The 72,089-nt window shown below is 35.9% G+C and overlaps 1 protein-coding gene across 1 annotated transcript; it reads right to left on the reverse strand.

Annotated features, from left to right (window-relative positions):
* Nucleotides 1–15,463: 15,463 nt before the first annotated feature.
* LOC131052872 (protein STRICTOSIDINE SYNTHASE-LIKE 3) lies at nucleotides 15,464–18,670 on the reverse strand. Its single transcript, XM_057987516.2, has 4 exons — nucleotides 18,065–18,670; nucleotides 16,806–17,084; nucleotides 16,467–16,631; nucleotides 15,464–16,062 (listed from the first exon to the last, which is right to left on the reverse strand). Exons 1-4 carry the CDS (start codon nucleotides 18,421–18,423, stop codon nucleotides 15,660–15,662), a joined length of 1,206 nt encoding a protein of 401 aa, XP_057843499.1. The 5' UTR covers nucleotides 18,424–18,670; the 3' UTR covers nucleotides 15,464–15,659.
* Nucleotides 18,671–72,089: the final 53,419 nt, after the last annotated feature.

The raw sequence follows: 72,089 nt of genomic DNA on the forward strand, positions 1-72,089 counted from the left end.
ATAAAGATTACAATAGAAAAAGGTTAAAAAAAAGATTTGGTATGGGAATATTGCGTCTTTTCTTGATATTAATTTAAAAATTATATTTAAGTTTTCATTTATATAAAATAGTACTTTTTTTGGAGGATTTTGTGTTACAAGATCATTTTGTTATCTAATATGAGGGTACAAGTTTATACTAATATCTTTTCTGTTGATAGCAAAGACAAGGGGTATCTATTTCATTAAAGTCTCCTAGGTCATGATCTTCACATCGTCCCTTTTATATTGTATCTCTAAGGGTTTGAACCTTAGTAAATGACATAATCAAGGAGCATATCATTACCCTCACCAATTGTGTTCAACCAATTTTAGCTATATGTTTTCAATTTGATGAAATTATGTTGAGAATACAAATAAGAGCCCACATACCTAATGGCATCACATCCTTAGTTTCTCAAATGAATCTCAACCATCCAAATAATCCTTCCAGAATCTATAAATCCAACATCAATTTTCCTTTTTCAACAACCACTGTCTTCAAATTCTTGTGTAATCATATTGTAGGTTTTTCATAGCATTACTCTAAGAGCCAATTTCCCACAAGAGGCAAATGAACAATAGGCGTGATATGCTTGGATTCAATAGGGAGTCTTATTTGATTTGATTTGTTTTGTTGTTGAATTTATTAGCAAAATTGTATTGATGTTATGTTTAAAATTAATTAATTGGATTGGATTTTAGTGGTTAACCTATTAAGCTGATTAAAGATGATGAATTTTCCCATACACAATTGCTATCCAAGTATGATTGGAATAGAATATGCATCACCACACATGAAAAAGAGCCCCCAATAAAGTTAAACTACTAATGTCATAGGGTAAGGAGCAACATAATAAAGTGAATGGAGTGTAAAGGCAATACCTATTCACCAATGAAAATTGCAAGATCAATTGTAAGAGTTATGTGTGCTCGATATTCATATTGGTCTTGAACAAAATCTTTAAAAGCTTTACAATTTCCAAGAGAATGACAATAACAACGATGAAAAAGACAATACTCATCACCCTCTTTGTTCTTATTATGATATTTTATGAAAGGAAATATAACATGCTTATCATACTTTAATCTCCAAAAGATTATTGTAGCTATTTTTTCTTAATTGTCAATATGGCTAGGTCTTGTCTCTTGAGATGTAGGATAGGGTGTACTAGTGGAAGTAGAAGGATTTTTTTCTTTAGGCAAAAGAATTGGTAAAGGAAGAAGATTATTTGATTTAGAAGAATGTTTGGATGGATGATAGTTTCTCTATCTTGTAAAATACTCTTTAAGCATTTGAACCTTACAAGCATCCTTCATGTATGCTTGACATTTAGGATATCCTAGGCTTGTTGAACCCAAGGTAGGACTGAGAGGGGGGTTGAATCAGTCCAAAACAAAACATAAATGCAACACATAAATAATCAATAAACAATACTCATTTGACACATGAACACCAAGATTTATACGTGGAAAACCCAAATAGGGAAAAACTACTGTGAGCACCTAGCCACAAAATATATCCACTATGTATATCAAATTACAAAGAAAAGAGATAACTACTCTAGAATTGCACACCAAGGCCAACTACTCATGGGGCAAGATACAAAGAAGACTTACAAAACCTGAATGCTAACTGCACTCAAGGAAAGATACAAAAAATATATGAAAAGAAGGATGTCCTGATCATGAAGTTTTCCTTGATATCTACATCAAGCAACCAAAATCAACACACACAACTCTGATCTCAACTGCTAACACTCTATCTCAAAACTTTATCATAGTCTCAACTTACAACTTTCATATCATTTGAACACAACTCTTTTTCTTCTCTTTACCAAACCTCACTGATTATCCTCATGTCTATATTCATCACACTTTTCTTCCTTGCCTCTCTTTCACAACTCAATCATACACATCCTTGTATACAAGATAGATAACCAAATCTTAAACCAAGTCAACCTAAATCAAAATACACTTTCCAAACCAAAAATACACACATTGGTCCACTCTAGGAGAAAGACGGGACCAAAACACAACTTCCAAAGATCATTTCACCAATCCACAATCACTGAAACATAACCAACAACATATCCACACACAACGCATCTATATAAAAAATTAACGGTCAACAACATGCTCTCCAATGCAAATAACTCAAATCCGGATCTCCACACACTACAATGAGACCCATAACATATCAAACACACTTTCACAAATAATATTCAAACCTAACGATAGGTCAAACATAGAATCTCACAACCAACAACGATCAATGCCTCAACACCCAAAGAACACAAAGATGTTTTCATACCACATAACCATCCTATCCATAATATCACAACTATATCCAATGAAGATAACAACAACACTCAACATTGGCAATAGATTCCAGACCCAACCACTTCTGAAACAACCTATAGAATGTAACTTCAACATCAACAACACAAAAGATAACTCTGCACCACATACATTGGGTAGACCGATTTGAAACAACAAGTTTGATATCAATTACAACCATAGTAACACATCAACGCATACTTCTAACAATCTCCCCCTTTTTCATTGATGGCAACACTTGACGACACCTACACCTCAAGGAAGAAGAATATTGCTTAATATCTCTCCAAAAATATAAATCACATTTCTGCACTATCTTTCTCAATCTTAATCTTCAAACTACTAACACAATCTCAATCTATCCCCAATATATCAAACCTGCTCAATCTCTCCTCCTTTTCCATCAAGGACAAAGGTCTCATCAACACTGCACACACCACTGCTCCCCTTGAGAGCAGCCACAACATCAATCCACGAAAAAAATAGGCATGAAAGCTCCCCCTAGAAAGATGCATCCCCATAATGCCCCTAGCTAGAAGGAGGGGCAATGACCCCAAACTTCTCCTGAAGAAACTCAAATGTATCCTTCACCAATGTCTTAGTGAAAATATGCTCATTCGTAAAAAAAATTTCCAATCAAACTTCCTTCTCAACAACTTTCTCCCTTAAATAATGATATCTAATTGAAATATGCTTTGTTCTCGAATGCATAACTAGTTTCTTTGAAATGTTTATTGCACTTGTATTGTCACACATAATAGGAATTGTTTCATCATATGTTACCTTGATATCCTTAAGAGTCTGTTTCATCCACATTCCCTGAGTATAAGAAGATGTCGCTGAAATATACTTTGCTTCAACAATAGATAGGGAAATTGAATCTTGTTTCTTACTGAACCAAGAGACTAGTCTATCCCCTAAAAAGAATGCACTACCACTAGTACTCTTTTGATCATCAACACGTCCAGCCCAATCTGCATTAGTATAGACTTTCAACATAAAATCTCCACCTTTTTTTTACCAAAGTCCATAACTCATAGTATCTGAAAAATTCTCTTTATAGCTTGCTCATATGCCACCTTTAGATTTTCCTGCTAGCTACCAAACAAACAACTTGCATGATATCTGATCTAGACGCGGTCATTTACAACAATCCAAAAATCATCAATTTGTACTTCTTTTGTTCAAATTCTAGAGACTCATCATATGTGTTTAACTTGCATCCAGCAGTTAAAGAAGTTGTAACTGGTTTGCAGTCATCAAAACCAAACTTCTTCAACATTTCCTTCACATATTTTCTCTGAGAAATAAAAATTCCATCTTCTGACTGAACAACTTGCAACCCAAAAAAGAAAGACAAATCACCAATCATTGACATTTCAAATTTTTTGCATCTTATTAGCAAATTCTTTACATAAATTGTCATCTCCTCCAAATATGATGTCATCAACATAAACTATAACAATTAACAACTTATCTCCAATCTTAATATAAATATTATTGTTTTTTGTACCTTTCCTAAAATTCTGTTGAAGCAAATACATGTCCAATCTTGCATACTAGGCTCTAGGTGCCTGTTTAAGTCCATACAATGCCTTCTTCGGTTTGCATACCATATCTAGATCTTTTGTCAATTTAAATCCATCTGGTTTCTCAATATAAACTTTTTCTTCTATATCTCCATTCAAAAATGTTGATTTAACATTCATCTGATAAACTTTAAAGTTCTTGTAAGTAGAAAATGCAAGAAAGGTATGAATAGCTTCCATCCTTACTATCGGATCAAAAGTTTCTGCAAAGTCTATACCTTCCACTTGAGAATATCCTTTATATGCCAGTCGTGCTTTGTTCTTTGTCACATATCCGTACTCATTCAACTTATTCCTGAATACCCACTTGGTTCCTATTACATTATTGTCCACCAGTCTAGGTACCAGCTCCCAAGTCTTGTTCTTATGAATCTAATTTAGTTCTTCTTACATTGCTTTTACCCAACTATCATCTTTGCTTGCTTCCTCATAAGTCTCTGGCTTTCTCATATAGTAGTTATCTTGATCTTGAGCTTCTTTTCCACATTTGACACTTCCTCTTCAAGTTTTGAGCATTCCTTAAACTTCTCATCAAGCTTTGCTTCACATTCATCAACATCTCTCCTTCCTCTATCCACTAATCCCCTTAAGAAAGTAATCTTCTTGACTTCCATCTTATGCTTGTCTCTTTATTAATCTAGATTAGCCAACACAGACTTCAATTCTCCTTCCATATTAAAAACTCCTTCAACATCATCCCAATTGCCTTGATCTAAAGAATCTATATCATTCAACTTTTCTTCAAACACAAGACATCGGATCTACCTCAAGCGGTTAAGCTTACTCAAGAGGAACCAGACTCTAGTACCAATTGTTGAACCGAAGGCAGGACTAAGAGGGAGTGGTGAATCTGTTCAAAACAAAAATTAAATGCAGCACATCAACAATTAATCAATAATACTCATCCAACACATGAACACCAAGATTTATATGTGGAAAACCCAAAAAGGGAAAAACCATGGTGAGCACTTGCCCACAAAATCTATCCAATATGTATATCAGATTACAAATAACAAAGTTGACTACTCCGAACTTGCACACTAAGACTAATTGCTCATGGAGCAAGATACAAAGAGGACTTGCAAAACATGAAGCTAACTGCACTCAGGGCAAGACACAAAAATGATATGAAAAGAAGGATCTCTTGATCATGAAGTTGTCCTTGAACTCTGCATCAAGCGACCAACATCAACACACACAACTCTGATCTCAACTACCAGCACTCTATCACAATCTCAGCACAACTTACATATCATGCCAACACAACTCTTCTTTTGCTCTTCATTGAACCTCGTTGATTATCCTCGCATCTATATTCATCACACTTTTCTTCCTTGTCTCTCTTTTAGAACTCAATCATACACATCCTTATATACAATATAGATCATCAAAGCTTAAACCAAGTCTGTTTGAATCAAAATAAACTTTCTTAACCAAAAATGCACACACTGATCCACTCCAAGAGAAACAGGGAGCAAATATACAACTTCCAAAGATCAATCCATCGATCAACAATCACCGAAACATAACCAACAACATATCCATATGCTATGCATCTATATAAGCAATTAACAATCAACAACATGCATTCCAATGCAAATAACTCAAATATGGATCTCCACATGCTAAGTGAGACCCATAACAAATCAAACGCGCTTCCACAAATCATATCCAGACCTAAAGATAGGTCAAACATAGAGTCTCACAACCAACAACCATAAATGTCACAACACACAAAGAACACAAAGATGTTTTCAGATCACAAAACCATCATATCCATAATATTGAAACTATATCCAATGAAGATAACAACAAAACTCAACACCAACAATAGATTTGTAGTGTCATAAAATTGTGACCCTAGCAATTTTTGACTACATTAGGGTCCTCACGCACGCGAGATCAAATCCTCTAGCCTGATCATAGATTAGAGATTGCTAACCCTCATAAATAGCTTCTTTCTTGGCCTCCGCACCATCCCGTCCGCACTCTGCCATGGAGAAAGGGGTAGGAAAGGAGTGTGGCGCCACTATCCCCCCTTGGATAGGGGCATGGCACCCTTGTCCTCCCGGGACAGGGGTGCAATGCGCCTGTCTCAGCCCTATTTTGGGGCAAGACCCTTCCTAGGGTTGCATTGGGTGGGAAACCCCTCCGATGTTGGCCTGTAATGAAAATAAAATCCACTTTCATATATTTAAGGGGCATTCATGGACTCTCATTTGAAAAGATTCAAATAAGTTGAAGTTGGATAAGATTGGAGTTTGTCAAGTTGCATAAGCGATCAAGCATTCAAGAGCATTCAAGCATTCTTTTCAAGCATTGAGCATTCTCAAGTGTCCCTTCAAGGCTAAGTGTTGCATTCAAGTCAAGGATTCAACCATTGAAGAGGAGATTGATTTCAACATTCAATTCCACACAAGCATTTTTATCAACATTGCTATCACAACCTCCCTTGAGGTGATTTACAATTCAGTCTTTAATTTACATCTACTTGCAAGTACTTTCTTTCATTACTTAGTTAATTCCAAAACTGGGGTTTGACCTAAAGGCAAACCCTCAATCCCAACCCCTTTTCCTCTCTTTTCTGTCTGTAGGTTGCAGGTTCGCAACTATGCTTGCTCCATTTGCAGAGGTAGAAAAACCCTTTTCATTTCACGGATTTTTCGAAGGACTGTGTACTTTCCCACCACGGTCCGGGCAACTTTTCCTCAAATTTGCAGGGCGACTTCGTCTCGACATATTACTACCAGATTTAGGGCACAACTTCATCCCATGTTTAGATCTTAAGTTATAATCAATTCTTTATCACTTTTGCACTACATAATTCAATCAATTCCTTTCCATTTCAAATAAGGAAGAGGGGATCAACTTATCAATTCCCATTTCATTCAGAATTCATTCTTCATCCTTGAAGGTTGAATCTAGTGAATTTCCTCTCCTCTTTCGAATGTAACATGGTGAAAAGTGTTTGAAGGGTAATTAATAGTGAAACTCTCATCTCTCCTTAGAGGGAAAGGGAAGTTTTCCTCTTGATCCATCATTCACCATTTTTCAACATTACAAGATTTTGAACCCAAGCACTTCTAGAACAACCAATAGAAGAATTGCAACATTAGCAACACAACATGATAGTTCTCTACACCACACACATTTTAGATCAATCAGAAACAACAAGTTTGACATGAATGATAACCGGGTAAAAGTACAGATCTGTGTCGCACTTAGAGCTAATTCATATGATCCAGCTGGAACCATTATGGTCAGACCAATGTGGCAGTCACATGGCGACCGCATGGCAAAGGGGTTATGGCGGAACTAGCCAGAACCCCTTTCCTATATAAGCTGCAAAAAAAAGGCTTTTCCTCTCATTTTTCACTAGCCGACTTAGAGTTTAGCGGTTGAGGAGAAGAAGGGGGCAAAGAAATTAGTGTTAATATATTAATGTTTTTGTTTTTTTTCATAATTTTGTATAGTTTATTTATTTATTTTTTTTTAATGCTTAATAATATATTAATTTTTAAAAAATTTAATGCTTAATAATATATTTTTAAAATTATTTAATGGTTAAAATATTTTAATGCTTAATTATTTATAAATGTTGTACACATATACAATTAGATTAAAATGTTATCCTACGACCCCTTAGCACATACTAGGACCTCTTAAGACTCTTAGGAGAACTTAGTACATCCTAGGACCTTTTAAGACATCATACAACCCCCTTAGCACATCCTAGGAGCAATTAAGACATAAACGACCCCTTAATACATCCTAGGGCATCTTTTGACCCCATTTAGCATCCTAGCTTGTATAACATAAGACCCGATATGACACCATAAGATCCCTTATATTTGTAATGACCCCTTATGACCTTTAATGACTCCTTAAGACCCCTTATGACCCCTAATGACCCCTATTGACCCCATATGATCGCATAGGATCATCTAGTGTCATAAAGGGTCATATGGTGTTGTTAGGTGTCGTATGGGGTCCTAAGGGGGCACACATGAACACATGTGTGGCCCCTTAAGACCCCATATGACCCCTAATAACACCATATGACTCCTTAGGACACCATATGACCCCATAGGATCATATAGTGTCCTAAGGGGTCATATGGGGTCCTAAGGGGCCACACATGTGTTTTAACACGTGTGACCCCTTAGGACCACATTTGACCCCTTTTAACGCCCTAGCAGGTGAAATATAACTCTTAGTACACCATATGACCCCATAGGGTCATCTAGTGTCATATGGGGTTATATGGGGTCCTAAGGGGTCACACATGTGTGGCCCCTTAGGACCCCATATGATGCCTTTTAAAGTACTAGTAGGTACAACATGCCTCTTAGGACAGCATATGACTCCATAGGGTCATATAGTGTTGTACGGGGTCATATGGGGTCACACATGTGCTAGAACACATGTGTGACCCCTTAGGACCCCATATGACCCCCTTTTAAAGTCCTAGTAGGTACAACATACCCCTTAGAACACCATATGACTCCTAAGGGGCCACACACATGTTCTAACATATGTGTGACCCCATATGACCCCTTTTAAAGTCCTTGTAGGTACAACATACCTCTTAGGACACCATATGACCCCATAGGATCGTATAGTGTCCTAAGGGGTCATATGGAGTCCTAAGGGGCTACATGTGTTCTAACACACGTGTGACCCCTTAGGACACTCATATGGTATGCTAAAGGGTCATATGGGGTCCTAAGGGGCCATAAATATGTTCTAACACATGTGTGACCCCTTAGGACCCCATATGACCACTTTTAAAGTCCTAGTAGGTACAACATACCTCTTAGGACACCATAGGGTCATATAGTGTCCTAAGGGGTCATATGGGGTCCTAAGGGGCCACAAATGAATTATAACACATGTGTGACCCCTTAGGACCACATATGACCCCTTTTAAAGAACTAGTAGGTACAACATACCTCTTAGGATACTATATGACCGCATAGGGTCATATAGTGTTGTACAAGGTCATATGGGATCACACATGTGTTAAAACATCCTAGGAAATATTTTGACCCCTTTTAGCATCTTAACATGTATAACATAAGACCCCATACAACACCATAACACCCCTTAGGACTGTAATGATCCCTTATGACCTCTAATGACTCCTTAAGACCCCTTATGACTCCTAACGACCCCTACTAACCCCATTTGACCCCATAAGATCATATAGTGTCATAAGGGGTCATATGGTGTTGTTAGGAGTCATATGGGGTCCTTAGGGGCCACACATATGGGTTCTAACACATGTGTGGCCCCTTAGGACCTCATGTGACCCCTAACGAAACCATATGACCCTTTAGGACACCATATGACCCCATAGGATCATATAGTGTCCTAGGGGATCATATGGGGTCCTAAGGGACCACACATGTGTGACCCCTTAGGACCCCATATGATCCAATTTAAAGTCCTAGTAGGTACAACATACCCCTTAGGACACCATATGACCCCATAGGATCATATAGTGTCCTAAGGGGTCATATGGGGTCCTAAAGGGCTACACATGTGTGACCCCTTAAGACCCCATATGACCCCTTTTAAAGTACTAGTAGGTACAAGATGCCCCCTAGTACATCCTAAGAGTTATTAAGACCTGAATGACCCCTTAATTTCAATTATTAAAAAAAGTACAAAAACTACAAATAATTACAAAAATCTTAAAAATAAGGTTTGATAAAATCTAAATAATATTTAGTTTAATATAACATACTTAAAAAAAATTGAAGCCTTCTAATATTATATATTTATTTAATTGAAAAAAAAAATTAATATAACATACTAGAAAAAATTTGAAGCCTTCTACCAAAATCTTAAAAAAAAGTTGGAAATCTTCATCTCTTTATATAAAAAATGCCTCTTTTATTTGCAAAAATAATTGATTTAATTTAAAAATCAATTATATTATTTAACACACCTTTATTTTCATATTTTTAAACAAAAAAAAAATCATTATTTGTATGGGGTTGAAGAGGCATGGTCACTCAAACGACTAGTCGCATCGACCTCTAACGATCCAGCTAGAAGGGTTCCAGCCGGAGTGACATCCTAAGTAGCAGCCACATCACCAAATTTGACAAATTTCTGAAACTTCTAACTTCTGCAACAAAATTCAATAGGTAAATTCAATTTATTAAAAAAACAAAAAATACCCTTTTGTAGAGATCAAAGTAAAGAATCTACTCATATAGTTTTTATGATGTTTTGATTAGATTTAATATATATTATTTCAAAACTACTACAAGTGGGTATTCTAATGTTCGGTAAGAGGTTGGTTTGAAAAACAAAAACAAAATAATTGAATCATCTTAAAAAAAATTGAAAAAATATCATTCACTAGAGGAGAGAATCTTCACCAAAAGGGTTTTTTTTTTTTTGGTTATCATAAATTTAATAGACAAAATGTGGTGGGAGAAAAAAACTGTCAAATTCAGGTATATTCAACTTTAAAATGTCATGACGAAGAAAATATACATTAAAAATTATTAATTATTATTTTTATGCATTGTATGTATGTCATCTATTAGGGATATCAAAATCAGAAAAAAAAAAAAAAAAAAAAAAGTTGATTTATATTTTGTTTTTTGGTGGGAACTAAATCCCCTGATTTTCAGCATTTTTCAGCAATAAAAAAATTGACTTTAAAAGTAAAAAAAACATATAAATTCTTGACAATTTAAAAAAAAAGAAAAAGACTTAAACTTCATCAAATTTTACTCATTTCATCAATTTACATCATCTTCAAATTCAAAATACAAATGCCACTTTTATGGCATCAAAATTGAACAATTATTGTTGTGTTAACCTTTTGCTTTATAGAAGTGTGACACAGGTTTGTACTTTTACCCAACCACATCAACACATACTTCCAACAAGGCCTTCTTTAGTAAATTATGTGGGAGGGTCTATAGGGATCTTAATTTATTATTCATGTTTTCCAATGTCTTGTCCTTAAGAGCCTTGTTTTGAAATCATATCATATCCAACTTCATAAGATGTTCTCAATTGTGAAGGAGAAAGGCTTTCATTATGAAAATCCTCAAAATTTGTAGTGTAAGGGAACATAGAAGGATAAAAGGGATAATTAGATGAAGAAGGGATATCCTTTGTAGGAAAATTCTACTCTCTATCATCATTATGCATGTCCTCTTTGGTTGGTGGGGAAGAAGGGTCCTTCTCATCTAAGGCTTCATCTTTTCTTAATGTTACATGAGGAGATAGATCATGAATAATATGCATAACATCATCTTGCCTACAAATATGTTGATGATTAAGATAAGCCCTAGGAGAATAAGGAGGGTCTAGGGAGATTAATGATCTTTCCCCCCTTGCACTAGATCATGTATATGAGAAGAAGATGGTGTCATGTTTCTCTTCAATGCTTGCTCCATTAGAGAGATCATTGATATGAGTATTGAATCTTTCCCCATTCTCATGAGATACCCTAGGAGAGGTACAATTGTTATCTTTTTCAATGTCATCTCTAGGATTATCATTGTCTACAAGAGATTTTATGTAATTTACATATGTAATGCATTTTATTAAGAATATAATTAAAAATATATATACAACATGGATAAAAGCTTTAAGAGATGATTTGTGAGTAGGAAATTTATCTTTGAAATTCTAATGATGTCATATGCAAGAGTACTAGTATGAATGAAAAGAAGTAAAGTAAAGTGAAAGAACCATTATCCAACACATGATTTTGATAAATGTAACTAAGAAACAAATGTAATCATATGTGAAATAGAAAACCAATCAAATTTAGTGAATTACATTATGAACAATGCAAGACACCTAAATAAGACCTGAAAAGGAAAATTAGAATTAATGCAATGTAATAAATATCGGGTTCACCAAAATGTAATGGTGGTAAAATTAGGGTTTCACCAATTAAGATAATAAAGCCACTAATCTTATAGGTATTAAGCCACTACATTAAAAAGGGGGAGAAAATTTAATAAATCTAGCCACAATTCAATTAGGAAAAGGGATAAGATATCAATTAAATTTACCTATAGGTTGTCTCCTCTTTTAGAGTTGAAATTGGATTAGGATTGTGAAATGTAAGGCAAAGAAATGAAAATTGAAGTGAATCATAAATAACAAAGTTACATACATCAGACAAAGCCACAAATAAAGATCTAAGAAGAAGAAGAGGATCATAACCTATTGCTAGAAATTCAGGTAGAATTGTCAGGACTATGGTGCTAGGTCACCCTAGTCCTGTAACTCTTTGACGGGAAAGTGAGATCTTTTCTAGATTAGGGAGACACACTAGATCCACTGTCGGAAGCTCGAATAAAATTCTCAAGACTGTGGTGGTAGGTCACCTTGGTCCTCCACTTTTCACTCCTTCAAAATCTAAACCTATTTGTCATTGTCAATTCTGTCCAAATCTTCGATCATAACTCCTAAATCTATTTCCTGCACATAGAAAGAGAGGAAAAGGGTTTGTGGATAAGGGTTTTCCTTAGGTCAAACCCTGGTCTAAGAATTAACCTTGAATTGAATTGAAGCATGAAATGTAAATACTGAAGTAAATGCTATAAGCTATACCTTAGATCTGCAATGGTAAATAAAAGATTGATGATGCAATGCTTTTTAGATATGATCATGAATGTTGAATGCAATAACATTACAAACACATGAACATGAATGCCCTAATAAAACACACATGCTTGCATGAAGATTGATGTGACTCTGCTCCATGATGCTTGAAGGGTGAAATGTTGCCCTCAATTCTTGACAAATGCACAAATGATGGGGTATGTGTGTTATCAATTGCTTCTAGGCCTAAAATGAATTGATAGGATGTGTTTATATAGGGTTCCCTAGGTAAATTAGCAATTAGGCTGACCTCCAACGGTCAAGTGTAGCCATAAGGACCAAAATCGATCAGGGAGGGGGAGAGCCCGTCCATATTTAAAATGGGCCCCAGTTAAGGAGGATCAAGGCCCCATGGCACCATGGTCTAGACAGGTTCGCCACAACACCCTTGTCCTCCAAAAGAAAGACAAGAAGCCATTAATTAGAGGGGACATAACCTTGGGATGGGGTCCACTCAACCATGTACACAAGTGACATCAAGTTTGGAGTAAAAGTGGTGCAAGGGCACCCCTTCAACATGATCATTCAGGATCAGAGGAGAAAGGATGGGACCTTAAACATGTCTTAGGATATTTCCTTGTGTTTTCAATTATGCATTTTGTGTTTGTAATAAAAGACCCCATCTTGTGAGCCAAACTCCTATTTTGGCATCTTGATAAGCCAATTAGGACTTTTGGACAAAAGGGGACTAAATATGCTTAGGATAGGTTTTTCCTAGTGGTTTTAGTTGTTTTATGTGCTTCTAGGGTGTTTAGAGGTGTTATTCTTGACCCAAGTCATTCGGGTGCAAGAAATGACATTTTTGACAACTTTGTCAAAAGTTGTCATGAGCAACTTTTGTGCAACTTTTTGAATTTTTGTTGGTTTAACTCCTCCAATGGCTCTAACCTCTTATTTTCAGTTGGGAGAATTTTTAGAGGGCTATAAACACCTTGAGGACATAATTACCAAGGGGAGACTATATGGAGGAAGTATCTATGATTGCAAACAATAAGAAATTCTGAGTTTTTCCTGCAAATTGTGAGGTTTTGGCACGGAGTACAGAGTTGTACGGATTGGGGACCAATCCCCAATGTTGTGATTTTGTTAGTGCAATGATTTACCAATGATTTGGTCTTCATTTGAGGTCTTGAATGATTGTTTTGCTCTAGATATCCAAGTTTTGCTGTAGGTACCCAAAAAACCAGGGTTTTGCCTTCCCATGGCCATAACTTGCAACCTGTTCATCTAGAACTCATGGCAATGGATGGGATGCAAGTGTGGAATATGAATTCTATGATTCCAAAGGAATTTTGAAGGAGGAGCAAGAGAGATGTGCGTTTGACCAGTCCCTAGGTAGACATCTTTATGTGGCTACCTAGCCCTTAGACTACAATAATTGCTCTAGAAGACAATTGGTGATGATTCCAGGCATGTAACTCTAGAATATATAATGGTTTATGGTTCCCCACATGCCCATAGGGTTGTGGTTGTAATATGTGTCCATTCTGTTATAGTTGCTTCACAAATGGAGGCCTAATTAGCCCTTTAAGACAGTTGGTCATCACCGGGTTCAGACTTTTGCTTGTTAGACATTGACCTCTCATTTTGGAGGATTGTGCAAAACCATAAAGGGTATCTGAATCTGTGATTTATTTTCTAGTGTGTTTGGAAAAGTTTGGACTTAAGGTTCCATTACTCGTCTCCAAGGGCTACAAGCAAATAGGCCTAATTGTGCAGGTGTCATAGGGAATTGGGTTGAATCCTTGAAACCAGGGTTTGGTCTGGTCCATGTGGGTGTTGTATGATCCAAAATAGGGGTTGTTAAGGCCAGGAACCATAGGAGGCTTCATGATGCACTTTGGAGCAAATTACCCAATTTGAGTAGTATGAACCTTGGAGAGAAATGAGAAGTTGGAACTAAGATTGTAGAGCCTTTCTTTGTAGGATCCCATTGGTGTGTTGAGGGGTCAGTGTCATACATCTTGGAGTGTTTGACAAGATACAAGGATGGCTCTGCATCAAAAAGGGGGCCAAAACAGGCCTAGGGGGAATGGACATAGGACACACTAAAGTAGGATCACAAATATGAGGTGTGAATTGTACTAGTTACAATTTATGATGCTACACATATATATCTCATAAAACAAATAAAACAATTGTATCACATGGATCATTTGCCAAGGAAAGATCAAATGTGAATGGAGAAGCTTGTTAACTCAACTTTGATGGGGAATTTAATGAAGACTTGTTCTAAAAGTTTAAAGTTGCAAGTTGAGTGAGATAATGTTAGAAGGAATTTGTGAATGAATAGATAGTCAAAATGGTTAAGAACCACAAACACTCATTATAGATCCTTGAATAAAAACATAAAGAAAACCTTATTGAGATTTCAAATTTTCATAATCTTAATGTCAAAATGAGGTTTCCAATAGATATGAATCTTTAAAAATAATATGCAATAATATTATAATTCTCATAACACTCACAACATCAATGAAAAACAAACTCACCTATAAAATAAGCAACAATAAATAAAATATGTATTTCTAGAACAAATAACATCTTCTTTTAGAACAAAGTTTTGAAGATTAGTATATTGTTGTAAACTTAGAGGTCAAATTTCCTCACAATTTAGAACGCGATATTCTTCACAAATGATAACTGAAGTTACAGATAATTGAACAAGATGCAAAGCTTTCACTCATCAATTAGATTTGTCCACCAAAATTTACTTTCTTCTAAAACAGAGAATGGAAGAGGAATGCAAGATAAATTGAAAACATTTTAAGAAAAATACAGACTATTTAATGTTTTTAAATATAAAACATAAGCCTCATACTGATAATGGATGACCAAACTGTCCTTTCAACAGGAACATATTGATATGGACAAAACCTGTACTCATGAATTGTAAATGGCTTGAGAGCAACCGAAAGAGTTCACATTCAATAGTTATTATTGTTGTATACATACAAAACATCTCTTATCACTAAACCAACGTTCCTGCAATTTCGTCCCATCCAAAATCAATGGAAGACACGAAGCATACTTTGGCCATGAGTTGATCCAAGCCAAATATGACTAATAATTATCAAGAGTAGCAATATAGGGCATGAGAACAGACCCTATCCACAGCCTCCCATCTTTTTCCTCAACATGACTTACTGCCTTAACAACCTTTCCTTCTGTATCTTCCAAAACATCCAAAAGCTCTCCATCACTACTGTACTTGGCTATGATGCCATGAACCTTTCCCCCAACCATTCCCATGTACTGTTGCTCTGCAGAGATGGGTAGTCTCAACAACAACATTCTTAAGCCAGGACGGGCTCCCAAGAAATATGTCAATGCATTTCGTCTACAGTGTAATGCCACCCAAAATTCTCCTTTCTCATTTATCCTTACATTGTCAGCAAAACCTGGTAGAATGGCAAATGTGTCTGTTGTGCCTGCCTTTGGACCCTTCAACCAGTATCTACTCAACCTAATATCAAGTCACAAATATGCAAAATTAGTGATGTTGATGGCGTGCAAGGGAGAGTTATAGGTTGTATATGGGAGTGGGCAAGTTTAATTGGTAAACTCTAAATTGTTGATTTGTTTATGTGATTCATTTTAAATTATCATATTAATAGATAAGTCTTACTGATGAAATTGGTGTGATTGTAGATGAGCCACTTAAACAAAGTTAAAACCTAGAATATGCTGTTTGAGCCAGTTTATATAGTGATGTGTTTAGGCGGTTTATATGAAATCACTTCAATAAATAGATTTTATTGGAGAAACTAGTATAAGAAACAAGTAAAAATGTAGAATATACTGTTTAAATGAAAATTAGACAAAAAAATCTAATTCAAACTAACAAAACCAAATTTTAGTTTTACCAACCTCCCTGAATCAGCTGCATAGACAAAGAAACTCTTGTCCTTGCTGAGAGATAACCCATTTGGGAAATGAAGTCCTTGCACCAGAACCTTAGTTTGTTTAGTTTTTGCATCGAATTTTAACACTCTTCCAGATCTTTCTGTTGAAAAAATAATCTGTAGAAAATGCCTGCACTTGAAACACTTTATTTCATCATAAGAATAATCTGATTCTTCTTTTGTCCAAATCACAATGCCTACTACTAATAACAACTCAAATGTGTATAAAAACAACTGATGAGTGTATCCTGTTGAATAAGGAAACTATAGAGTTTATCCGAAACAAAGTTTTAAAGAAACAGACCTTCTCTGGTACTTGTGACTGCTATCTGTAAAATAAATATTGTCATCATCATCTATGTCTAAATCATTTGCGAATCTCAAGGGAACCCCTTCTGCTTCACTAGTGAGAGGAGTAGCCAGGCCACCTTCTGGACCAACATAGAGCAATCCAAAGTAAGCATCTGCAATATAGAGGTAACCTGTTCTTTTGTTGAATCTCAATCCCAGAGGACGACCACAGATATATTCATACTGAATGTTTGCTACAGCAGGAACTTTGGGTTCACATATTTCCAAAGACCTGAAATGAATGAATAAAAGGAAAACAAAAGACAAGAAATGAGTGAGATACTCTGGTTTCTAAGTCCAACATAGAATCTCTAAAGTTTAGCATCTTTCAGGTATATATCAAGAGAGCTTAGACATTCTTGGTAATTATGGCGGCTTCTATTGCTCATTTTTTTTCTAGAATCAAACTTTTTTTATATTGTTAATTGTTTACAAATGTTTTTCGCATACAAACATCAATATGAGACTATTACAAGCTCTTGCAAGCACAATTATTAGACTAATGTTAGCTCATTTCAAGCAACCACACTAAAATCAATCTATGAAAGAACAAGTGTCATAACTTAGAAATCAACTTATTAGAAACCACCTTCATACTAGAAGCCAATTATGGAAGACCCAGAGTTGCAACTTAGAATTCCACATTAGATCTCCTTTTGAAATTTGAATTTGGATCTCCACAATGAGAACTCGATGCTTTAACCAATAAAGCTCAAGCCCTTGAACATAGAATCAAACTTAAAAGATTGAGAATAGAAATTATCTATGAAAGATCAAGAATCACAATTTAGAATCCACTTATTTCGAAATCACCTCGACACTAAGATTAAGTATGGAAAACCAAGAACCATAACTTAAAATTACAATGAAAAATCTTGAGCGAATTAAACTTATCCCCTTAACATAAAACTATAAAACTATTTTATTATGAAGGGATATAAAATTCCCTCCTCCATCAAGACACTAAATTTTCTAATTTAGTTGAGAAAAGATATGCGCTTCATGTTTAAGATCCTAAATTTTCTAAATTAGTTCCATCTAGAAGAGAAAAGATTTGATCTTTCAAATTTTTCAGAGAGAGGATACATCAATTACTCTGATCATTGCATGCTTTACTCTTTTGGCAATAAACAAGAACGTACTGCAATCATATATATATTCAGACATTGAAAATAAACCCTCACCAGAAAATACAGATGGTGTAAACCTCACCTGTTAGGAGATGTATATGCAAATTCAGCCCATCCGTTTTCAGGGCCATCCCATCTCATGATTCTGCCATCTCCAGTACCAGTATAAGGACCTCTCCCTTGAGGATCGAATGCCAAACACTCTGGGCCTGCTAGTTGGTTGAGAAATTTGATCTCTGCACCTTGTAATCTATTCTGCTTGTCCCATCCAAACTGCAACTCTTTCCATGTACCAGGTTGCTCTATAGAATATGTTCTAAAGTCTGGAAAATCATAAATGGGACTGTAATGCAGTGGATCAAGAGCCAAATAGAATGCCAACAACAAAAACAATAATCCACATATGGTCCTTGCATCCACCATTCCTCTCATCTCAGACATTTTTGCCAGAACTTGAGAAAGTCCCAATGCAAAACTATAGCTTATGACTTGTAGATTACATGCTTTTATTTGTTTGTGTTATAGAACAGTATATATGGCGTGATCCACCCACTGGTATTCTACTTTTGGCTTTAGACCAATGTCATGAATGAAAGAATTATTATTAGTGACCAAAATCCTTTCGAACTTGATATAGAAAGGTAGCACAAGCCTAGCATGAGTTATTTCTTAAAAGCATTTTAGCATTGCTATTGCTCTGCAAATTGGTTAAGGCCATACTTTAAATACTTTCATCCAAACGGTTATGCTTATTTGTTCTTAACATCCAAATGCTGTTTCTTTCATCGATCAAACTTTTACCCAAATAACTATCCATGCTTCATGCTTTTGTTATGCAACTACCAAGTTAAGCAACTTCTAGCATGTTGAAAATTTTGTAGCATCCATGGATCCGAATTAAGAAGCGTTCAAATAACAAAAGCAACAGACTAAGGCTAGCATTATCATTTTCATTTTCTAGGAAACAGATAAAACTTTGAATAGCTGGGTAGCCTAAAGTTAGCAAGGAATCTTTTGCATTTCTTAGGCATATCTGTATTAGATGATAATGTCGATTTTGTGGATGAAAAAATCTTATTAAAAAATAAAAAATTATGTAATATTTGAATATCAATTAATGAATAAATATAATCAAATGTGGATTTAGAATGTTAGATAGACAATATATAGATAGAGATAAGTCTAGAAATGTGACTTTAAATAAGATGTTTCTAACAATATAAAAATAAATAATTCATAAGATTAGGGTAAGTGCACAAAGATGATGGTAAAAAATGGGGTATAAGTGGATACTTTTTTTTTTGAAATCAGGTGAACCTGAATTTAGAGGCAAAATTTGAAAGTCATCCACTCAAGATATGAAGATAATCAAAGAACAAATATTGTAGTACTCTGAATCTAGTTTCCAAACTACTAAACTTTTTCAAAATTGGATAAGATTAAGGGGGTCAAATCCTTCGTGCACGAAAAACTGACCCTATTTTTTTTTGAAAAACATAACATAGTGTCTGACATGCGCATAAAAAAGTCATAGTTAGATTTAGTATTTTGACAAATCCTTTTGCAGAAAGATAGTTAAGAGTGAGCACTAGAAGATGTGTATTTTTTTGTAATTTTTTGCTGAGTATTTTTTTTTAATGATTTTTCCAATTGAGCACATCTTGAAAATTCGGTACTTGTTCGTGCGCGAAGCATAAGTTGCACTAAACAAATTGAAAATACAATTTTTTTTTTAATTGTAAAGAATCAAGTGCACTACAATAATATATAAATTTTTTTAAATTTGGATACGTATATCAAAAGTATTCAAAAAATGGTGCACCTATGTCTGTGAGAACTATGGAGACTAGTAAAAGAAATTCAATAATAATATGTTATTGTTGTTCAAATTGAAAAAAAATTATATGGTTAGAGAGCTCAGAAGATGGGTGAAAATATGGTGGCAATTTTAGAAATACCCACTTTATGAAGTGTAAACCTGATGATGACAAAGTCGTTAAACCAAGTTGATAAAATAAAACACGTCAAAAATGAGAGAAATGGAGGGAAATCAAACTTCCAATCCGTAGCTTTGTCATCCAGGCCTATTTCCAAACCTAAAGAGTCAAAAGTGCGTACGGGGTACTTATGGTTTAAAAAGCATGTACAAGGTATGTATAGTGTAAGTAGCGTGTACGCGCTTGTTTCCCTTTAAACAGCGCGTACGCGCTATCTTTACTATAAACAGTACATACGCGCTATTGTATAATATGATATTCTATGTATAATATGTGTATATACATATAATATATGTAATATATAATATGTGTATAATATGACATTGTATATATAATATGTTTATATACATATAATATATTAAACATATATATACACATGTAAGTGTATCGTCTCTCCCTCTCAAACACATACAAGGTCTCTCTCTCTCTCTCTCTCTCTCCTTTAACTTTCCTCCATACCCCATCCCTCTTTCTCTTCTTCTCTCCCTCCATACTCCACTGCAACTATGTGTGCACTTCTATAGAAGTAAGTGAATTTATTTCTTATCTGCAACTTCCTCTTTGATTTTTATCATGTATTCTCTCCCTCCCTCTCCCTCTCCCTTCCCCCCATGTTATCTCTCTCTCTCCCTCTCTCTCCCTCTCCCCTCTCCTCTCCCTCTCTCCCTCTCTCTCTCTCTCCCGCCCCCTCTTCTCTCTCTCTCTCTCTCTCTCCCTCTCTCTCTCCCTCTCCCACCCCCTCTTCTCTCTCTCTCTCTCTCTCTCTCTCTCTCTCTCTCTCTCTCTCTCTCTCTCTACCTTCCCTCCCCCCTCTTCTCTCCCTCTCCCTCCTTCCCTCTCTCTACCTTCCCTCCCTCTACCTCTCCCTTCCCCCATGTTCTCTCCCTCTCTCCCTCTCCCCCCTCTCTCTCTCTCTCTCTCTCTCTCTCTCTCTCCTTCCCTCTCCCCTCTCCTCTCCCTCTCTCTCTCTCTCCCTCTCTCTACCTCTCTCTACCTTCCCTCCCCCCTCTTCTCTCCCTCTACCTCTCCCTTCCCCCCATGTTCTCTCCATCTCCCTCTCTCTCCCTCTCCCACCCCCCTCTTCTCTCTCTCTCTCTCTCTCTCTCTCTCTCTCTCTCTCTCCCTCCCTCCTTCCCTCTCTCCCTCCCTCTCCCTCTCCCCTCTCCTCTCCCTCTCTCTCCCTCTCCCACCCCCTCTTCTCTCTCTCTCTCTCTCTCTCTCTCTCTCTCTCTCTCCCTCCCTCCCTCTCTCTCCCTCTCCCTCTCCCTCCTTCCCTCTACCTCTCCCTTCCCCCATGTTCTCTCTCTCTCTCTCTCTCCCTCCCTCTCCCTCTCCCTCTCCCTTCCCCCATGTTCTCTCTCTCTCTCTCTCCCTCTCTCTCCCTCTCCCTCCTTCCCTCCCTCCTCTTCTCTCCCTCTCTCCCTCCCTCTCCCTCTCTCTCCCTCTCCCTCCTTCCCTCCCTCCTCTTCTCTCCCTCTCTCCCTCCCTCTCCCTCTCCCTTCCCCCCATGTTTTCTCCCTCTCTCCCTCTCCCCTCTCCCCTCTCCCTCTCCCTCTCTCTCCCTCCTTCTACCTCTCCCTTCCCCCCATGTTCTCTCCCTCTCTCTCTCTCTCTCTCTCTCTCCCTCCTTCTACCTCTCCCTTCCCCCCATGTTCTCTCCCTCTCTCCCTCTCTCTCCCTTCCCTCCCCCATCTTCTCCCCCTCTACCTCTCCCTTCCCCCCATGTTCTCTCCCTCTCTCCCTCTCTCCCTCCCTCTCCCTCTCTCCCTCTCCTCTCCCTCTCTCCCTCTCCCTCTCTCTCCCCCCTCTTCTCTCCCTCTCTCCCTCCCTCTACCTCTCCCTTCCCCCCATGTTCTCTGGTGCAGGAGCACCCATGGTGTAAGGAAAATATATGGTCAAAGTCATCATTTGAAATATAATTGATATTTTAAGGTCATTTATAATGTATTTGAATCCATTTGGAATGATTTGTAAGGCTTAGAAGCCTAAAAATGTAAGCAAGTCCTGATTATGTCCTAGTTGTCCATATAGGCCCTTATAGGTCAAGATGGTCAAAATTGTATAAAAGGCCATGAGAAGGCTATAAAGTATGTAAAAGGTATTAAATAGATTATTTGGACATGTTTAGGGGGTTTTTACAATTTGGAGAGTCATTAGGAAAAAGTGTCAAAGTTGCAAGAAAATTGCAAAAGTGCAACATTTGCAAAAATGTAAAAGCGCAAAAATTGCACATAAAGTTGTAAAAGGGAAGATGAAGGGTCATAAAGGTAGTTTGATGGTTTATAACTACCAAAGAGTCTATAAATATTTTGTATTGGTCGAACCAAATGATGATTGGAAGAAAAGGGAAGAAAGGAGAACATTTTGGATACATTTTGGTGCATTCTACTATTATTATTTTGATTGGCTTTCCAGTTTTTGTGTTGGTTCCAAGCCTTGTACGACTATGTATGGCTTGGAAACCTTTGTATATGTATAATGGATAGTTAGATATGTTAATTACCTTTCTTTTCCTTTTGGTTTGGAGTGATTATGTTTAAAAATGAAGAAGATATGGAGGTTTCGGTGAAAGTTGTGAATTGCAGATTTGATACTTCCTGAGAACAGTCACATTGCAGTGTATGGTATGAACTCATATGAGATTATTAAGACCTCTAAATAGACTCATTGGAAATATATGTGAATCACATTTCTTTTTCCCTTTGGTTTTAAGCGTTTTTGTTTTTATTTGTGGAAGTTATGAAGATTTTGGTGAAAACTGGTTTTAAATTGTCTTAAATGGAGTTGTTAGAAAGGGTTTGTACTTATCTTGTGATTTCACCATTGGAAAAATTAATGAATTGAATATTATGAAAGTAGACTCAAAGGGATTTCATTTGAGTATGGTATTTTTTTAGTTTGGTTAAGTATTTGTTGTGAAATATGATGCCCTAGCTGGCAGCAAACATACATTTTCCAGATTTATGACAGTCAAAATTGGTCTCAGTGCAGAGATAATAACTTTTTATTGCACTGTTGGATCTTTATGAATTTTGGATATGTTATTTATAATATAGTTATTCAGGGTCTGACCAAAGGGATTGAGATTTTTTATTTCTTTTTAAAAAGTTATAGACCTCTGTGTATAGGTCTATCCAAAGGGGCAGCAAGTTGGCAAGTTTGATACCTAGATTAAGTTTTCTTGATTGATTGATTGTTGAAGAATGATGAAATATGCTTCTAATGAATTGTTATCATGATTAAAATATGGATGGATCAACATGATCTTATATTTGTGAAGATTTTGGTGAAAACTGGTTTTAAAATGTCTTAAATGGAGTTGTTGGAAAAGGGTTTGTACTTATCTTGTGATTTCACCATTGGAAAAATTAATGGCTTGAATATTATGAAAGTAGAATTAGAGGGATTTAATTTAATTATGGTATTGTTTTAGTTTGGTTAAGTATTTTTTGTGAAATATGATGCCCTAGCAGGCAGCAAGCATACATTTTCCAGATTTATGACAGTCAAAATTGGTCTCGGTGCAGAGATAATAAATTTTTATTGCACCGTTGGATCTTTATGAATTTTGGATATGTTATTTATAATATAGTTATTCAGGGTCTGACCGAAGGGATTGAGATTTTTTATTGTTTTTAAAAAGTTATAGACCTCTGTGTATAGGTCTATCTAAAGGGGCAGCAAGTTGGCAAGTTTGATACCTAGATTAAGTTTTCTTGATTGATTGATTGTTGAAGAATGATGAAATATGCCTCTAATGAATTGTTATCATGATTAAAATATGGATGGATCAACATGATCCTAGAGTTGTGAAGATTTTGGTGAAAACTGGTTTTAAACTGTCTTAAATGGAGTTGCTGAAAAGGGTTTGTATTTATCTTGTGATTTCACCATTGGAAAAATTAATGACTTGAATATTATGAAAGTAGACTCATAGGGCTTTCATTTGAGTATGGTATTGTTTTATTTTGGTTAAGCATTTTTTTTGAAATATGATGCCCTAGCAGGGAGCAAGCATACATTTTCCAGATTTATGATAGTCAAAATTGGTCTCGATGTAGAGATGATAACTTTTTATTGCACTATTGGATCTTTATGAATTTTGGATATGTTGTTTATAATACAGTTATTCAGGGTCTGACCGAAGGGATTGAGATGTTTAATACTTTTTAAAAAGTCATAGACCTCTGTATATAGGTCTATCCAAAGGGGCAACACGTTGGCAAGTTTGATACCTAGATTAAGTTTTCTTGATTGATTGATTGTTGAAGAATGATGAAATATGCCTCTAATGAATTGTTATAATGATTAAAATATGGATGGATCAACATGATCCTAGAGTTGTTATTGGTTTTTCATGATGCTCTACATCATTCTCTCCCTCTCTCCCTCTCTCCTCTCCTTTCCCTCTCTCTCCCTCTCCCCTCTCCTCTCCCTCTCTCCCTCTCTCTCTCTCTCCCTTTCCCCTCTCCTCTCCCTCTCTCTCCCTTTCCCCCCTCTTCTCTCCCTCTCTCCCTCTCCCTTCCTCCATACCCCTTCCATAACTTTTTAAAGTCTTAGTAGCGCATACGCGGTACTTATTACTCATAAGCACGTACGGGGTACTATTACCATTATTCGATACCCTGGGATACCATTTTTAGGCTTAGTAGTGCGTACATGCTACTTATCAACCTAGAATGGGAGAAAAGAATACTGTTGAGCTTGTCAATATTTTATGGTCTAACAACGCCTATGCGGTCATCAATGTAGCGCATACGCGGTTTATAGACATAGTTTTAGTTGCCCAAGAGCCTCAACGGCCTCAAAATAAGTTTTTGAGGTCATTGAAGGTCCCACTGGAACTGTGTCTGCACTTCTATCACTATTGTATACATAAAAGTAAGTGAATTTTTTGTTTTTGCATGATTTCAAATGATTGAATTGTTGTTTTTATTAGTTTTTTATTTTTGCATGGTTTCAAATGATTAAATTGTGATTGTTTAATAGTTTAATTCCAAAAAATAGTGATAAGATGCATACTTATGGTTATTTATTTATTTTTGAACTTTTCTTTACATATATATGTAATATGATTCTATTTAGGTCAATCGATCTCAACCATGGGAAAGAATAAGCGAGGAACGATGGAACAATGAGAGGCTCAAAAGGAAAGACAAAGGCAGTGTATGAAGAAATTGTGTGACATAAGAACAATGGGAGAAGAAGGGATGTCAACCTCAACATCTCAATTCGATTTACCAAATGAATATATTGCACCTAATGTAATTGAAGAAGAAACATTTGATAATTTACTGTTTGAACCTAATGCAATTGAAGAAGAAACATTTGATAATTTACCATTTGAACCTAATGCAATTGAAGAAGATACCGCATTGAATAATCAATTAAATGATGAACATATTACACCTTCTCTACTTGATGAATTGAATGTACATAATGCACCGATGTTGACACCTCCTAGAATCATTCATAGGAAACCAAAGTATCTAATTGACATTGATGAGAATATATTGAAGTCAATGCCCAATAAAATGAATGAATGAACATGTAGGAGAATGGTTAAAAGAATATGGCAAAACTATTTTAAAAACTTAAATCAAACCACAAGATGTCAATTAATTGTTCAAATGATTAAAAATTTGAATTTTAGAGAGACAATGAAAATTCTAAGCCTAAGATCATTTGAAAGTAACAATGAAAGAACTATTGTCAGAAATCTATTTGATGCATATCAATCTATTGGTTCAAAATCACGTAGTAAAGATTCTAATGCTACTTGACGTGTCATTACATCAACCATAATGAGCAAGAAAATAAAAAAGATCGTTTGATAAGGAAAACAAGTAAGTCATTAAATGTTAGTAGAACAACATTAAGTAAAGCATTAAAGAGGTGAGAACAAATAGAGGAACCTAACAATAATTCTCTCTGGGCATTCTCGGGTAGACTACCATGCAAAGACAAGGTTGTTGTAGATGCACTCAAAACATTAATTGAAAATTTTTGGCATGACAACACAAGAGTATCACCCAACCAAAGAGATGTTGTTAGAAGGCGAATTGGGTCTAAAAATCATGAGCCACATGCAAAACACTATTTGGATATGACAAACTAAATTTTATGAAAGATTCCTTCAAAAGTTTCCTCAAATAAAAATTTCTCAAAGATTTTTTGAAATGGCAAAACCTTTTTATATTAAGATTAATCATGTATGCACCACATGTTGTTGTAGGATGCATATTGAATTTTCCATGCATTATGATATTTTTTATCATATTTGTTCTACTTTGCACACTAACGATGTTTTGAAGGAATATAATATACAAGTACCTCCTAAGTCGGCAAGAGAATTTATTTCAAGTGTGTTATGTAATAGACATGATGGTTGCATTTATTATAAGATGCCTTGTTTGGAAGGTTCTTGTGCTATATGTGGTGGTTTGCAACGTTTACCAAGATGCATACATTTGGAGAGCACACATGAAATTGGTACGAAACTAGTTTCTTTCAAAAAATACAAGACAGTCACATATGGAGTTAAAGATGGAAAAGATTTGAAGAGATGTGAGCTAGTGAAAAATGATATATGTGTAGCTCAATTTATGAAAATGTTTCAAGAGAAACTAGTTTATGAGTACATAATGCATACACATAGAGCTCGATGGTTAGATGAGCAATTCAAGTTGTGTAAGAACACATTTCCTCTTGGCACCATTGTCTCTATCGTTGATTTCGCTGAAAATTATACACTGCAACCTCAAAATGAAGTGCAATCCATGTATTATCACTCTACACAAGTTTCTATTTTTGTACACATAGCATTCATGCATGTAGATGATAGCACATAGGAGGATAGAAAGGTTGTAAGAGAGTATCACTTCCACATAAGTGATGATCGTACTCATTCATCAAAGTTTGTACAAGGATGCTTTAAAGTTTTCTATGATAGTTTAAGGGAAAGGAACATATGATACAACCGACACTTAATATGGTCAGATAATTGCACCGCACAATTCAAGAATGCAAGGATGTTTTATTGGCTGACAAGGATGCATGTGACAAGTGATGTACAACATTTTTTGAGTTTCACTGAGGTTGGACATGGTAAGGGAGAGCACGATGGTGCAGGAGCATGTGTGAAAAGAGCCCTAGCTAGGGAAGAATTGAAGTACAAAGGTGGTGCTGAGTTGGTAGATGTAGAAATAATTGTGCGATGGTGTAAGTCTACGATGGGTCCAGGTAATCCAGGTACGTCATTGGTTCGTAGATATTTTTGGTTGATTACTGAATATAACATCGAAAACTATCTAGATTGTTGTACAGTTGTAGGATCGAGTGACATGCACTCATTTATGAGTTCAAATTCAAGTTCACTGGTAATCTATACGAGACAGATGGTATGTTTTTGCTCTTCATGGATGTATTGTTTGTGGGAAAAATGTGAATCAGAAGAGTGGGTTGACAAATGGTCTTATAGACCATTGGTTCCCATTGATTCATATCAAATTCCCAAAGCACTACAATTGAGCCAGATGGAGACATCAGTGGATTTTGACCATGTATCCGACCTAGTGGATTCAGGTAATTTTTTGAGTTAATTTTTTTGCAATTATTCTTTTTGGTTTATTTTGTTGTACATCATACTTTATTTTTGGTATTAATTAACACTTTATAAAATGCAGGTCATGTGTATGCAGTTGTTGCAGAAGAGAACAATGAAGAAGGAACAAATTACTATTTGTGTCATTGTGTTGAGCCTAAAAGAAAATTGACAACCACAATCATTGACAAAGAGGGTATTGAGTACCTAATAGGGTCTGTTGTTGTGACAGGAACATGGCTTCGAAGATACCCTATCAAGAATTCTGATGTTTGGTTGTTCGAGGACTTTGAAACACACAAACATATTCTTCATTTCTCTAACCTTGTTGTTGCAACAAATATTCATTTGATGAAGTATCGTGGTAGACCTCATAACAAGATTTTATGGAAAGTTCGTGAATCTAACCACGAGGCAATACTTGACACAATATGGGTTAGAGCCGATTCTGAAGGCTCACTTGATTGATTCTACGATTCAGAGTAGAATGATTTTGAGAATTTTGTATAAATCATCGATGAATTGTTCTATATTCGTTTTTTGTATATATAAATGCCCATGAGCTAATTTTTACATGTTTAGGGGCATAATTTTGTATATTTAAGTGGCAATGAGTTGATTTGTACATATGTACATGCCAAATTTTGTATATTAAAATGGCGATGAGCTAAATCACACATATTGTAATGCCAAATTTTGTATAAAAGCCCATGAGATGATTTGTATATTAAAATGGCGATGAGCTGAATTGCATATATATTAATGCCAAATTTTGTATAAAATCCCATGAGATTATTTGTAAGACAATTTTTTGTATAATAAAATAGCCAAGAGCTGATTTGACCATATTTAGAGGCAAATTTTTGAATAATATGTGACAATGTTTTGTGACTATTTTGTGTGTCAATATTTTATGACTATGTTTTGAGTATATGTGATGTGTCCCTGGTCAATTATGAGCATTCTTGATTCTTGTATAATCATAGATAATTATTTGAGTCATTATCGGGTCATAGGGGTCATAGATTGAGACTAGATACAATTTGAACAAAAATTGTCATTGTTGTCAAAAAAATTGTCAAAAAAGTTGTCAAGCAACTTCTACATTGCGTCGGTAGGGTATGACTCTTGACGTTCTGGTGCTTTGGGATGCATGACAAGGGCATTCCTAACGTAAACCTACCCACCCGGATGTGCTCGTGACGTCGGTTTGTGCACACGAGGAACATAATCAATTCTAGCCAATCTTGCAACTTTTCCTTGCAAGCAACTGATGGTTTTTTGAGTAGGCAAAAAAATGCTACTAATTGAAAATGGCTCCGAGTCATAAAAAACTGAGATAGGCCATTGTAGAGGAGCCTCGCATGACCCCATGGGATCAAACAGATCAACCGTATGTGTTGTGGATTGGAAGAAACAGTCCGTCAAATTTTGACAATTTTTTGGACTCAAGGCACTTGAGAGATCACACTGGTAGGGTATGACTCTCGACATTCTGGTGCTTTGGAATGCATGACAGGGGCATGCCTAGCGTAAACCTTCCCACCCGTACATGCTCGCAATGTCAGTTTGTGCACATGAGGAACAAAATTTGACCATTGCGAGCGTGAGGGTGCTCCTGCACCAAACACATTGTTGTTTAAATTCATATTGTCGATTTTTGTTGTTTATATTCATATTGTTAATTACATATGCAAATATTCATTTAAATTTATAAAAGGGCAGCCACCAAATACATTGAATACACAATAATAAACTAAATACAGGGAGTTTTGTAGGGTTAATTCAACATTTTAGAAATTTAATCAAATCATATTCCATGATTGCAATGCTTTATATCATATATTTTTGTTGTTTATATTCATATTGTTGATTACATATGCAAATATTCATTTAAATTTATAAAAGGACAACCATAAAATACAACAAATACAAAATAATGAACTCATTACATATTTATTGGATCGAATATATATATATATAAAGGCATGTCTACCAAGTCAATACAAGTATTACAAAAATGTGGCATATGCCATGTCCAAATCGATATACAATAAAAATGTAGAATATATCTACATTTATTGGTTATTCTATGACCAAAACTAACACTATATGATCCTAAACTTGTGGTGGATCATCAAAATCAAGAATCTTTGGCGTAGTACATGGCTCTGTAGATGGCTGCAAAACCACAATTCAAAAGCCAAGTTAGAATTCTTTTGTAGAAAATAGTTCACAATTAACATCATAACTATGCATTTAACTTTAATTCCTTTGCAATTGAAATGTAGATTACCTCATCAGCTGATCCAGGAGCTAATGTCTTCGCTCTCCTTTCCTTGTCACTCTTAGGAGTTTTCTTGAAGACATAAATTGATCCACGTTATGGCCGTACCGCGAATGAGTCTATTGTAGATTAAATATACAATTAATACAATGTACTAACATAAATATATAAAAAACACTTAAAAGCTATAATATAGAGAACAATGACGTACATGTGCCTGAGATGCTTCTCCAATGGACTGAGGATGGCTCACCATCAATGTAGAAACTGATGCTATTACCTATACAAAAAATGTACAAAGATTAAATACAATTAATATAATGATAAGTATTGAAGGTTGAAAACAATTAATTTTACATATCAAACAAAAGTGTACCGGATTCTGAGATGCTTCTCCAGTGCAAGGAGGAGGGTTCGCCATTGACAAAATAGGTATGGATATTTCCTGTATGAAAAAATTATAAGATTATAATATATCACAAGTTCACATGTACATGTGCATATAATCATGAAATCAAGAAAATAAAGTAGAGATACATACCTCCTCCCTCTCTTGATCCGCGGGCAAATCAGGTGCATTCAACATATCCACAAAGCTCAATGGCCGTTGTACATGTAAAATAGACAAAAAAAACTAATCAATCTACAAACCCCAACTAATACTTGATTTCAACATTTTCAAACAATTGTACAACTTAAAATGTGTTCAATTACCTTCTTCACACGTTTTGGCGTCTTCGAGGAATTCTTTTTCTTAGGACGAGCCCTAGACGCGGAGGGGGTACCCTAAAAACACAAAATTAACATGAGATATTAGTACAGATAATAAATTAAACATAATTTTAAAAATCTAAAATGAAATGACTTGCAGATTCCATCAAAACAATACATAAAAAGAGTTGTACAAAATATCATACCGTATAGCCTTGTAGGCCAAAATCGATTTCTGAGAGCGTGATGTCATCAATCTAGGACATTTCGTCCCCTGTCAACACCTACAAACCAGAAATTGGACCAAGGATTAAAGATAGTTAGTATATCTTGTATTTTTTTGAATTCAAAGTGTACTATTCTATTTTAACATGCTACAAAATTTATACCTTAGGCATTGAAGTTGTAGTTGTGGTAACTGGGGGAGGTGTATGGGATACCGCTGCTGTATCCTGAAATGCATATTATTTGTCTCAATTTAAATCGATGTATAAATGAAAATTTATTTATGTAATTACAAAATTAAAGTGACTGATAAATAAAATGTTATGAATTCAAATCAACACACCTGTGTCTGTGGCTCATGGGCAAACACCATGTCCATCAACTCATCTGTCAGCGCGACATCCTCAACCGTGTGAGATTGACATCTACAACTGCAAATCGTGCATAGATGATATGAGTATCCATCTGCATCGACTGCATCATCTATCCCCGAGAATATCCCTGAGCAACTGACACACATATGCTCGATGGGCTCTATGTCGCCCTCTAACGGCTCATCATCCAATACAATAGGGTGTGCTAATGATGTCCCATGCTGGATGATGGCAACAGTCAATGTTGTGGCCGCCTGAAGAGTGTGTAGCTCCATCAACTCTTTCAGCTCTAATGGGACAACCTAATACACCTTGGGTTTGGGTGTTAGGGGGTGGCGACTCTCCGCGGCTAATCACCTATGAGCTCTAGGTCTATCTTGGGCAGAGCCACCACCTCTACCATGAAACTCTCTCATGTCAAAATAATTTGGGCACACATTGAGCACAAACTCACAATATATTTTTCTCAAAAAATATAATGGCACCTCATAATTATTACAAGGTGGATCATCAAAGACTATCCACCACCTTTGCCAAAAAAGATTCTTCATTTGCACATTGGTAGACCAATGTATAGGAAACCTCTTTACATTAGGAGGTAATGACTGACCAGTTTTGGGGTCAACAAAAAGGGCACATATTTGTTGTTTAGAAATATTTTTGTTTTTAACTCCATTGTATGATAGCCCATTGGCATAGAATTGGCAACACCTATCCCTAAAGCTTCCCCATTTGGTAATTTATCTGGAAACAGCTATGGCACCACTAGCTAATGTTTCTAGGCTAGTGGCGAGGGATTGATGATGGTCAAGTTTAGAAGTTTTCAATTTTACAATCAGTCTATTGATTTTAGATGTATTTTGTCCTAACTGATTAATTAATTCTTCCCGTGTTTCGACTGTGTGGTCAAAAGGAGAAATTGGGGGTTGTTCTTGTGTGTTTTCAGGAGGTGCATTTGGTTGTTCTTGTGGGTTTTCAGGAGGTCCATTTGGTTGTTCTTGTTTTGGATTAGAAGAATTTGGTTTTTGAAACAAAAAATGAAAAAACCTAACCAAAATTAATGAAATTAAATTCAAAATGTAAAACAAATTGCATAAACCAAAAAGAAAGACAAAAATAAACAAAAACTAACCTTGATCCATAGCCTGGAGGACAAATTTAGCACCTCGTCCATGGTTTATGTTAGAAAATGGAAAAAAAACAAAGTAAAAAATGCGCTTTACGGGTAAATGAGACCCAGTTTTTTTTAAAACTTTTTTACCAAGCACTGCATACGCGGTTTTATTTGGATTATTAGCACATATGTGCTCATTTTCCTATAAGTAGCACATACATGCTAATTTTCCTAGGCGTAGCACATACACGCTCAGTTTCCTAAAAGCAGCGTGTACACACTACCTTTTCTAGGCTCGGGAAGAACAAACCTAAGCGTGTACGCGGGAATTTGAAATTTTAAAACCACGTACGCGCTGCCTATTTTTCCAAGTTTTTTTTGGGTGGTGTCCACTTTTCTGACCACCATCTTTGTGCACACGCCCATTAATCTAGGTCAAACAAATATAATGCATATATTTGAGCAAATGATTAGCTTAAATTAGTGTAAATTATTGACATTACAATAATCATTGTGCATACAATATTATAATTAAAAATTGAATAACAAAGAGAAGAATATTAATTCTATGATTGAAGAATGAAGATTATCAATGAGAAACTTGAATGCTTCAATATTTTTCTTTGGAAAGTGCAACCTCTTAGTTGACTAATGCATCTAGTTCTATATAGATTCATAACAATAAACTATTGCTTTTTCTATGAAGCCAAATCTTGGACTTTTTCTCTTCTTGCTCTAATGATGATTATCTATTTTACTTTTAGCTTGTGAGATAGACAATATTGATAAACACCTTTGCTAGGTTGTTATATGACTAAAGTTACAAAAGAAATACACCTCAATCAACCCCTTGATAACAACAAGATCAAGTATAATAGATGAATGCCTAGAATATTGTATTTTTACTCATTTAGTGCACACATCCACTTGTTTTTCTTTTGATTGACCTTTCAATGCTTTGCGATGATTGCATAATTTCTTTTCCAGATGATTCTATGATTATTAGAATGAATATAACAAATTTTCTTAGATACTAGTAAATGATTTGAGCTAATGAGAATGACCTCACAACTATATACCTAATAAATGAGGCTGGGTATTATTTTATGGTTAAGCATGATAATCAAATATGCAAGCTAAGTGTGTAAAGCATACCCACATAGGGGTAAAATAAATCCAAAAGTATTGGATTGTGTGTGGATAGAGATAGGTAAATGGGGTATGAATTTGCACAAGTCTATGCCATTTTTCATCATATATATGTATGAAGACATTTCATCAAGCTAGACATTACAATAAATGAGAAATAGTATAGGGACACTAATTCAATCATTAGATTTTTCCCCCGCTTTGAGGTGAAGTCCAATTAAATGAAGGAATATTGTTGGAAGCATGTGTTGCTATGGTTGTCATTGATGTCAAATTTGTTGTTCTGAATAGTTGTTGGTCTAGAATGTCTATGGTATAGAGATATCTTGCTATGTTGGTGTTGTAGTTGTTATTGAAGTGTTTGGGTCCGGAATGTGTTGTTGATATTGCTGGATGTTGTTATCTTCTTTGGTTATGTTTTTGGTATTATGGATGTGATAGTTTTGTGGTCTGAAAATATCTTTGTGTTCTCCGAAAGTTGTGGTACATCTCATAGCCGATTGTGATATTATATGTTAAACATACCTTTGGGTCCAGATAAGATTTATGAAAGGTTATTTGATATGTTATGGGTCTCATTGTAGCATGCGAAGATCCAGATAAGAGTATTTTGCATTGGAGAGTTTGTTTTGATCATTAATTCTCTATATGGATGCAAGTTATTTAATCTAAAAAGTGAATTTTTATCTCACAAAGCAAGTTTGTGAAAGAGATGTTGAAGAAGTTTCGTTTTCATGATTGTAAACATGTTACAACTCCTTTAACCATTGGGTGCAAGTTGAGAAAATATGATGAGTCTTTATAGGTTAATCAGAAGAAGTATAGATCGATGATTGGTGGATTGTTGTATTTGACTGCATCCGAACCAAATATCATGTAGGCTATGTGTTTGGTGGCTAGGTTTTAGAAAAATACAAAGGTGACACATGAGCAAGCTATGAAAATAATTTTTCAGATATTTGTAAGGTACTATGGATTTTCAACTTTGGTACAAAAAAGGTGGATATTTTATGTTGAAACCTTTTACTGATGCAAATTGAGCTGCAAGTGTTGATGACTGAAAGAGTACTAGTGGTGGTGCTTTATTTTTAGGAGATAGATTGGTCTCCTAGTTCAATAAGAAACAAGATTCAATTTCCCTATCTACTATTGAAGCAGAGTAAATTACAACAACATCTTGTTGTACTCAGGTAATGTGGATGAGACAAACTCTTAAAGATATCAAGGTAACATAAGATGAAGAAATTCCTATTATGTGTCACAATACAAGTGAAATAAACATTTCAAAGAATCTGAGTATGTATTCAAGAACAAAGCACATTTCAATTAGATATCACTACTTAAGGGAGAAGGTTGCCGAGAAGGAAGTTCGATTGCAATACATTTCTACAAAAGAATAGGTTGCAGATATTTTTACTAAGGCATTGGAAAAGGATACATTTGAGTTTCTTTGGGAGAAGTTTGGGGTTATTGCCCCTCCTTCCTCTAGCTAGGTGCATTATGGAGGTGCATCTTTCCAGGAGGAGTCTTCATGCCAATTTCTTTTCCTAGATTGATATTGTGGCTACTCTCAGAAAGAGAAATGGAGTGTGTACTATTGTTGTGACCTTTGTCTTTGATGGCAAAGGGGGAGAGATTGAGTAGTTTTGGGGGAGAGATTGAGATTTTTGGGAGAGATTGAGTATTTTTGGTAGAGATAGTTGATTGGGAGAGATAGAGCAATTTTTGCAGAGTTTCAAATAGAGTAGTATTGTTTTGTAGGTTGGTCGAGTGTTCAACTTAGTCAAGTGTTTCCATCAATGACAAAGGGGGATATTGTTGGGAGTATGTGTTTTTGTGGTTGTCATTGATATCAAAATTATTGTTCTAGATAGTTGTTAGTTCGTAATGTCTGTGGTGCATGTGGTACAAAGATATCTTGTTGTGTTCGTGTTGCAGTTGTTCTATTGGTCGTTTCAAAAGTGTTTGAGTCTATAAAGTGTTGTTGATATTGTTTGATACTATTATCTTCTTTGGTTATATTTTTGGTATTATGGATGTGATAGTTTTGTGGTCTAGAAATATCTTTGTGTTCTCTAGAAGTTGTGGTATAATTCATAGCCCATTGTGATATTCTATGTTAAACCTATCTTTGGGTCTGAATATGATTTATGAAAGGTTATTTGATATGTTATGGGTCTCACCATAGTGTGTGGAGATATGGATAAGAGTAATTTGCATTGGAGAGTTTTCTTTGACTGTTAATTGCCTATATGGATGTGTTGCATGTTGGGATGTTGAATTTTTTTCTCTGGTGATTGTGGATCATTGGAAGATGTGTTTTGGTCACCTCTTTCTTTTGGAGTGGATCAATATATGTGTTTTTGGTCAGGAAGGTATATTTTGGTTTAGGCTGACATGGTTCAAGCTTTGATGATCTATATATAAAGGATGTATGTGATTAAGTTGCATGGACAAAATGGGTGAAGCGGATGAGAGGAAGTATGTGATGTGAAGATAGTTAGAGAAATTTAGTGAAGAGAAGAGAAGATGAGTTATGATTGAATCAATATGAAAGTTTTTTGAGACTGTGGTAGAGGTATGAGACAAAGTGTTGATAGTTGAGTTCTGAGTTGTGTGAGTTGATGTTGGTCACTCGATGCAAAGTTCAAGGATAGCTTCATGATTAGGAGATCCTTCTTTTCAAATAATTTTTTTATCTTTCCCTGTTGTAGTTAGCTTCAAGTTTGCAAGTCCTCTTTTTATATCTTCCCCTAAGAGTAGTTAACATTTTTTTGCAAGTCTGGAGCAATGAACTCCTTCATTGTAATATGATATACATAGTGGATATATTTTGTGGGCAAGTGTTCACCGTGGTTTTTCCTTGTTCTATTTTCCACATAGAAAATCTTGGTGTTCATGTATTGTCTTTGTGTTGCTAATTAATTGTTTATGTGCTGCATTATTTTTTGTTGAAGACTGATTCACCCCCCTCTCAGTCCTGCCTTGGGTTCAACAATTGTTATCAGAGCAAGGTTCCTCTTGAGTAAGCTTAACCACTTGAGGTAGATCTAGTATGGAACAAGATGCACATTGCAAGGTTTCAATCTTTGATGGTACAAACTTTTTATACTGGAAGGAGAGAATGGAATCTCATTTGGAGACTTTGCAAAATGGAATATAGGAAATCATTCAGACTAGATATACACCCCCACAGGGTTGTCCTCAGACTCTGGATGAGATGAAGTTGAAGAAGACTAATGTGAAAGCTAGAGCTATAATTTTTAGTTGTATATGTGATTCAGTATTTGGAAGAGTAAGAGGATTGAAAGAAGATAAAGCAGTGTGGAACAAGTTATGTTTAGCATTTGAAAGAGATCCAAAGACAAAGTAGGCTAGGCTAATAAATTTGAAGCATAAATATGAATATTTGAGAATGCTTGAAGATGAAGGTGTTAAAAACTACATTCGTAGAGTAACAAAACTTGCTGATGGTATTAGAGATATCAATGGAGATTTGGATGAAAGTGATGTTTTTTAGAAGATCTTGCTGACCCTACTGAAATCATACAAAGCAACAAGGTGTGCCATACAGGAAAGCAATAATTTAAGAAAGTATACTATTTATCATCTTATTGGTACCTTAGTAGCCTTTAAATTTTAGAAATGGAGGAAGAGAAAAGAGAAAAGAGAAAAGAAAGAAGCAGTATTTAATGTTTCAAGACATGATGATCTAGAATGCAGTGGAGACTTGGATGAAGTTGAAGCAAAATTTGTGAGAAGATTGCAACAAGGCACTAAAAAATACAAAGGTAAGATACCTCTAGAATGTTTTTATTGTGGTAGAGTTGAACATTATGCTTCTCACTACACTTACAGGGAATATTGTAAGAGACCAGATGATGATGATGAGAAGATCCGAACTAGGAAACACAACTTTAAGAGAAGAGACAAAAAGGGCTTATGTTATATAGAGGAACATACATTTGAAGATGAAATTGATGATGACTCAAATAAAAAATCCTTGATTTTAGCAATAGAAGAAAAAAAAATGCATTAGAGAAATCGAAAGAGAAGAAGACACTCAAAACTGCATTGCATGCTAAGATAGATGTAATGTACCTACTTTGAAATATAATTTAATAATAATAAAATTCAAATTCAAAAGAATATAAATAAAAATATAAAATAATATAGTTAAATATAATTAAGTTAATGAATGGTCAAAAGACATGGAAGGAAAAGTTGTGACTCCCTCAACAATGAGATATAAAAGGGAGAAGAGAACCTCATTTGAGAAGGAGACAATTTGAAAATCAGACATGCAGATTTGATAATGAAAGGTTATGTCCCTTTCCAAGGGCAGAAATAATGAAGAGTTACACTCTTTCAAAAAGTGTTAATGGTGAAAGGGTGTGTCTCTTACCAAAGGGCATGCATGATGAAGAGGTGTGATCACTCCCTCACATTGAGAGATATAAAGGAAAGGAATCAAAAGCATCCAATAGCATCACCATGGATTAGATCAAATCAAGACTGTTATTAAGTTATAGGAAGTAACATCCTTGTTCTTGGTGGTATGCATGAAGATGTGTTTAATAAGTATGCTTAAAATATGAAGCCCGATAATGTTATTATATAAAATTAACAATAATATTAATATGGACTGCAATATGTATGACAATCATACTTAATTTCATATATATATATATATATATATATATATATGAAATTAGTATACTTATAGTCTAAATCATGTTATTACCATCACTATTTCAGAAGATGGGAATGAGATGTTCCAAAGAGGGCTAGTCTAAATCCAAGCAATAGGTTAAGTACCAAGATAGGGTGGGGATCAATGACCCATAAGCCTTGAGGGTATAGACCCAAGATAGGTAAGGGCTTGGATCTGTAAAATTTGAGGGAACCTATTGTATTTGGTCTCTAAGCGCTTTGGTAACATACATAGACCCTTCTCCCTTAAAATTGAAGTAGTAGCAGGGTCTAATGTCTTATCAAGAACTATGAATAGTGAAATTAATTATCTAATGAGGAAAATAAATACGCACTTGTTAATAACAATTTAAAGAATATTAATCAATTTTAGTATATTGAAATAGATCATGTAGGGGACATTACAATAGAACTAAATACATGGATCCTTGACTCTGGATTTTCAAATCATATGACCGGTGATAAAGACAGGTTTATTAATCTCAAGAAATATGATGGTGGATCAATGAAATTTATCGGAGAAGATGGTGCATCTATTCAATATATTGGAAGTGTTTCTATTGATGGTAAGCATAAAACTGTTGATGTTTATTATGTTGAAGGATTAAGACATAGTTTGTTAAGTGTTAGCTAGATGTGTAGACAAGGTTCTGAAGTTTTGTCCAGTAGCATCAAATGTGTGATTAGAAAAGAGAAGATTGGTAAAAGAGTTGCAGAAGGAGTTAGAATAGGTGGAAATGTATACTACATCAAGGATAAGAGAGAAAGAAAATATCTTCTAGCACAAAATATTGAGATTGTTCCAACAATTACAAAGAAGACAAGCGAGTTGGAAGAGAGAAAGGAGAAAAAATCAAATGATGATGAAGAAGAAGAGGAAAACTCAACGAAAGTTCCTACTAAATATCTTTAGAAGCATCATTTAGACTAAGAGACAATTGAAGATGAGACAAAAGGTGTTCAGATAAGAAGGAAGATTGTAGAAGCTCAAGAAGAAGCCAAATATTGTTTTTTATCAATGACTGATTTGAAGACTTATGAAGAAGCAAGTAAAGATAAGAGTTGGGTAAATAAATGGAAGAAGAAAAAAATTAGATACAAAAGAACAAGACTTGGGAGATTTTACCTAGATTGGTGGACAAGAATGTGATACTTGAACTAAATGGATATTTAGGAACAAACTAAATGAGCAATGACAAGTTACAAAGAAAAAATGAGACTGGTATGTAAAGGATGTACTCTTAGGTGGAAGGCATAGACTTTGAAGAAACTTTCGCCCCGGTAGCAAGGATAGAAGCTACACGTGTGTTTCTTTCATTTTCTGCTTAAAACAATTTGAAAGTTTATTAGATGGATGTCAAATCAATATTTTTGAATGGAGATCTAGAAGAAGTATATATTGAGAAACTTGATGGAAGTGTAGCGTCCTAAAATTGCGACACTTGCAATTTCGACCGCATTTGGGTCTTCACGATGGCGATGCAACACGGAACCTGAATGGAGACCCCGAAACTTATCCATGACATCAAAAACTGCATTTTTCAGCACCCTGGCCTGATCCTCCTTGCACCCCGCTATCCCTGGAGGTGGGACCATGGTGCCCAGCGCCCTGGTCCCTGGCCCTATTTTGGGCCCGGTCTCTTTTGGGGCTTTGGGTCTTTAAGTTTGCAAATTGGAAAATAATATTTCCTGGTCGGCCTAAGGTCGGGAAAATCAGTCTTTCAACCCTAATTGACAAGTATAAAAACTGCATTTCCTCTCTCATTTTGAAAGAGATAGGAAAAAAAGGCGGAAACGATATTCAAACATTCAAGCATTCAAGCATTCCTTCAAGCAATTGATCATTCTAAGTCTCCATTCAAGGCTAAGTGTTGCATTCAAGACAAGGATTCAACCATTGAAGAGGAGATCACATACAACATACAACATACTACATTACGCCTTCGCATGTAAGAATACAAACATTCTTACAACAAGGTATCAGTACTTGTTTACATTACAAACATTTACATTTACAACATTCTCATTTCTTGGTTAATTCCAAAACCGGGGTTTGACCTAAAGGCAAACCCCTCATCCCTAACCCCCCAATCATCCTCTCTTTTCTGTGTGTAGGTTGCAGGTACGCAGCTGTAATTGAAGATCTGGAATCCTCGTGCAGAGATGAACATATCCACCTTCGTTTCGCGGATTTTTCGGAGGATCGTGTGCACGCCGGGCGCTATCGTCCTGTCAAATTTCGCTCAAATTTGCAGAACAACACCGTCTCGACATTTTACTGCTAATTCCAGGTCCGCAGCTTCATCCCATATCCCTATCTCTATTTATAAGCGAATCTTTCCTACTTTACATGCATTCCTAGTTCAATCTTTCTTTCTACATTCCTTACAAAAGAGGGTATCCTTGATGTCACAACCCTTGAAACTCATTTAGAGTCCAATCTTGCATTGCGTGGGATTGGATCTTGTGGGTTTCAACCCCTCTTTTGAATGTAAAGTCTCTCCTAAGTGAAAACCATCAACCCTAGTGACTCTCCCTTATCTCTCCTTGGAGTTGGGGAGGGGAGAACGACTAGGGTTCGATTTTTCCGCTTTACAGGAAGATCCAAATATGGTGTGTAGATAGAAGAAAGGATTTAATGGACTCAAATAAACAACTAGAGCCTGCTATGCTAGATTAGATAGGTGTAGTCACACAAATCTGTCCAGCTTAATTAAATAAATATTCGCTATTTATTTGATTAAAAATCCACTAGCCATCAGTTAATTAAATAAATATTTAATTAATTCATCTCCAAACATTCTTCTATTAATTAAATAAATTATTCAATTTATTTTAATTAATTCCTTAAACCAAATACAAATTAATTAAATAAATAAAATCTATTTATTTAATTAAGTCCTCTTTTCCTCTTTTAAAAATAAATTAAATAAAACATTTATTTAAATCATTATCCCCACCCCACTTGCATTTTCCTACAAATGCAACTTGCACACATTTATTGAAATAAATGAATTTTTATTTTAATAAAATCCTATTTTCCCTCACCCACCAAATCCACTTGCAAAATCTAATCCCCTTCTAGATTCTTCTAACCCCTTCCTAATTAGCCTAATCCATCCCCTAATTATTGTCACATTCCTAAGCAAAATGAAGTCACTTCTCAAAGACTCCAAAGTCTTTGAAAAACATTTAATGCTTTGTGTGTTCAACAAATTAACCCCCAAAGTCTTCCAAGACCACTAATGGCTCTTACATGACCATTTATGGCTCTTACATAACCATTTATGGTTATTTCAAACTTATCTCCCCAAAAATTTATTGTTTTGACCATATTTATCCATTTCACATTTTGCACAAGAGTTTATCCATTGGATAAAAGCTTTATTCTTTGAATAAAGAGTTTATTTATTCAACCAACCTTGACTTTAACTTCCAAAGTCATATCAAGCATTTAATGTTTATTCCCTCCCATCTCAACCTATCTCACATTGACACTTGTCATCCTGGGATTGGGTTGAAAGCCTTCACATGGATTTGAAATCATTCAATCCTGGCCCTTGTTGAGATTGCTCAATCTCAACCATCCATTGCTTCATTTTTCCTATAAATAGAGCCCATTTCTTCACAATCCAGATCCTGAAAACTTGTATGCATTTAAGCTATAGACATTTTAAGAGAGCATTTTAGCATAATTAACTCATGTATTGTCATCTTGGATAAAATAAATCATTTTAGTATCAATAGCTTAGTATTAGCTTTTCATTTTCAGATTTGGAGCAAAATACTCAAATCTCAATCCTCCATAAGCATCCATAGTGCAAAAAGCTGCTGAGAGCTACACTATTTTGGAACTTGGAGAGGAGAGGAACAAGGGAGAAGGAGCTAAGAACATGCTAAGAGGCATTTGGAGATGCCGCATTATCTTTGTTTCATTAGTTAGATATATTAGCATGATTTTAGTGTCTCTCTTGATATGCCTATTTAGATTAGTTTTTGATTGAATAACACTAACGATTTCTTGTGTGTTTTGTGTTTTTTCTCTTAGACTAACCTTGTCCATTTTGCAGGGCATCAATAGGTATTTGTTTCAACAAAATTTTAGGAAAGGTATAACAAATAGTAATCTTTACTTCAAGATTGATGGAGAGAAGTTATTGATTGTTATAGTTTATGTTGGAGACATTATATTTGGAGGAAATGATAGCCTATGTAAAGCATTTGCTAAAGAGATCCAAAAAGAATTTGAAATGTCAATGATTGGTGAGGTATACTTCTTTCCTGGGTTGCAAGTTATTCAAACTGAAGATGGAAATTTTATCTCACAAAGCAAGTTTGTGAAAGAGATGTTGAAGAAGTTTGGTTTTCATGATGATTGTAAACATTCTACAACTCCATAAACTATTGGATGCACGCTGAACAAAGATGATGAGTCTCTAGAGGTTGATTAGAAGAAGTGCAAATCGATGATTTGTGGATTGTTGCATTTCACTGCATCCAAACCAAATAGCATGCAGTGTGTGTGTTTGGTGGCTAGGTTTTAGGAAAATGCAAACGTGACACATGAGCAAGCTATGAAAATAATTTTTCAGATATTTGAAAGGTACTGTGGATTTTGGACTTTGGTTTTAAAAAGGTGGATATTTTATGTTGAAAGCTTATACTGATGCGGATTGAGCTAGAAGTGTTGATGACTGAAAGAGTACTAGTGGTGGTGTTTTCTTTTTAGGAGATAGATTGGTCTCCTAGTTCAATAAGAAACAAGATTCAATTTCCCTATCTACTACTGAAGCAAAGTTTATTGTAGCAACATCTTGTTGTACTTAGGTAATGTGGATGAGACAAACTCTTAAAGATATCAATGTAACATATGATAAAGAAAATCCTATTATGTGTGACAATACATGTGCAATAAACATTTCAAAGAATTCAATTATGCATTCAAGAACAAAGAACATTTCAATCAAATATCACTACTTAAGGGATAAGGTTGGTGAGAAGGAAGTTTGATTGGAATACATTTCTACAAAGGAACAAGTTGCAAATATTTTGACTAAGGAATTGGAAAATGATACATTTGAGTTTCTTTGGGAGAAGCTTGGGGTTATTGCCCCTCCTTCCTCTAGCTAGGTGTATTATGGAGGTGCATCTTTCCAGGAGGAGTCTTCATGCCTATTTCTTTTCCTAGATTGATGTTGTGGATTTGCTCTTAGGGAGAGTAGTGGAGTGTGTAGTATTGTTGTGGCTTTTGTCTTTTATGGCAAAGGGGGAGAGATTGAGCAATTTTGGGGGAGAGATTGAGCAGTTTTGGGATAGATTAAGTAGTTTTGGGAGAGATAGAGCAGTTTTTGCAGAGTTTCAGATAGAGTAGCATTGTTTTACAAGTTGGTCAGGCGTTGAGTTTAGTCAAGTGTTGTCATCAATGACAAAGGGGGATATTGTTGGGAGTATGTGTTTTTTTGGTTGTCATTGATGTCAAACTTGTTTTTCTATATAGTTGTTAGTTTGGCATGTTTGTTGTACATGTGGTATAGAGATGTCTCAAGTGTTATGTTGGTGTTGCAGTTGTTCTATTGGTTGTTCCAAAAGTGTTCGAGTCTAGAAAGTGTTGTTGATATTGTTTGATGTTTTTATCTTCTTTGGTTATGTTTTTGGTATTATGGATGTGATAATTTTGTGGTCTAGAAATATCTTTGTATTCTTTAGAAATTGTGGTATATTTCATAGCCAGTTGAGATATTCTATGTTAAAGCTATCTTTAGGTTTGAATATGATTTATGAAAGGTTGTTTGATATGTTATGGGTCCCAGTGTAGCATGTGGAGATATGGATAAGAGTAATTTTCATTGGAGAGTTTTCTTTGACTGGTAATTCTCTTTATGGATGTGTTGCATGTTGGGATGTTGAAGTTGTTGGCAATTGACACTTAAATGGTTGGTTTCACTATGTTGTCATTGATGGAAACATGGTATCTTGTTCTGGATTCATGTTTTTGGTTCACTTGTGTATTAGCAGACACTTCATCGACACCGACACCAGCAGGATAGAAGGATTTCTTTGGTTACCGACAATGAAGGCCGACATGCTTTAGAATATGGTTATCGGTATTGGATCGACAATTGATTTTTATATTCATGTATATATTTTATCTACCCAACATGTATATTGATATTGTAATTATCTTTATAAGCCAACATAAGGCATGATAAATTATATAGGGTATATAGGTCAGTTGGATTAGATCATTTTGGGAGTAGTGGAATATTGTGATGGATATGTGAATGTGATATCATGTGAATATGTATTAGCAAGGAGATGCAAAATATATCTGATAGATCATGTATGTGATGAAATTTATGTAAGTGTTATTCTGGTAAAGGGTTTAGGGTTTTAGATCGGATCAGACAGAGCTTAACCAGAACTGTATTCTAGCATAGAAGATGTTATCTTAGTAGTTCACTCACTTCTCCGGATTGTAGTTTGGATTTGTATGTAGTCAGTGAGGCTTCTTTTGCGATTGAGCAATGCGCTCTAGGCTGTAAGCCTTACTGCAAGTGCAGACCCCTATAGTTTGTAATATCTCTTCATATGGCCAACGGATTGATATTATGGGTCACAAATCCCACCGTGGTTTTTCCTCTTTTAGGTTTTCCATGTATAATTCTGCGTGTTATGGTTCTCATTTATGTGATTAGCTTATTGATTGCTTTACTTCTTTCAATTTTGTATGTACTGGTATACCAGTTGGTATATGCATGTTTTAATAAGGCTAATATTGATCATTCTGGTATAACATTGATTCACCCCCCCTCTCAGTGTTATTGGATTCCAACAATTGGTATCAAAGCCTTGTACCTTAGAGGAAGTTTAATAGCTTGAGGAGGATCCGGGATCTGGAATCCATGGATATGGGCTTGGAGAAGAAACTTGAGATGACACTTGAAGATTATGATGCTGAAAGATTGAAGAACTTAAATCTACAAGATGAATTGAATTCTGCTAAGGAATTCATTCTTGTCCTATAGGAGAGGCTATCATCTGTTCAAGCTAGGAGGAAGGAACTTTTGCAAAATCGGGATGATGAAGAGAAAGATGCACTTAAGGGAAAATGTTAGAAACTAAGTCAGGAGAACATGGTTATGAGAAATGAATAGCAAGCTATAACCATGAGGATTTCTAAGGAGATTGAAGACCAGAAGAAAAAGGAAGAAAATCTTGTTGTATCCTTGAAGAACAAATTTGAAGAATGTGGTAGGTTGGTTCATGAGAATGATATGTTAAAAACCGATTTAGTACAATCCCAGAGTAATGAACAAGAGCTTGAGAGACAAATGATAATTATGAGAGATGATCTAACTACTGCAAGTGAGTATAAAGAAAAATTCAAGACTAGTTCAACACATCTAGATGAGTTATTGAAAAGACAAAGGTAGATTGGAGATTCCAGTGGACTTGGATTTGAGCAAGGATAGACTTCCGATACTGCTAATGAAGATCAAAACCATAAGGCACCGATAAGGCAGTTTAATGCTTATAAATTTAATGGTAGATGTTTTATTTGCAATAGATTTGGTCACATGGCTAGGCAATGTAGAAACAGAGCAAATCAGAACCCTGATTCTACTCCCAGTCAATGTTCTAAATGTAATAAGTATGGTCATAAGACAAAATATTGTAGAATGAATGTTAAATGCTATGCATATCAAAAATTTAGACATATGGCTAATCAGTGTAGGTCAAACAATTATACCTATTTTAGCAAAGCAATTCAAAAGAACAATGTTACATGTTATGCATGTAATGAGGTTAGACATATTGCTAAACTCTATAGAAGTAGAAATCCGCTGGTTGGTAATGGAGGATCAAATGAGAAAGGGAAAGAGAAGGTTAATGAAATCCAGCGAGATCATATCCTGAGACGGGTCAGGAAGATTGAAGAACAATCAACAGATGGGAATGCACTGGTTACTTATCCAATAGAGGAGGTTGCTCCTGCATGGGTAGGAAGCTCAACTGGTAATTGAGGCAAATGCCTTAGGGGTAGGAAAAATACATGGAGATGCTACATATGCCCTAGGAAGAGGTTTTAGAAGATGTTCCAGACACTGGATATGCTTATTCGGCATGTAGATGTTTTGTTAGAGATCTGCTATCTTTCACCGATAGTCATTGATGTCAATGAAAGATTAGAGTTTTTCTTGGAGGATAAAGGTCGAATTTACTTCATTTTTTATTACCTTGCATTCAGAGTGATTCAGTGTGATTAAGAAAAACTAAGAGCGATCAAAGGCATTTCAGAGCAATCAGATATCTTCTCGAGTGATTTCACCAGTGACTAAAAGAGTTTGTTAGGGTTTCACTAGAAATGATTAACATGTATTTATCTTTAATCATTGAAGCAAGACCATCATCTGTTCCTATCTTTGTTGCAAACCTGACTATTGTTGAGGTCAAGGACCATCCCAGGCCAATTTTCAAGCGGTATCTGCATGTGGCTACCCTGGATGACTCGATTGGAGCATTTTCCCATGTTCTAGAGAGAGTTGTTTATGTCAAAGATGTTAGGGCATACATACATTGTCACATTGAGGATTTGGGGACATCTGATATAAAGGACATGTACATGAGTGAGCTTATGGGAGATTCTGGAAAGATCAAACCTGCATACAAGAATATTGAAGACTTAGGGTTTACCGATATTGTGTACATTTCAAAATTCGAAGATGAAATCATTAGGTATGAAGAAGAGTACATGGAGAGTCTATCTAGTTGGATAGACCTTACAAGATCACCCAGGAAGCCATCAGGGCACTCACTGGTTTACCACAGATTGGGCAATGTCCAGACAAGAAAGTTTCTAATAATTATGTCAACAAGATCATTGGCACAACATCAGATAGGTGATCCATGAGAATAAGCACTATCATTGACATAGATATCAGATTTGGTAGCATGGTCATCGGTTATAAGGTAACATAGTCAAACTGACTAAATTTTGTTTCTAGCTCCTGCATTTTCGTAGCTTACAAGATGATGAGAGAAAATGAGAAATTGGATCTATGTGGTTGGATGTTGGATGATCTATTAATAAACCTAGGAAAGATTAGAGGAGAAGAAAGGGGAATTCGATAGGGAACCGATAGTAGGTCCATCATTGTTGTCAATTGACACCTCACAGGTTGTAAAGAAAAACATAACTGAGATGAGTCCTACTAAACTCATGATGATGGTTGCAAATAAATTGATGAAGGATGGATCTATGGACAAAGGGATTATTGATCAGTAAATCACTATTTTACACAGACTAGTCTCGGAGTACAAGATTGACAGGGAAGCGAGCCCATCCGACAAGCTTAAGACAATTAGTCAGCACATTTCAAAGGATTTTCAATCCTTGCAGTAGATTTCAAACCAACAAGCATTGGAGAGGTTCACACAGGCTAAAAGAGATACATTTGATCAAGTAATTAAGTCTGAGAGGAAGAATATTGATGAAAAATTAAAATTAATAGACAATTCCTTAAAGAAGTGTACAAATATTTACAGAGTATGTTGTAACACAGATGTACTTACAGTTAATGTGGATAAGAAGATTAAGGAATTTCAGGAGAAAATTGCAGGCATAGCTAATTCTTTTGATAGATTGACTTCATTGACTACATCCATTAATGGTCAAATTTTGGTTTTGGAAGCCCAAATTTCTACTCTTGAGAAAGAAAAAGACAAAATAATAAGAAGAGCCCAAAGTCTTAGAGGTTTGGTGAGTCCGTGGTTGGATTCACTCAGTGTACATAAGGAGTGTATGGATTTGGTTGATAAACCCACACCAACAGAGCTAAATGAGAAAGAGTCCTTTGCACATATGCTAAATGAACTTGCATCTATTTCAGCCACTTTCAATCTGGTTGGGATACTTATCTTGAGCTATTGGAGAAGGCATATTGATGGGAATGGGTATGGGATAGACTAGCCTAGTCTATGCTCTTTGATCCTTTCCTTGGATCACCAGGTGTTCTAACCACACCCTATGGTCTCTAGGACTTCCCTTTCTTGTGGAACCCCCTGACCTTGCCCAATCCACCCACCAACAACTTGCAATACTTCTCCTAAGGTCTCACCTACTCATGAGATTCCAAAGAACCCTTACTTAGGCTAATAAGGGTTTGGCTTGTCCTACACTTTTTTAGGTCCTAGCAGGGATAGGATAGGTTTTAGACATGGTTTTCCATCCATTCATGTGCCCCCAAGAGGTTTAGGCCTTGCTATTTGTTACCGATCTCACAATTTTGCTTCTTCCCTGCAAAATAGGGCTACAAGGAATGAGCCCAATTAGGCCTCCATTCCAGACTTTTAGGGCTCTCTCTTGCAAACGATGACCCAACTTGTGAAACTCCACAAAAGGACTATTATTAAATTGGAAAAATCTCAAAGATTTTCTAGATTTTGGGACTCCAAGTGTCTGTACACTGCCCTAGGTGAATTTTGGGGTTTTTAAGGTTTTTTAAGAGGGTTTTTAGGCCTGCCAGGGTCACAGTGATGATTTGGTGTTTCTACCACCTTGTCTAGATTGGTGGAATCTCCTCCTTCTCACCAATTCTACTCCACACAACCCTCTACAACTTCTCCAAAGGGTGCATCCTCCTCTAACCTTCCTTTCTCTCATGGACCTCTGCAGCCTTAACCCTTCCTAGCTAGGCACTGTCCAGTCTCGCCTAGGAGTGGGTCTTTGGATGGTTTCCCTGCATCTTCAAGGGCCCTACTTGCTCTGAGGTAATGTACAAGGTCTATACTCCTATTCCCCATGGTTTCATGGTGATTCCACAATGGGGATAGGAGTTGTCAACCCATTGACACAAAACAGTCCAAAACTAGACAATGAAAGAGTGTTTTACAAAATATTTACAAAAGACTCAAAACCTGCACAACACACTAAAACTAATTGCTCAAAATGGAAGAGTAAACACAACACAAATCTCTCAACATATTTTAGTCTGCAAAACAATCCATTATCACTCTCTGATGCTCCATTTGTGCCGACTGGCAACAAAATCAGAGTCATAGTCAAGGTCTCTTTTCTTGGGCCATACAAAAACTAACATCCAACCCATCATTTTAGGGTTTGTAACTATATATAGTATCCTTTCCTCAGTCTATGTGCCAAAATTAGGGTTCTCCATGCTAAACTAAGGTTTTTGACCTATTAGGTGGAAAGGTTGCTTGACAACTTTGAAAAGTTGTCAAGCAACTTTTTGCAACTTTTGAGCAACTTTTGCAAAGTTTCTTTTCTTGACTCCTAGGCCTACATTGGGCTATCCTATGGACACCACCATGCTAAAAGGACCCCAAAATCATCAATGGCACACATAACCTCTCCTCCACAAGAAATCTCAACCAAGACTTGAGAACCTAGGACCTAAACTAGGACCTAAATAAGACCAATGAGCTCATGGTTCTTATTACATTTACAATGGCTTCTCAAAGAAGCAAAACACCAACAAAAACCAAAAGGAGGAAGACCTTAGAAGGGTGCTCCTGCACCACATATCTAGAAATTCTCAAATTTGTTAAGCTTCGGTAAGATATTTTTGGGATACTCATTGTACAGTTTTGGATCTTTGGCATTCTTTTTGGAAATTTTGATGGCATTGATATCAAAGGGGGAGTGATATAGATGTGAAAAAGAATAGAAGGAGTTGTATATAATAGGGGGAGTATGGAGTAATTTTTATTATGATCATCGATGAATATTCAACTCAGGGGGAGCAGGTAGGATGAAACCGACAGATAAAACCTTGACCATTTTTCACATGAGTGTTGCCATCAATGCCAAAGGGAGAGATTGTTGGAAATTGATACTCAATTGGTTGGTTTAACTATGTTATCATTGATGGAAACATGGTATCTTGTTCTGGTTTCATGTTTTGGTTCACTTGTGTACTAGCAGACACTTCACTGACATCGACACCAGCAGGCAACATGATAGAAGGATTTCTTTGGTTACCAACAATACAGGCCGACATGGTTTAGAATATGGTTATCGATATTGTAGGCCGACATCTCTTGGATCTGACATCCGAAATTGATTTTGATATTCATGTATCTATATTATCTAGCTGACATGTATATTGATATTGTAATTATCTTTGTAAGCCAACATAAGGAATGATAAACTGTATAGGGTATATAGGTCAATTGGATTAGATCATTTTGAGAGTAGTGGAATATTGTGATGGATATGTGAATACGATATCATGTGAATATGTATTAGGAAGGAGATGCAAAATATATCTAAAATATCATGTATGTGAGGATATTTATGTAAGGGTTATTCTGGTAAAGGGTTTAGGGTTTCAGACCGGATCAGACAGAGCTTAACCGGATTTGTATTCCGACATAGAAGATGCTATCTTAGTAGTTCACTCACTTCTATAGATTGTAGTCTATATTTGTATGTAGTCAATGAGGATCCTTTTGTGATTGAGCAGTGTGCTCTAGGCTGTAAGCCTTCCTGCAAGTGCAGGCCCCTATAGTTTGTAATATCTCTTTATATGGCCAGGATTGATATTGTGGGTCACAAATCCCATTGTGATTTTTCTCTTTGATGTTTTCCATGTATAATTCTATGTGCTAGGGTTCTCATTTATATGATTGGCTTATTGATTTCTTTACTTCTTTCAATTATGTATGTACTGGTATACTGGTTGGTGTATGCATGTTTTAATAAGGCTAATATTGATCATTCTGGTATAACATTGATTCACCCACCCCCTCTCAGTGTTATTGGATTCCAACAAAAGTTTTTTCTCTAGTGATTGTGGATCATTGGAAGATGTGTTTTGGTCCTCTCTTTCTTCTGGAGTGGATTAGTATGTGCATTTTTGGTCTAGAAGTTGTATTTTGGTTTAAGCCGACATAGTTCAAGCTTTGATTATTTATCTTATATATAAAGGATGTATGTGATTAATTTGCATGGACATAATGGGTGAAGAGGATGAGAGGGAGTATGTGATGTGAGGATAGTTAGAGAAATTCGGTGAAAAGCAGAGAAGAAGAGTTGTGATTGAATCAATATGCGAGTTGTTTAAGACTATGGTAGAGGTATGAGACAAAGTGTTGATAGTTGAGGTCTGAGTTTTGTGAGTTGATGTTGGTCGTTTGATGTAGAGTTCAAGGACAAATTCATGATATAGAGATCCTTCTTTTCAAATGATTTTTGTATCTTGCCCTATTGTAGTTAAATTAAGGGTTGCAAGTCCTCTTTCTGTATCTTTCCCTAAGGACAGTTAGCCTTGGTGTACAAATCCGGGGTAGTGATCTCCTTCATTCTAATCTGATATAAATAGTGGATACATTTTGTGCGTAAGTGCTCGCCATGGTCCCTATTTGGGGTTTCCACATAGAAAATCTTGGTGTTGATGTGTTGTTTTTTTGATTAATTGTTTATGTGTTGCATTATCTTATTTTCAAGACTAATTCACCCCCCCTCTCAATCTTGCCTTGGGTTCAACAAATTTGACATAAATACATACATACATGCATATATGTACACACATATGTATGTATGTATGCATGTGCATTTGTGTTTGTATTCATGTATATGCATATATGTATATATGTTGTAGTGTCATAAATTGTAACCCCTTTACAATTTCACACTCATTTTGGGCTCACTTTGGTGGTTGAGCCTCGTGACCCTCATTCATGCATGATTGTGCTAATTTTATGGTCATTTCTAGAAGCTTAGTGCAATCCTTGTCTTTTGTGAACTTTGTTTCAAATCAAAATGCCAAGACAATGGTTCCTAGTGCCCTTCATCTCTTGGACTATGGAACCTAGCACCCTAGTCTATCCATTTTGACCCCAAATTTGAAATTTAAATAATCAACTTTTCAAGTAGCGGGAAAGTGCTCCCCAATGTTGGCCTTATTCAAAATTTGAACCCAAAATGTGTAAGTTGTGTATAAATACAACTCTCTCCCTCACATCTTACACATCTCTCATCAATTCTAATTGAGCATTCAAACAAGCATCTTCAAGGGAATTAAGAATAAGTTTACAAACAAGAATTCAAGTTCACCAATCATGTTCAAGTTATGTGTTCTTCCATGACATGAAGGTGTGCATTAACACCTATGAAGCAACATAAATCTTTGTGTAAGGATTCAAGAAAAAGGATTTTTATATCAAAGGTATCTGTTGTCACAAAAGTTTGCACCCTTGTTGAACACTTGTGCTCAACAACCTTGTGAAACATGGAAACAACCTCCCAAGTATGGGACCTTGTGAAATGTGAAGTTGAATATCTAAAGAAGGCCAACTTCCTTTCCAATCTGAGTGCAAGTGTTGGACCAACCCAACACTAATAAATCCCAATCTATGATCTGACAAGGAAAATGGAGAGAGAGAAGGGTTGCTTGAAAGAAGGGAAAAAGGTTTGCACCTAGAAAAGTGATCTCCTTGCTTATGATTGCACAAAACACAAATGGAACCACCCAAGACATGCACAAGATTCTATCCTAATTAGTCAAACAGAAAGGTAAAAACATTACACAAGTTGAAAAAACTAAATGAAGGCAAAATAGGTGAATTCTATTCATGCAAGGGCAAAGAAGATTTTTACAAGTGCAGAGAAACATAAGTTTTCTGCAAAAGAAAGAAAGAAGATCCTGTACAAATGTTATAGTTTTGCCATTATAGTTTAGACATAACTCTGATGGTTATAGCTTAAGAAATCCTAACCCACATAGGGTTAGGTTACAAAAATATCCTAGAGGAAGATAAAATTAGAGAATGATTTGATGGCATATGAGTACAGTCTGAGAAAAGCAAAATATCCCTACAGAAAAGGGAAATCTTTGTAAATGATGCGTCTAAGATGGTGTATGCAGGCAAAAAATTCTTCATTCTACAATGAAGAGGCATGAGTGGCATCCAAAATTAGCCTGTAGGGGTCACCTCTGGAACTTAATGGCAAAGATCCCTGATGGTTGAGTTGAATTTGATTGGATTTTGGCTACTGACTAAGTCTGCAATTGGATTCAACTGCTTGGTCGAAAACTAGCTCGCACAAAAGATTTAAATGTAATGTGTCTTTAAGGTTTTAATCCTGGCCATTGATTATAGAGGTCACGTGAAGATGGATGCACGAGATGTCACCACATAGCCCTCCAAACGGCCCAATTGAAGTTTAAAACATGGTTGTTGTTCGGCCTCTTTATGAAAATCTAACAGCCCCATGAGTCACATTGCCATATGCAAGGTGGGCCCCACCAATGCCTTTCTCTATGTTGCATCACTTGTTGTGACATCGTGTGAAAATGGAACATCAAAACAAAAGATTTGGTTCCAAAGGCCCTTCCAGTGATGTCCTTTTTGTAATAGGGTCCCGCATATGACATGGAATGGAGGTCCCACCTCGGTTGGAGTTCGACAAGACATGGCCTTTTGGTCAGACACCATTTTCCCTCTTGTTGCCATTGAAACCCTTACTGAAAAGGACCCTCATATCGCCCATCGCGACTGCATCCCACCATCGCTTATTGCGTTGTCATGCAAAAATAGAAGATCCGAACAAGGAACAAAAGTGGAAGTGTTCTTGTTTGATGTGCAAAGCGATAACACTCTTTGCTAGCCAGTAGCAGGTGAAAAGGGGAACCGCCTACCAATGACCCCGTCAGCCTTGAGTCGGTAAACTTAAGTGAAAGTGACTGCCCTGACCGGTCAACACAAAAATAGAACATGGAGCCTGAAAAAGGATGAAAAGGAAAAAGGGCCCTCTGCACATTGCCAACATAATGTGTATAACATGCAGGTTATGCAAAACAAAATATTTCTCAGATCAATTATCTTTAGGGGGAGGGTTGACACAAAAGGGTCAATATTTTGACGACTTAGAGGGGCCCCTAAGTCTGCTTAGGGAAAGACCAAAAGTCTTAGATATTCATTGGGAATTGAGTCAAGGCCTGAAATAAAAATAGATACTTCTTTTCCTCTGCAATCTTGCAAAATATTAAAATTTTACCATTTTGGAGAATAGCCTGTGCATGTGCACTTCTTGAAAAAATGGAAAAATCTAGCTAATATTTACACTGCTACAATAAGAGGCAGGTGATGCCTTTTTCCTCTGTCAAAGATGATCCTTCTGAAGGAGTTGATCTCCCTCAATTTATGGTTGGAGTCATCAGCTAACTACAACAATTAGAGTATCTTGTATGCATACAACAAAACATACATGTTGTTGATGTGGTGAGAAGGAAAATCACCATTTACCTTGATGCTGCAGGGAATCCACATAAGATAAGCATATAAAGCACATGTAGGCACATCAAACACATGCTCAACAACAAGGGGATGATAATCAAGGGGTAGGCTAGTATCAGATTGAACATTGCTATTACTTCTGCCCTGGTCCACATATGAGTTGAGACCAAAAGAAAAGGTCTCAAAATCACATGAGGATGACAAGTATACCATCTCCCTACCTTGATCTATATAAGGGGGGTCCTTAGGCATATCAAAGTGGAAAATTTGGAGCTCGGGCATATTGTCAAGTTGAACAACCAAAATAATAACTGCATGGTTAACATGTTGTTGCTCAACCCTATCAAACTTGGTATGTTGGTCCCAAGTAAAACATTCGAGCTTAGGCATCTTATCCCTAATGTCAAAAGAAACATCTTCATATTAGTTGAAGGCCTCATATTCAACATCATTACATTCAGGAATAGGGGAGAACCAACATACATCATAATCACATGTGCTAATATCTAGCTCATCAACACAAACCTCAGGCTCACAAGGCACTTCACAAGATGAATTAAATCTCCAGATTGTCTCTTTATTTCTATTCTTTCCTCTTCTTGGAGACAAACTACAACAATCTCAGGCTCATGCAAAGACTCATCTACCATGCCATCTGTAGAAAAAACATTACCCTTTGCGACCACCTCAACACTAGCATACTTAGGTTCAAACATCCCCTTCAAAATCTGATCATACTAACAAAATTGCTCCTAGCCCAAGGGCATGAACTCATCATTGAGGTTGGAATAGAAAAATTCAATCATATGTGAGAACATGTATTCATTAAAATCACGATCAACCTTCACATGTTCTATCTCAACCTCATAAATCTGAAAATTAGAGATAACAAAAATTTATCTTCATCAATCATCTCTAATATGTGTTCTTGTTCAATTTGAACAATAACCTCCTACAACCTATCTTCTTCACTTTTAAAGAAAATGGGACTGATTTGGGCACTGCTGCAACTCTCTTGAGGCTTCACAATATAGGAATGAGGGTAGAACTGATATCTCCCATTATCCCATAGTCCTCATGGTTTTCCTTCTTTAATGCAAGCTCTTGCAAGGTGTCCACCATCAGTCTGGGTAAAGAAAGCTCCTCTTCATCCTCAACAAAGGAGGGAAGGTGATCAAAGATGACCAAGGCTTCCTCCTCACTAACAATAGGTTTCTCCTCCAATATGGGGGAAGGATGAGCTCCATCTGCCCTCCATACAACAGGTCTATCCTTATAAAGACGAATTTCATCAAGACAATAGGATAGAGCTAGAAAATGTTGTCTTAGGGCATCCAACTCAGGCTATTGGAGCTAAGCCTAGAATTCAAATTTCTCACGAATGGGATCCTCATGAAAATAAGGAGCAGGATAGAATTCCTCCATAAGGAGCCCCCTATAAGGATGCAATTGTTCAAGGATGGGTTCTTCCAGAGGCTTGAGAGACTTTTCCTGCCTAAAGCTTGGAATTTTTCTTTTAGGGGGGGGAGGGGCAGAGGCTTCTACTTGCATGATTTTGACCTATAGGGATGCCAATTGTCTGACCTCTTCCCTCCTAGCAAAAGCAATCTGCTCTACAAGGAAGGCCTCATGCTGTTGTTGAGCTTCAAAATCTTTTTGTTGTTGTTGTTGATAAAATGCCTCCTCTTGCTACTGCTCCCAAAATTGTTGCTGCTTGATCTCATTGATTTGTTGTCTGAAACTGAGTATCATGTTTTTCATCTCAGCAATAATAGCCATTTCATCACTTTGGAGCTGATTACGAGGTAGAGCAATGATGGGTGGCTGGTAAGCGTTAGGGAAATACCCACACGATGCTGGATCAAAGTTATTATTTGGGCTAAAATTAGGAGCAGTCCTAGTTTGTTCATATTGGTGAGATGGGGAGGGTTGATTAGAATTTTCAAAAAATGGGGGTGAATAAAAATTACACCCATGGTATGTGTGATGATAAAAAAGTAGTATATAAGAAGGCATACACATATAATGAGATAGTAAAACATAAATGAAAAGCTTAATTGAAAACTAGATTAAAAATGCAAACCATAAGCCTTCCTTGAAATGTCCCATTTTCCTCTATTCTTGAGGACCTTGAACGTGTTGGATTGATTGGCTCTTAGTGGAGCAATGGCCTCCAAAGTGGCAACTCAAGAGTTGAGTAGCTACTTGATCATGATTGATTATGCAAATGATATAAAATGCAATGCTATGATTAATCCAAAATGCTAATTTCTAGATGATTGAAATGAAATTGCCTACAGTAATGATGCTAAAGCTATGAATGCAAGTGATCCTTATTGCTCCAAAATGAGGGGTATTTATAGGAATTCCAAGGCCAAAGTTGAGGTGGCAGAAATTGAGAGTCCAGATCTGATCTGAAGATATCAAGGGTCAAGATTGAGGAAGTTGGAGAAGAGGTTAGAGGAAGGGACACTTGTCATCTCTGTGGTGACAAGTGTCAAGGAGCCTTGCTCATGAGAGGGCAAGTGTCCAAGGGAGGAGACATGTGGAAAAAGTGCCATGTGTCTTAAGGGGAGAATATCCACACCATAAGAGGTTAGGATAAGGAGGTTAGGATGTGCAAGATAAGATAGGGTTAGTTAAACCCAGGGTTAGGTGGATTGGGTTAGGCTAGGGGATGGTTAGGTTAGGTGGTTATAAGTTAGGAGGCATGTGCTCATTTGAATTTAAAAATTTAAATAGATGGAAAATGATAATTAATCTCAACAAACTTTGAGTTTGTTAATCTTAATTAGGGATTAGAAGAATTGATTGATATGGGGGGACATTAATTAATTTAGAATTTATTAATCAAAGGGGGATATGAAATGAACTATATAAATAAATCATGTAGATTTATTTACTAGTAGATGAATACAAAAATTAATCAAATTGTTTGTGAATTCAATTAATTGGGAAGGGGAATTAATCAAATAACTGCGTATTTAATTAACTATCTTCAGACCATTTGTAGGTGTATACAGTATGTACTCATCATGCAAGCATCCAAAACAAGGAACTGATATCATACCATTGTTTGCCAAAACTCGTTGAAGTCTGATGCTTGATAGTAGCTGCCTCCAAAGGTTGAGATTGAAGAACACACCAATTTTTTAGCTGGCTTGAGTTGTGGATTGCATTAACCAGTAGATTTTTTCCTTTTAGAGTCGCTAGGTATGTAGGATGCTACCTCCAAAGGCTGAGTTTGTTGATAGACACACCAACTATCAACAAACGATAAGAAAGCCTGAACTAGAACTAGTTCAGTCAGTCCCACTGGGCATGCCACTAACTGTTGTCACAAAAGTTAGCACCCTTGTTGAACACTTGTGCTCAAAAACCTTGTGAAACATGGAAACAACCTCCCAAGTGTGGGACCTTGCAAAATGTGAGGTTGAATCTCCGGAGAAGGCCAACTTCCTTTCTAATCTGAGTGCAAGTGTTGGACCAACCCAACACTAATAAATCCTGGTCTATGATCTGATAGGGAAAAGGGAGAGAGAGAAGGGTTGCTTGCAAGAAGGGAAATAGGTTTGCACCTAGACTGAAAGTGATCTTCCTTCCTATGACCGCACAAAACACAAATAAAACCACCCAAGACATGCACAAGATTATATCCTAATTAGCTTCCAAAATGTAGAGTGAAGGTTGGAATTTGCAAGATAGCAAGAGGAGCTAATCCAGTTCACAGATGATATCCACAATGAATCAACACAATCATATATACTAAGAAAATAAATTAAAATGTATTCAGACAAAAATGTAAAAACATTACACAAGTTGAAAGAATCGAATGAAGGCAAAATACGCAAATTTTATTCATGCAAGGGAAAAGTAGATTTTTACAATTGCAGAGAAACATAGGTTTTCTACAAAAGAAAGAAATAAAATCCTATACAAATGTTACAAATTTTCCTTTATAGTTCAGGCATAACTCAGATGGTTATAGTTTAAGAAACCCTAACCCACATAGGGTTAGGTTACAAAAATATCCTAGAGGAAGATTAGATCAGAGAATGATCTGATGACATGTGAGTACAATCTGAGAAAAGCAAAATATCCCTGTAGAAAAGGGTAAATCTCTATGAATGATGCATCTAAGATGGCATATGAAGGCAAAAAAGTGTTCATTTTGCAATGAAGAGGCATGGGTGGCGTCCAAAATCGACCTGTAGGGGTCACCTCTAGAGCAATGAAGGAGATCCCCAGTGGTTGAGTTGAATCTAATTGGATTTTGGCCACCGATTAAGTCTATAATTGGATTTGACTGCTTGGTCAGCAACTACCCCACGCAAAATATTTAAACGCAACATGTCTTTGAGGTTTGAATCCTGGCCATTGATTATGGAGGTCGCGCGAAGATGGACACACGAGATGTCGCCACATATCCCTCCAAAGGGCCCAACTGAAGTTTAAAACATGGTCATTAATCAACCTCTTTATGAAAATTTGACACCCCCATGAGTCGCATCGCCATCTGCAAGGTGGGCCCTACCAATGCCTTTCTCCATGTTGTATCGTTTGTCATGGCATCGCATGAAAATAGAACATCACAACAAAAGATCTTGTTCCAAAAGCCCTTTGATCTATCACTACAAAACAATGATGTACTTTTGTAACTGGGCCTCACAGATGACATGGTCTTTCGACCAGACACCCTTTTTCCCTCCTCTCGCCATTGAAACCCTTACTGAAAAGGACCTTCATATCGATCATCGTGACCGAGTCTCACCATCGCTTATCGCGTTGTTGCGTGAAAATGGAAGATCGGACCAAGGAACAAAAGTGGAAGTGTTCTTGTTCGATGCGAGAAAGCGATAACACTCTTTGCCAAGTGGTAGTGGGTGAAAAGGGGAATCGCTTGCCAACAACCCCACGCGACCTCAAGGTGGTAAACTTAAGTGAAAGTGACTGCCCTAGCCGGTCAACACAAAAATAGAACATGGAGCTTGAAAAGGATGAAAAGGCAAAAGGGCCCTTCTGCACACTGGAAACATAGTGCACATAACACGCAAGTTATGCAAAACAAAAGATTTCTCAGATCGATTATCTTCAAGGGAGGGTTGACACAAAAGGGTCAACAATATCATTTTTTTTATTTTGAGCATTTCCTTTAAGTTTTTTAGCCTCTACCTACTAGGGGTGATCTCTCTTTCTTCGAACATTGATGTAGTGAAGGTGGAAACACCAACGTAAGGTTTGACTTAGTAAAGCCCCTATATGTACAACACAATATTTTTCCTTCTTCTATGTGTGTAGGTTACCGTTTGGACAACTGAAAGTTATAGAATTTCATAGAGAAGATTGAGCAACACAATTCCAAACATAATGTATCAAATATTTATATTTAATAGTTCATTGATTAATATTATCATGGACATTATGGTTTGATGTTTGGCTAACGATGTGTTTCAATCCACCATCTAGCTTCCTTTGAAGTATCTCCACCTAAGGGTACATTGAAATCTTTATTTTTAAGAGTCCACCTTATTTTATTCTTGTCAACTTCTATTTGTCTAGATTTCTATTTATAGGAATTGTTTGTGTAAATTTGTTTCTCTCATTATTTTACACATTGTCAACTTGTTGACTCCATACATGTTATGTGGATGTGGTGTTGTATGTGGCGACAATCTATACGCACACTTGTTCTTAAATATTAAAATAATACTTGATTTAGAAAAAAAGAGGTTTAACCAAGTTTTTCTCTTTTCTTTTGTGATGGGTATGACAACATGTCATATTATGAATTAAACACGACATAAAGTGTCATCTCAAGTAAGACATGATTTTATATGTGAGCACATGAATATTATAAAATAAATAATAGATATTAACATAATATATTATAAAATGTGTGATAGCTCTATTCCAACAGACCAATAAAATTACATAAATTTTTGGATAAATTATAAGCTAAGCGAATTGTGAATTGTTTCGAAGTACACACTAGGGTTTTGTATAAAAGGACAGATCCTAATGCATTTCAACCCTTAAAATATGTGAGCATACCATAAAATAATATGTGAGGTTACCATAAAGGAATGTGTGAGGTTATCGTAAAGGAATGTTCATTTTTCACATGCTAGATCTAGATTAACTTCTACAAGTACAATTATGAACGAGAGTGAGATATAGTCAAATTATAGATTTAAAGAATTTGTCTAACAAGACCTTATTTTCTAATATAACAACACTTTTTGTTTGGAAGGATAAACACTTTTGACCCAAAGCTATGAATTAGTGAGGTCACATATGAGGGACCTAATTCCAACATAAATGCTCAGCAATAAGGTCCCAACAAAATTTCAACCATATAGTATAATTTAATGATCAGAGTACCATGACAACTTGTTTTGATATTCATTACAATTATTTTTTCAATCAATCTAAAACTAAATAGATTTATTCTACATTTTAGTTTGACCATTGATTCTCACAATATATTATATTATTGTCCACCTAAAATAAACATACTCGATTTTAAAACAAAAACACAAACAGCAAATTGTTTTAAAATAACAACTCATTTTACACAAGTTATTACATCATTTTATGCCGGTTTATTTTTAAAATGATAAAAAAACAAAAACAAACGAGCGGTGATACATAAATATTGTAATTTGTTGAAATAGCGTTGTGAGGACCACAGCGCACTAAGCTCCGTCATAAATATTTGGGCAGACAAGATATTATTTAAAAAGCAGGAACGCGTTGGGAAGGCAACCTGTAAGCGCGGAGATCAATATTTGGTATGACAAGACATTATTATAAAATTCATGCACGAAAGTGTCGCGAAGGCAACTTTTGGGCGCGTTTTCGCCACGTACACAACGTCGAACTGCGAGGAAAGTGTATTACAACCGACTTCCAACCGATGAAAGCCACATAAATCTTCCTCCTCACGCATAATATCTCGAGATGAGTAATAAAAGAGATAACTCAAGCTCTTGGATTGAATTGTGCAACCTGCACCGACTGAACTCTAATGGCTCCACCCTCTCATTTTCTCAACACTCCCAGAGCTTTCCCTCAAGATATGAAATCACACTTATTTTTCAGATGCAATGGCGGTACTGCTAAAAAGATTTGCAGAGCGCAGGAATTCGATGGTCTTTTGATAATGGTTATGGTGGTGGTGTGTTTGAGCTTTCTGAGCATATTCATGGTGCCCATTGGGCTTCAAAGGAAGCTTGGTTTGGAAGCGGCGAGAGAAGCCATGGACAGCGTGGGTTTTGCGGTATTTGTAGTGATGGACAGTGTGAGCTTTTTCTCGTCAATGGCGGTGGTGATGGTGTTGTTGCAGGCCATTGATATGCACAACAGTTCAGAGAGTGGTATGATGAGGATGTGTGGTATAGCGGCGCAAATCGCACTGGGGTGTGTTACCATTGCCTTTGTTTCTGCGGCGACGACATTTAGGAGGCATCTGATTTAATGTTTATAGAGATTGAAATAGAATAACTACTGTATTTTGTTTCTCTTGTCTGCAATCTTTTGTAAAATGTGTCTATCGGTTTGTACTGTGTGGACTCCTTTTGCCTGGCCTGTGCTCTCGCCAACAGAGACGATATGGTTTCAATTTGCAATGTTATGTGTTGTTTTGGTTTGGTCTGGTATACATTAGTGTTATACGAATCATCTGAGAGAGTTATATAAAAAGATTTTTGAGTTTCATGCGATGAGAAATATTGTTAGGTTATGAGAGGATCCAATCCTTTGAACTATAAATTATTCTAATAATATGTTTAATTAGTGATTAAGTGATGCTTAGTGTTCACATGGTTAAATTCTCTGAACTTGATTTGAGAATATTTGTATATCCAAATTACTTTAAACATGAATAATCATTTTAAATGAAAGTCAAATAGATGAGTATTATTTTATGGGTAAACTACATGTCTTATGGATAAGGTAAACTTTTTGTTCTGCCCTGATTTACAAAAAACAGGTGTTGCATATGCATTGTGAATGTAAGCTAACTAAAGAGTTTTTTACTCAATCTACCTCATTATTTCAGTTTAACTGATCTACATTTAAAAAAATTTCATGCATCTAATGCATAATTTCTGCTCCTGTGATCTATATATCATTTGTAATCATATAGATTTAATAAATTTAATAATGAAGTTGATTGAATTGCATTAATTCAGTTTTCATTTTCTTCTCTATTTTGCTTGCAAGTTTTGTTTCTTTCTTTTCTGCTAGATCTATTTTATTTTGCAGGGATAGCTGCAAAATTCTACATGGTATCAGAGCTAGATTGCTAGAAAGAAGAAGCATCAGACAACTTTTTGTGAAGATTGTCATCATCATGGAGGAAGATGTCAATCTATTTTTCTAGATACATGCACTCTTCCTAAATAAAAATAGAAGATTAAAGCTTCTATTAGCTATTAAGCTCTGCATTCTTCTTCCAATTGACAGCCAAAAGTATTGTTTTGTTCTTAATTCGTGTCTACATGAGATTCCAATGTTGCAACTTTGTTTGCTCCTAGAGATTATTTCTAGTAGAGTTCCTGACTACATAAGATTCCAGAGTTTCTTTCTAGTGGGACATTATTGAGCAATGGATATAGAATGGCATCATCCCAACTGGAGGCTATCTTTACAACACATTTCTGTAGATTCATATCTTCACGTCTTCAGATGACCAATTTCTGTATTCAGAGGCCAAGTACCTATTTGTTCATCCATTTGAGCAATGCATAATATGTACAACTGCATTTTCAAAGTATCCCAGAGGTAATCATGCAATGGTTTCTATGATTCTGTACAATCCTGTTGCAGTGTGGATTCATTTGCAGTTTGTATCTTTCTTCTTTAGTTTGAATAATGGTTAGGAGTTTTTTTCAATTGGGTTTTTTACTTTCTTCTTTGTAATTGGGTTTCTGATCAGGCTTTGTTGTCTGGACCCATATCTCTCCTTAGTTAGACTTAAGGGGGAGTGTTAGCACACAGTAAACTTTTTGTTCTGCCCGTGATTTATGGAGAACAGACGTTGCATATGCATTGTGAATGTAAGCTAACTATAGAGTTTTTAACTCAATCTACCTCATTATTATTCACTTGAACTTGTAGGTGATTTGCAACATGTATGTCTATATTTGCACAATGCATAATCTATTTCTGGTCCCTTGTTTATTTTAAATGGTGTTTGACAACAATTTGAATCCAATACTTGGGTGGTGCTTAGTGTCCATAGCATGATAATATCTTACATCTGTTTCACTATTCACAACCTCATTGTGTTTCAAGTTAAAAATGCATAACTTCATTTGAAATGATTTCTCAATATAAACACAAAAAATAGAAATGCTACAGGCACATGTTTGAAGACATGTTCATATTCATTATTTCTACTCAATAGGTTCTAAAGTTTTTCTGAAGAATTTCTTAAAAATTTTAGAAACTGGAAAAACTCATTGTTAAGGGATTTTTCAATGTATATTAAGTTCACAATTTTGAATTGCAAAATTCAGAAATCTGCTTCTTGTACTCAAAAAACATAAATGTACATAAACTCCATACCTTTGCTTGGTTGGTTAATTCATTTTCTCATTATTTTTCTTCCTGTTTCAGATATCTGTCTATAACTTCATAAGCAGTTACTATATTACGATTATGCCATCCAATGTTACTATTTTATCGTTGGCATACCAATGTTAAGTATCTCTATGATAGAAATATGATCTTCTAGTTTTTATCAATAAAAAAAGGAAAATGAAATAGCTACTTAGGCATATTATAAATGCACAACACAAAACCAATTGTAAAAAATCAAAGTAGCTATTGAAATAGAGAAATGTCTAGACAAAAATCAGAATTGGAAACATGTTTATTTACAACATGAAGAATTGACTCAATCCAACTGTCTTAGATCTAAGAGCACTTACACAGTTGTTATCATTGTGATGTAGCACCCTCAACAACTTCGACACAATTTGGTTCCTTGTTTTTTGGTAAAGATAATTTTATTACTTTGCCTATGAACTGCGCACATCTTGCAATTCGTCTTCTTTTCCATATTCTTAAATTTGTTTATATGGTACAAAATTGTACATTTTCAAATTCCACCTACTTTCAAACTTTCTATAAATAACATTTTAATTTTCTTCATTTTGTAGGTTCACAAAAGAGAAGATGAAAACAATCAAAAGCCAGTTTCTTCAACTACTGCACAACGGGATATACTTATAATATTCAAAGCAACATCTATATTATTTTTCTTTTGTAAATAACTATTTAACTATCTCTCACAACAAACATTCGTTATTATGCTTAGTTTTTGTAAATGCAAATTTTGTGCACTGTTCAGTTACATTCAGAACACGCATAGTATTAGACACCATACTTTCCAAACTATCACTTTCTACTAGGTTTGAAAACTCGTTCTTCGAACACTACAACCACTTATGATTTTTGCACTGAATTTCAGTTGTAAATTCTTTCTGAAATTACATTATATGAAAAGAAAAAGTTCCTATTATGTCAAATATAAGCTCACCCAAATTTTAAAATTTATCACATATAATATTATTTATTATATACATTTTTTACATGCTCAAAATAACTTTATACTACTTAATTGTTCTCCACTCAAATTTTAAAATTTATCACATATAATATTATTTATTATATACATTTTTTACATACTCAAAATAACTTTATACTACTTAATTGTTCTCCACTTCATTGCATTGCTAACATGTTTTTAGCTAAAGGCAGGGACTCATGCTGTCTCACAGCTCGTCTCATATGTTTTAGTGAACATTGATAGCTTATAATTTTAAGTGGACCAATGGCAAATCTAATTATTAAAACGACTTATTAAATTAAGGCGATTAATATTTGGCATGACAAGAGATTACTAAAATTCGTACACGAAAGTGTCGCGAAGGCTACTTCTAAGCGCGGTTTTTGCCACGTACACAACGTTAAACTACGAGGAAAGTGTATTACAACCGACTTCCAACCGATGAAAGCCACATAAAAACTTCCTCCTCACGCATAATATCTCGAGAAGAGTTATAAAAAAGAAACCTAATTTGATCTTGAACTGAATTGTACTACCTGCGCCGACTGAACTCTAATGGCTCCACCCTTTCATTTTCTCAACACTCCCACAGCTTTTCCTCAAGATATGAAATCACGCTTATTTTTCAGATGCAATGGCGGTACTGCTAGAAAGATTTGCAGAGCGCAGGAATTCGATGGTCTTTTGACAATGGTTATGATGGTGGTGTGTTTGAGCTTTCTGAGCATATTCATGGTGCCCATTTGGCTTGAAAAGAAGCTTGGCTTGGAAGCGGCGAGAGAAGCAATGGACAGCGTGGGTTTTGCGGTATTTGTAGTGATGGACAGTGTGAGCTTTTTCTCGTCAATGGCGGTGGTGATGGTGTTGTTGCAGGCCATTGATATGCACAACAGTTCACAGAGTGGTATGATGAGGATTTGTGGTATAGCGGCGCAAATCGCACTGGGGTGTGCTACCATTGCCTTCGTTTCTGCAGGGATGACATTTCGGAAGCTTCTCTAATGTTTATACAGAGATTGAAGTAGAATCGTTACTGTGTTTTGTTTCTCTTGTCTGCAATGTTTTGTAAAATGTGTGTCTATCGGTTTGTACTGTGTGGACTCCTTCTGCAGCCTGTGTTCTCGCCAAGACACTATCGTTTCCATTTATAGTGTTTAAGTATTGTTTTAGTTTGGTCTGGTATACATTGGCGTTATACAAATCTTATGAGAGTTATATAAAGAGATTTTTTGTTTCATGTGATGAGAAATATCATTGGGTTATGAGAGAATTATGGTATCTTTAAATTGGAAGATGAACCCTATAGCTATAAATTATTTTAATAATATGATTGGTTAGTGATTAAGTGATGCTTAGTGTTTGTGATTTTATATGGTTAAATTGTATGAATTTGATTTGGGAATATTTATATATTGAAATTAGTTTATGAAAGGAAGTCAAAGTGCAGAATAACGCTTGCAAGATGATGTAGAAATTTCTTACAAAACTTTTAAATTATTGAAAATTAGATAAACACATATAAAATCAGATTTAACAAATAAAACCACAACACCAGATATACGAGGGAAAATCCTTTTGGAAAAAATGCGACACTCCAAAAGCCAAACTCAATTGTATTATCAGCAACAACAATTACACTGCAATGCACAAATCCAATGCTCTTTAGGAGTAGCTACAACTGAGAATTCAAGACTTAGAAATAATCAACCTGTCTCTCATAAAAAATAATTAAGACATCAACATGTAAATAGAGCTCATCACAAAGATGTATGTACCTATGGTTTCCAAAACCATCTTCAATGTCCAATAGGAAAGTTGTGTCACAACCAACACCTTGCTAATCCAATGACATGATGCACATAGCAACTTCCAAAGCAACAACACCTATCTCTTCCATAACGATCATCTTGCCAAATGTAATGTAAAAACAACATAGAAGTTGCCATGTCCAAATAGGTTCCTTTCTTACCTCACACCACTTGTCAAAAGTGAACTCAAAACATAAATACAGACTGCTAAAAAATAACTCTCCACGACTCTTCCACCAAACTAGAAACCTTCATAGTCATAATATAAATTTGTCATAGTCTCAACATAGAAACCTATGACACTAGTTCCCTAAACTTTAGGAATTCCAAAGTGGGTGAAAAATAAAATAAACAATTAAATTAGCAATGTTTGGACTCTAAGGTTGAGACACCTTAATTCCAACACTTTAAACATAAATAATGATTTTAATGAAAATCAAATAGATGTGTAGATTTCATGAGTAAACTACACATGTCGTGTGGATAAAGTGATTTATTAGTTGTGTGTTATAGTGAGACCACACATGATTATGTTGCAATTTAATGGGCTCTAAATTTAATTCATTAAATTGTCAAATTTTGGTTAAATATGAGTATTTCATTTTACAACAATTGTTACGATTAGATATTGTGAAGTTGTATAATATTAATGTGCAAGATATGATCATACTTTTATATGAAATTGGTAATGTCTACACATGCATATGTATATGTATGTGTATACGTGTGTGCACACACACATATACATGTATACATATGTGTGTGTGTATGTGCGCGCGCACGCATAAATATATATGTTTATGTATATATATGTACACACATGCATATCATGAATTTATGGATATTTGTAATAAGGAATAACTACCCATTGAAGAACAAGAGAGTCATTATGACCTTAACATTTAAGGTTATTTCACATTGTCCATAATGTGAATTTTAATTATGTATCACATAGATATAAATACCTTGGCCTAATTAAAACTCAGACCTTAAGGGTTAAATGAGCTATCAAAATTTAATGTTTAAGCCTCATGATTAGTTGTGTACCTATGTCTTGATACCATGTTTTTAGTTTTTATTATCCTTAAGTATGGATTTAATGTATTTTTCATCTCTGTGTGTGTGTGTGTGTATACATATATATATACATATATACACACATATATGTGTGTGTGTGTGTGTGTATCTTTGTTTCTCCATATCCCCCCCCTTCTTATATCTCCTTATGTATCCATCTCTCTATCTCTCCCTCTCCATCTCCCTATCTCTATCTTTATCTCTCTATCTAACTCTCTCTATCTCAAGCTATCTATTTTTCTCCCTTATCCTCTCTTTCTACATCTTTGTCTCTACCTATGCATTCATCTCTCCTCTATCTCTAGACATGTTTCCCTCCATCCCTCTTGCTTATCCAAGACCTCTATATGTATATCTCTTTGCCTCTCTATCTTTATATCTCCATATTTATTCTTCCATCTCTCCTTCTATCTGTATCTCATTATCTCTCCATCACTCTCTCTCTATCCTATATCTCTCCCTCTCTCCCCCTCTCTCTCTATATATATCACTCCCCTTATATATCCTCTCACTCTCTCTCCATATCCATCTCCATCACCATCATCATCTCTATATTTATCTCCTTACTCCCCCTTTCTTTTCTCCCTCTATCTCTCCCTATTTATTTATACATGTCTTCCCCTCTCACTCTCTCCATATTGTAAACATAACATGAGTGTATTGGTAATGAATACTTATTACTCTTGATCACTCTATATCACCATGTATATCTCTCTCTATGTATTTCTTTCCCTCTATATCTCTCTATCTCTTCCTTTTTGTATCTCCCTCTCTATATCCTCATTTCTCTATATTTATCTCTCACTCTCCCCCTCTCTCTCTCCATCTACTTTTTTTCTCTTCCTTTTACTATATATCCTTTTCTATCTTCATCTCTCCCCCTCTATATCTAGACATGTCTCCCTCTCTCACCCTCTCACCCTTTGTGATTCTCTATATCTATGTCTCTTTGCCTATTTATCTCTATCTATCCATATTTCTTCTTCTATCTCTCCTCTATTTCTATCTTCTTATCTCTTCATCTTTGTCCACCCCTATAACTCCCCCTCTCCCCGCCTCTATCTATATATATCACTTCCTATCTCTACATTTATCTCTTAATTCCTCCCCCCCCCCCTCTGTCTCTTATTTTTCCCCCTGTATCTCTCCATCTCTCCCTATTGTGAGCACAACATGAGTCTGATTATCTTATTGATTCATAGGTCTTATTTCACTCATGATTGGATCTTTGTAAGTGGATGAATAGTTGATTCAAAGCTAGCATTTCTTCATTAAGAATTTTTTTGCACAAACAACATCATTTGCTAAATTTCCTACCAATTGACCTCATGTAATACAAAAATGTATGCAACTAATATACCAACAATTTCTCTAATTGACCTTCCCCAACTCTTCGATCTACTGATTACACACCGAGGTGCAATTGCTAGTTTAGAGGTTTTGAGTTGAATTGTTTAGGGGTTCATTAGAATCAATCTAGTAAGATTTGTCTCTTGTTAGTTCTCACTATACACAAACCACAAGGCTTAGTTATACTTAAAGATATAAATATTTTTACTATAGGAATTGAAAGTATAGGTTATTGAGACCACTTGGTGAAATCCATACACACTTTGTCTAGGATGTACACATGGGTCAAGGTTGAAAAAATGAAGCACAAGCATCCTATACAAATGAAGTACAGAAATCTATACTAGAAAGTACAAGATAACCAAAACTCATGTTCTTGATGCTAAGTATGATGAACACGAAAACATGAAGTTGATAACGAAGTAAAATAAACTAGCAAAAACATAGAGAAGGGGAAAGAGGGCGTCATACAGGGTCCAATAATGAAGCCTCCAACTAACACTACACCTTTCTTTTCTAAAACTACACACAAATGAACAAGGACAATTTTTTTGGGTGGCTATGATAAGAGGTTTGCCATAGTCAAACCCCCCGTTTGCTAATTCAATTTCCATAGTGTTGGGACTATTTAAAATTGAGTAAATTTTATAGGCCCATTTCAAAATTTTGCTCTGCATGTCAGAAAAACACCTAAATGAGTCAGTTTGAATGGCCTAGTTTGCGAGAGGGCAAAGTGGAGCCAGTTGATTTTTAGAGGGTAAGGCTCAGGATTCATGTCCTACACCTTTCATTTGGCCTATTCAGTGATGTACAACTTTCAGAATTCAATTTGGATAAGTTTATGAGGTACCCAGTTTGAGGGGTGAGCTGAAAGTGCATTTTAGGCACAAATGCAGATTTTATTGAGTAGCCTACTTTGAGCGATTACATCTTTTGCCCTATTTATTGTCATGAGAAAATTCAAAATGGATTCAATTTTATGCATTAATTTGAGTCAGCCTGCAAAATTTTAGGTCTTGACAAATCTATTTGCTCAGTTTTCATAGCCAAATCCGTTTGCAGTTTGTGTGTTTTGGCAAGTCCCTATTTCGACAGCTAGTTGGAGCCCTATTTCGCACAAGTGTAAAAATTGCCTCAGTAAGCATCATGCCCAAAGTGTTTCTTCCGGGTTAATGTCAGTATAAATGATGAGCTACGTTTCAAATTTCAAGCCTCTATCAATCCGTTTGATCGGTTTTCAAAAGGATTCATTTAGCTATCATTTTCAGTTATCCGCACTTCCAGTGTTAGATCAGTTAATGTAGCCATTTTTGTGAGCGCGCTGTTTGCATCCTATCAGTCTGGTGATCAAACGGAGAATTCTAAGTTTTAATATGTACTTAAAGGTACCTATGTTTCAAATTTGAGGGCTTATAAAGGTCATTTGATATTTTTGAGAAAGTCATCATGTGTTGCCAGGACATTGACTTCATCAGGTCTGCAGTGTCGACAAAGCCAGTTGGGCATTTTCGCCAATTAATATCTCTTCACTCGGGACTCATTTTGAGAAACCATTTGGTAGATTTCATGCTTGCATATCAGAGTACACACCTGTTAGATGGCGAGATCCAGAAAGGTGTTTTGACAGGTTTGAAAATTATGTCTTCGCGATTAAATGCGAAAATGTGGCGTAATCTCTTGAAGGTTGCAAATTTCAGTCTGATGATCCAAAAATGATGCCAATCATTTCCAGAGGTGTGTTTAAGGTGTTTGAAGCATTTCGATGGCCAGTCTCTTGAAAACGAATTTTTTTTAGTCGGACCCACTTTGGGGCCCGACCTGGCTCGATTGCAATTCGCCAGTAAGATGGTAAAAGGCGACTTCATTTGACTGTGGATGGATAGACATATATCCGAAATGCTAATGTGTAGGCCAAAGTGAGAAATATGTCAGTTCATGTTATTTTGCAAGTAATATAAACATACTAGATGAGGTTGAGGAGTCAATGCTGTCGCTATATTGTGAGAGGGTACATATTAAAGATGGCTGGAGACATTACCAGTTTTAATATGGAGAGAGATTTTGATCGCATAATATCTATTGAAATGTTTGAGCATATAAAAACTATGGAAGGCTCCCAAGGATATGAATTTCTACCATATCAAACCCCCCTCATGTGCCTTTTCATCCTCTTTGTTGTGCATAGATGGAGACAACAGCAACAACCAAAGACCACTATGGCAAATGTAGCATCTCCCTTCCCCTGTGCGTGGTATGCAGAAGGGGCTACAGAGGACCTCCAAGGCGGATGTGGTAGTTGGAGAGATTGCACAGAATTTCATTTAAATGCAACAAACCCCCCCTTCACATGGGCCATGAGAGCCTGCAGGCCATTTCAAAATCCCAAGTGTCTTCCTTGCGTGCTAAACAACAAACAACACACAACCAATTTCAATGGCAAACTGCATTAATCTCCTTCTCCTCACGTGCCCCCATATTCCTCCAACAAGGCAGCGTGGTAGTTAAAATAGCTTGTAGAGGACTTTAGTAAATCTCACATGGAGATGAGGAAGCAAAGAAGGGGGCTGCAGTTCCAGATCCTTCACGTGGGCTAGAAAGGGTGTGTGGAGCGTGGTGTTTGGAAAGCCCAGTGTCTCCACTCCCACGTGCCTTCCCTAACATAGAAACTAAGTCCAGCATGGAAGGTTGAAGATCACATGACAACTTGAAACTCCAAGCAAATACAATCTGCAGGTGCAAACCAGTATTCCCCCCTCCTCTGCGTTGAACATGAAGTTAATGGTAATATTGGCATGGTGCCAAACTCTTCCTCCACATGGTTTCTGAACAACAGCTCGAGTCTTTTAAAACAAATAATGTGCAA

Source organism: Cryptomeria japonica, chromosome 6, assembly GCF_030272615.1.
Source record: "Cryptomeria japonica chromosome 6, Sugi_1.0, whole genome shotgun sequence".
Lineage (NCBI taxonomy): Eukaryota > Viridiplantae > Streptophyta > Pinopsida > Cupressales > Cupressaceae > Cryptomeria > Cryptomeria japonica.

Coding starts and splice junctions, on each gene's coding strand:
- LOC131052872 (XM_057987516.2), bottom strand. CDS start 18,423: ATGTCTGAGATGAGAGGAATGGTGGATGCAAGGACCATATGTGGATTA. Junction 16,632..16,805: donor AGTCACAAGTACCAGAGAAG/GTCTGTTTCTTT, acceptor TTTCAAGTGCAG/GCATTTTCTACAGATTATTT. Junction 16,063..16,466: donor TATGCAGCTGATTCAGGGAG/GTTGGTAAAACT, acceptor ACTTGATATTAG/GTTGAGTAGATACTGGTTGA.